General features: G+C 33.8%; 6 protein-coding genes across 9 annotated transcripts; 1 reads left to right on the forward strand and 5 right to left on the reverse strand.

Moving 5' to 3' along the window:
* Window positions 1-5,343: 5,343 nt before the first annotated feature.
* LOC111999108 (photosystem I reaction center subunit N, chloroplastic) lies at window positions 5,344-6,734 on the reverse strand. 2 transcript variants are annotated; one of them, XM_065773176.1, is made up of 3 exons: window positions 6,201-6,734; window positions 5,828-5,953; window positions 5,344-5,607 (listed from the first exon to the last, which is right to left on the reverse strand). In XM_065773176.1, the coding sequence occupies exons 1-3, from the start codon at window positions 6,504-6,506 to the stop codon at window positions 5,473-5,475; spliced, it is 567 nt and encodes a 188-aa protein (XP_065629248.1). In that variant the 5' UTR covers window positions 6,507-6,734; the 3' UTR covers window positions 5,344-5,472. The 2 variants fall into 2 exon arrangements, with proteins under 2 accessions (XP_065629248.1, XP_023886996.1); XM_024031228.2 differs by having other exon boundaries at window positions 5,344-5,611; window positions 6,201-6,710.
* Window positions 6,735-7,882: 1,148 nt separating this feature from the next.
* On the reverse strand, window positions 7,883-13,940 carry LOC111999100 (uncharacterized). The gene is made up of 6 exons (XM_024031213.2): window positions 13,768-13,940; window positions 11,046-11,376; window positions 10,078-10,735; window positions 9,794-9,993; window positions 9,441-9,685; window positions 7,883-9,315 (listed from the first exon to the last, which is right to left on the reverse strand). The coding sequence occupies exons 2-6, from the start codon at window positions 11,312-11,314 to the stop codon at window positions 8,510-8,512; spliced, it is 2,178 nt and encodes a 725-aa protein (XP_023886981.1). The 5' UTR covers window positions 11,315-11,376; window positions 13,768-13,940; the 3' UTR covers window positions 7,883-8,509.
* An 8,076-nt stretch (window positions 13,941-22,016) lies between these two features.
* LOC136067393 (glycosyltransferase BC10-like) lies at window positions 22,017-22,987 on the reverse strand. Its single transcript, XM_065773178.1, has one exon. It carries the CDS (start codon window positions 22,938-22,940, stop codon window positions 22,320-22,322), a length of 621 nt encoding a protein of 206 aa, XP_065629250.1. The 5' UTR covers window positions 22,941-22,987; the 3' UTR covers window positions 22,017-22,319.
* A 1,955-nt stretch (window positions 22,988-24,942) lies between these two features.
* Window positions 24,943-30,142, reverse strand: LOC111999104 (glycosyltransferase BC10). 2 transcript variants are annotated; one of them, XM_024031219.2, is made up of 3 exons: window positions 29,638-30,142; window positions 28,586-29,478; window positions 24,943-25,884 (listed from the first exon to the last, which is right to left on the reverse strand). In XM_024031219.2, the coding sequence occupies exons 2-3, from the start codon at window positions 29,105-29,107 to the stop codon at window positions 25,246-25,248; spliced, it is 1,161 nt and encodes a 386-aa protein (XP_023886987.1). In that variant the 5' UTR covers window positions 29,108-29,478; window positions 29,638-30,142; the 3' UTR covers window positions 24,943-25,245. The 2 variants fall into 2 exon arrangements, with proteins under 2 accessions (XP_023886987.1, XP_023886988.1); XM_024031220.2 differs by having other exon boundaries at window positions 28,586-29,490.
* Window positions 30,143-31,545: 1,403 nt separating this feature from the next.
* LOC111999107 (uncharacterized) lies at window positions 31,546-36,203 on the reverse strand. 2 transcript variants are annotated; one of them, XM_024031227.2, is made up of 4 exons: window positions 36,024-36,203; window positions 34,825-34,932; window positions 33,433-33,600; window positions 31,546-31,846 (listed from the first exon to the last, which is right to left on the reverse strand). In XM_024031227.2, the coding sequence occupies exons 1-4, from the start codon at window positions 36,123-36,125 to the stop codon at window positions 31,802-31,804; spliced, it is 423 nt and encodes a 140-aa protein (XP_023886995.1). In that variant the 5' UTR covers window positions 36,126-36,203; the 3' UTR covers window positions 31,546-31,801. The 2 variants fall into 2 exon arrangements, with proteins under 2 accessions (XP_023886995.1, XP_023886994.1); XM_024031226.2 differs by having other exon boundaries at window positions 31,546-31,886; window positions 36,024-36,199.
* Window positions 36,204-40,631: 4,428 nt separating this feature from the next.
* On the forward strand, window positions 40,632-42,769 carry LOC111999102 (protein neprosin-like). Its single transcript, XM_065773196.1, has 5 exons — window positions 40,632-40,757; window positions 41,175-41,336; window positions 41,625-41,678; window positions 41,804-41,950; window positions 42,389-42,769. The coding sequence occupies exons 1-5, from the start codon at window positions 40,632-40,634 to the stop codon at window positions 42,767-42,769; spliced, it is 870 nt and encodes a 289-aa protein (XP_065629268.1).
* Window positions 42,770-51,312: the final 8,543 nt, after the last annotated feature.

Below are 51,312 nucleotides of genomic sequence, written 5' to 3' on the forward strand. Positions count from 1 at the left end.
TTTACACGCTAACAATTGCTGCAAGCAAGTTTGTTAGTTTCAAATCCCAACTTTAAAAAAAAATTGGCAATCCATTAAAATTTTGAAGGTTTAAATTGGTACACAATTTAAAATTTTACAGTTCGATAAACTAAGGATACCATAAAATTTAAATTGAAGCCATCACTATAAGATGAGATTTCAATTTACCAATTACTTCATGTATTAAAAAAAAACGTATATTTGATATTTACTTCATTACAGGTTTCAAAGGTAAATTTCAAAAAATAATACATTTGATATTAGAACCACAAATCCAGACACAATTTCCTCCATCCAAAACGTTTATTAGTTTTCAAAATAATTAATTATTCACTGATTAAACATAACTATAATTAAGCTAAAAATAGAATAAACCGTTTGCACTTTTAACCGCAAGAGTGAAAAAATAGGAACCGCATAATTAACAGAACGAGAAAAACACAAACACAAAGAAAATCTCAGATCTAAAATAAGAAAGAAGAAGAATAATCAATTATTTACTACAAATGATAACATAGAGTAATAATCGTCTCAAACCATAGCCAAAATAAAATCCATCACCACGCATTATGTATTTTCTACCGTCTGTGCACCACTACCAAACTCTCTCACCTACATAAATATCATATCACTAAAACATACCAAACTGAACATATAAGCAGAAAAAGCCATACGACGACTCAACATCGCGACCAATGAAGCGAATGACACGTCACGATCGCGATCGCGAGCACGAGCACGACCGAACGAACGAACACCTCAGATCCTGAGAGACGATCCGAAGACGAGAGCAGCAACGGCGGCGAAGAGAGCGGAGGCGACGGATGGAGCGATGGCGGCGGCAGGGGAGGTTGGGCTGGGCGCTGGAGCCTCGACTTGAGCGTGGGCAGCTCCGATGAGAGAGAGAGCTGTGAAGAGGAGAGCCATGAGAGCCATCAACGAAGCCTTATAGAGAGCCATTGATGAATGAGCGAACGAGAGAAAATCACTGTTTAGGGTTTTGAGTTTTTGAGAGAGATAGAGAGAGAGCGAGATAGCGTTTGGGTTTGTTTATGTGTGTGGAGATGAGAAAAAGGAATTGTTGTAGCGAGTGTTTATATAGGGAGAGAGGTCATGGGTAGCTGAGCGGTTTACAGGCTGGCGATTATTCTGAGTTGTGACAGCTGGTTTCCGTTGTGGGCCCCCACTACTCTGATTTCTAACGACTCTCTACCACTACTTTTCTTGTGCGCGTGATCGTGAACCTAATAAATGTCGTCGTTTCGTGTACAATACAAATACGTGGTTTCGGTTTTAACTTCATTCATATTTTACTACCCTACTAGTGCTGTTCTCCTACTTTTTTTTTCTTTTTCTTTTTTTTCTTTTCTTTTTTTTGGAATAGTAAGTCAATAATTTTTTTAGAAAATTTCAATCTATAACATCTGTAATTAGTGTAAGTAAAGATTAAACTCTAAATCTATTATTGAATCATTAAAAACTTTACTTGAATTAACTATAATCTACAATAATTTAATAATTTCAATAATGAAGATGAGAATTTGAATTAGGTTAGTCTCCATTTGAAAAATGTACAAATTAAAACTATAATAAGACTCTTTTTTTATTATTTTCTGTTTAAACTTTTGGCCCATTTAGTAGCACTTGTAATAAATGACTATAAATCAATCAAGATGTTTTGAAGAACCTTCTAAAAAAATGTTTAGAAGAAAAAAAATTCTGTTTTATATGGGTAAGGTTTGGGTTTAGTGTCAAGTTGCATTGGACTCGTTGAAATAATAATACGTGTCGCCATCTCAATGGGTTCAGTGCACTGAATGCACTGAACCTAAGCCTCACCTTGTTTATATTTGTATATTTAACATAATTTAAGTTTAAATTTAGTTTAAAATAAGCTATTGAATGAATTAAGATCAAACATAGTAATGTGTTCATAGCTCATAAGTTTAGATGTTTATATCTTCCTAAAAAAAAGATTTTTATATTCATGTATGTGTATAGATATATTTATATATAGACTTTATATTGAATTGTATAAATTTGTAAATAAACTCTTAAATATATATATAATTTTAACTACAGTTAAGACATTAATATAAATGAACTTAGGCCCAAAAAGTCCAAAATAATGAATTTGTAAAAAAATGGGTTAGAAAACTGGGTTTTAATTAATCGAACAATAGATTTAGTAGGTTGATGGTGAAAGAATGAAGATAGACAAATGTAAAATGAATAATAAACGTCCTCTGCAATATCCAAGGAGACTGGTTCTTATATAATGATCTTAAATATGGTTACAAGTTTGGTTTTAAATTGCTATAGTATTTCTTCTCTAATTTTTTGATCCCTCAGTCTTGTTGCCTCTACTTTCTTTTATACTCCTTTTTCTTTTCACCCCCATCTTCTACGTGCATGCTAGATGGTTAGTATTGATACTTGTCCCATCAACACCTCCCCTAAATCTTTATGTAGTAACTGTAAGGATAAAACCCACTGTTTAGGTATCATTTTTACATTAATGTGACTAAAGAGTTAGCTACAGTGCATTTAATGCTGATGTAGCAGCTTTCTCCTTAGATATTTTAGAACTCTTCCCTATCCTGAGTTTCCATAGTGCTTATCCATATCAACTGAATATTTTTGTGATGTTCCTTCGAATGACAAACCATCTCTACGAACATCAGTCTCGATCAGCCGAGATGGCTCTTATTCTCGACACAATCCCCTAGGTCGTCATAATTTAAACTAACTTCTCTATTTGCCAACATGGGCCCTTTTGACAACATTCACCCCCTTCTCGAAAGCCTTTAGTCCTCAGATTAGGCCTTAGGTCCATTATATACCCGAATAACGGGCTCTCGGCCCAAAGTCCCAACACTTGTAATTTTACTAATATGTGAATAAACTCCAAACTGGTTCAATATGATAATAAACCAAATTTGGAAAAGTTTCTCATTTTGATGATGAGTTCAAACTTTCCTTTTTATTATTATTTTTTTAGAAGAATAATATTTTATTTTTTATTTAAAAATATGAAATAAAATTAAATAAACATTCTTAATTTTTAAAAACTGTATCCGATAAATAAATATTCCTCCGTCTCAAATTATTAATAACGTGTTTGATTTGATTGATTGTTTTGCGCTATTGATTCACAGTTCACGCGTTAGATAGACGCGTACGCAGAGATGGTATGGCACTTTTCCGGGAAAAAAGACTGATTTAACAAAAAAAACGGCCACAGGGCGCAATCATAGCGATTCCGTAAACGCATAAATATTAGAGTCTCTCACATTCACAGGGACCGACCTGTGTAAATGGACACGTTGATTGTGCAAAACAACAGCTTGTTCAAATTGAGGCAAAAAGATCTATCATTCACAGCGCACAGGTGTAAGGTTCGGATTTTGTCGTGGGTATTGATTCCTGAGATTCTTTTCATACTATGGTTTCGAGAACCTTCTCTTGGTTTCTATGCCCTGCTCGTGACTTGTATAATGTGTCACAAGTATATTTTTTTTGCTAATTAATTATGTGACAAGTACGCAACAATGGTCCATGTTAGTACTATAAAGTAATCTTAAATAAACCCATAATGGCCTTGTTGTGTGCGTGGGAGAGAATATTTCTATTTTCTAGTGCACTTATTTTTGTTCCAATGTAAACTTTTAGACAACAAATTTTTTTTGCCTAACTCTTCCAATGATCTGTATGAGCTAATTGGATGTCATTCTAGTTAATAATCACACGTGATAACACATTTTTTACTATGGTTTATTTTTTTTAATCCTTTTAAGTTTAGCACTTTTATTTTTGGTTATTACATCTGTCTCCTAAATTATACATTTTTTTACTTACAACTCATTAAAATAATATAAACCAATCAATTCTCTTTCTCCCTTATCTATTTTTTTACGCGCTTAAACTATCTTACTCCCATAAATTATACCATTTTTTACACTTAAATTATGATAATACACATTTACTTTTCTAAATATTACCCATTAGATATGGTACAAGGTGTTTCACAAGTAATAGTTTAGAAGGATGTTACATGCATAAAAGTTGAGGAAGGTTAAGTGTGCATTCTCATAGTTTAAGATGGTAAATATAAAATAGAGTATAGTTTATGAGAGAAAAGTGCATTCTCATATATGTGTAGTTCTCCTATCTATACCAGTAATCCTTTAGGGTGGTCTAAGAAATTATTTTGATTTATTGTCAAGTTTTAATTTCGTTTTTTCTAATTAATAAAAGAGTAGGAGGTGATTAGTCTGTAAAAACATTACCGAAACTTTACCAGGTCTGTTTTGGTGGGTTTGATCTAATTTTTTTACTTTCAAATTAAATGAGGTATGTGAGTGGTATTATTGACAAACCAGTGTACCATAACCATGGTCTAGGCTGGTGTTGATTTGGGGTTTTGAAATTTAAAAACTTTTTGCAGGTGAAAGAAAAGGAAATGACAACTTAAGTCTGCAAAAATATTAGATACGTATCTAGTAGTAGCATCTTTTTTTTTTTTGCTGAGATAAATTTTATTGTACTCAATTTATTGCCTTCATGAGTCATGACCACCTATCATGTGCCTTTAAGCGGATAGTTAAATATTTAAAAAGTGTTCATTCACTTCGTTGTCGCAAACATTGCTTTAAAGCTCACTCAATCAGTGCGTTGGTGAGTCATTCACTTTACATTGTATACTCATTTTTGCATACAGAAATCACTGAGATTAAAGAAATACAAATCTAATTGAATTTTAGTAAATATGAACCCTTTCAAAAGGTTATAGTGCCTGCAACAAAAGATGAATTCAAATTACGGTGGTGTTCAGAATTGACTTTAAAGTAAAGCTCATTTCTTTAAGCGTGGTTGGCCTGTCGGCTTTCAGACCAGCACATTTATTGCCTGAATGAACGGTGAGGTGGGGGATTAGCCATGATGATGATGACAACTCTAACAAGGTATGACCGTGATAGTTGTTCTATCTGCTAAGATACCAATGCTTGACAGAGCATAAAATGGTAAGGAGACTACAAAGTTTCATATTCAAAATGTACGGTTGAAATGAGTTTTTCTACCATGTTTCTGTAAAATTAGGGAAGTTTTGGGAAAGAACTCTGCAGAGATATTCTTTGTTCTAGAGTCACTCATTGTTTAGCAGAAATCTTTCCTTGGCAGTCAAGTTATGATTAGTGATTAGTGTAGCTTTAATGTGTAATTGGTTTAAAATGTTACCTGTGAACTAACACTACCCTTAAAATCTCTTCAAAAACTGGATCAAAACTAGTTCTTGGGGTGGTAAAGAAGCAATTAAACATGAGATTATGAACATAAAACCGACTTTAGATTTCTCTGTCCATTCGATTAAACAAATATTGGGTATTTGAAAAGAGAGACATCTGAATTCAGAAAGATTGCAAAACATGGGATGAAGAGTTCAACAGAAATTTAGGTACATGTTTGGGGATGGTATTGAAGAAAGAAAGGACTACCCTCTTCACCATTTCCAGAAAACATTGGAGCCACACTTGTATTTGTCCTTTCCTTCACATTCCAACTCCAAATCTTCAGAGAGAAATGGCACTTTCTGCATCAACCCAAAACCAATTAATTAGAATCAGTTAAAGAAAAACCATTGTAGAATCAAACCAAGAAATAAGTGATTCTGCATGACGCAGAGATCACTAGTTCAAATTTCTCTTTTCTCCACTTCCCTTAGGATCAGCACTCACTTATTAAAGAGAATATATATATATATATATATGTTAGAAATAAATCATTCCATGTCATTTATGAGTCAAACCTTTTGCTTGGCAAGATCTTGGCAGCCAGTGAAGTTCTCAGGGAATTTACATGAGCCAAATTGAACTGTATAAGCTCGTGCAAAGTTAGCACCACTTGTGGCCAGCCTCTTCTTGTCATTTAGCTCCTATTACAACATTCAAGCATACTGTAAGTCTCATATTACAACATTCAAGCTTAGTTTAAGTCTAATATTAGAAAACAATGATAACAAACAAGTAAGAATGCATAAAAGTATGACAAATCACAGATCAACAATTAATATGCACTTCCTTAGTTACAAATAAGCAATTCTATATATAAGTAGCAAAAGCATGATGCTTTTTACGTATATGAGTACGTCCAATATAACTATAGCTAGAAACATGACAAACCTTGTTAGCTTTGCTCTTCTCAAGGTAATCTTCAATGACCCCAGCATTGGCAGAGGAATTGGAGACAGCAGCTGTGAAAAGGGTGGCTGTTAAGCAAAGCAGTGCAGCCCTTCTTCCTTCACTCCCTCTTGCTTCTTTTGATTCAGAAACTTTAGCCTGTTGGGCCCTGATCACAGGCAACTTGTGACCATGTACAACTGGGTATGCAACAGAAGGTGTGGAAGCAAGTTTTGCAGTGAGCTCAGATGATCCAGCACCCGAGATGGCATAGTTGCATGCCAAAACACTAGAGTTCATGGCTGCCATTACAGTAGGAAACCAATATTCACTTTCTAATTAGGTAGTGAACAAAGGGGAAGGGATGGTGGTTAATGGGTTTTTTTCGGGGGGAAGGGGGAGGGGGGTTTTGGATAATTTGATATGAAGTGATAATGAATGTAATAACAGGTTGTGGTGGGAGTGTGGATAAGGTAAGATTGCCTTACTCCTATTGGCAAACTCTGCTCTTCGTGCCGTTTTGGGGTCTTGAATTTCTATGGTGAGCTATAATCTTGGCCCCACTTGGAAATAGAGTTAAGAGTGACAGACCCAATTTACATCAAGGAATGGATAGAATAAATAGACAAAATACACTTTTTTTTTTTTGCTAGGAGGAGTAAAGCTCACCCTATGTGTTTTAGTGGGTGGGTAGCCACTAGACCAAGACCTATAGCAACATTTATGTGTTTTAAGATGGAAATAATACATTTAGTCTTTAATGTTACATCTCAAACTTAATCTACTGGTTCTATATAAAATAATAATAATAATAATGATAATTAATCTACTGGATTTTTAATGGGTTTGTTACATGATCTTATTGTCTAATCTCTTGACAGACTATGGTTAATGGCACAAGTTTTAGGACCGGGTTTAATCACAAGAAGAGAAAAGGGCTTCCAAGACGTGACGGTGAAGAGCACAAATTTCAGATTGATGTCTGTCACTTTAAAGGCTACATAAAGAAGTGTGTAGGAAATAGAAGATGTCTTGCATTATGACAGAACAGTATGTAATGGTTTTAGCAATGTATCCTTCCATTCTACTGCTAATAAGATTTATAATTAAATCATAAGCTATCGATTTGGATTCAAAAGAAAATCTCTTAATCTAAATATATTAAATGATCTAAGTTTGAGATTTCGAAAGACATAATTACTAATTAGAGACTTATGGTGCATTTGAATACCACTCATGAACAGTGCAAGAGACATTGGTCAAAAAAAAAGAAGAAAAAGAAATGCAAAACGTGAACGCTGGACATAGGATCCAAACGTTCACTTAGTTTCTTTTTTATTATTTTTTTAAATACAATAAAACTTCAACTTCTGTATTAATTATTCATTATCATCAAGCAGCCAAGACCCTAGATCTCTTATTAGACGACAAAATTAGAGGCTCAATTTCAATAACATTTTAGTGCAAAATTTCCTTTTTCTAAAGTTAATAAGAACCTTTTTTTTTATTAGATAATCAAAAAGACAAAATAGATGCGGACTTTACAGACTCCGTTAATTTAAATTAGTCAAGAAGAATATGCTTCAAAGTCTAGCTTAGGTAGAATTTCTTCATCTTCCAACTAAAGGCCAACATGTTTACCTCAGCAAACTAAACCCTAAGTACAAACTGCATGCAAAACAATCTATGTAATCAAACAATCGTATTAATGAATTAATCAGTATACATACTTCTGTCAGTTCTGTGATGTAAATCTACATAAAATAAGATCATAAAGTCGTCTATGTTATTATGGATTTTCAACATACTTCCTCCCAACGTATTTGCACATAAAGGCACCAAGGAAAACAACAAAAACTGTAAATACAAAGAATAAAGCTTAGGAATGTAACTGAAGATAAGAGATGGTCAAAAGCTCAAAAATTCCTCCCAAGTCCAAAGCAATCTTTGTACAGATGCCTTCTTTAGAACGGGGTCCTTAAATTTGCTCAACCATGAATGTGCAACTCATGTAAAATTAAATTAAACCTCTGATTTCCTCCAATGTCATCTCTCATGATACCAACCAGCCCATTTTCTTTGAAGATGGCCAAGTGTATATGACCCTTGGTGGATGCATTCAAGAGTTTAACACCACCGGCAATGGAGAATAATCAATACGTGAAACAATTTAGAATGAAGAAATTTGTGAAGTTAAAACTAGTTTGCTTTGATCTGAACTATCCCAGAAGGAAATCTGTATCTATAGAAATTTGTGAAGTTAAATCTAGTTTGCTTCAGTCTGAACTATCCCAGAAGAAAATCAGCATCTATCAACTCATGCTATACCTTAGTCGTGATAATCTTTTCCGCTTCCGGTTCTTCTTACGTACAGCAGCAGTCTGCATACCCTTGGAACTAGATGGAAGAGCCAGAGTGGGTGACCGCTTGCCAACATTTGTTCTGCCTTTCTTTGAAACCCATTTCAATGGCAGATTGTTTACCACAGTGCCAATGTCACTAGAACCAGTAATTTCAACTAGTTTCTGAAGTTGATCAAGCATCTGGTGAGTCCAGGCCACCGACAGATCTAGTGAAACTGAATCATCCATTGGTTTTCTCCATAAATTCATCAATATCTCTTTAAATGACTGAAAAGACATAGAAGGTTGATAACTTTGATGATTTGCGCATAACATATTGACCTTAATTACATGCTTGCAAAGGTTTCCTTGAATTGACCATGCACAATCACAGAATGCAAATTCTGATCCAGGATTCCACACAAGACGAGTTAGACTGCTGTCTTTCTGGCTTAAAACCTTGGCAAAGAGTTGCTCCTGATCATCCAAGGTGACGGCAGAATCAGGAATCTGCAATGCCCGGTGCCATGATGTAGAAGCAATATATTCCTCCTTCACATTTTGAAAAGAATCACTTTCATCTGCATAGCGATCAAGCCAATAGCTTGAATGCAGCTCAGTAGTTAGCTTGTGCACCAGCCAGTCGACTCTTTGAAGTGCACCGAGGTGTGAATCATCGAACAGTTTGGCTTTTAGCTTCACATGATAGGCTTCTATGGCACCAGAAGCCTCTTGGCTAGCTAGAGGAAGAGTTCTGATAGTTGAAAGCCACATTTCTGTCAAACAAAAAACAAGCAAAACTTAGATGCAAACATTCCAAGGAAATTTCACACATTTGTCTCTTGTCCAAGTTGTGTGTGTGCAGGTATGTGTCCCACAGAGAGAGAGAGAGAGATCATACCAATCTTAGGCACCCAAGAGGCCTTGAAGTATTCCATGAAAGCAGTTTGATCAACAAAATCCTGGGCTAATTCTTCTAAGGCAGCAAGAGTATCAACTCCACCCCAAATGCTGTACACTATCTTCCCCAGCCGTTTAAAAATTTCCCGCTGAACTTCAATGTTACTGCATTTCCTAACAATATTCCTTAGCCATGATCTACGAACACGCCAGAGGGAAAAAAGAACAGGGCAGCCAAATATATCCCTGAAAACCAGTCAATAATATTCATAAACTACTCTATTTTAAGGTTGCATATTATTCCTCTTTTTCTTTTTTTTTTCAAAACATAAAGTTAGAGCAAGTGATTCCTGCCTTATGGGATCAATTTCAGCCGCTGCATCATCAATCAAAAACCCGCTGACCTTCCATCCAGGCTCCACACTACGGGCTCGACCGAATAAAGCTTTCATCCATTTGGACACATCAAGCTTTGCAAAGCTGCGTGTGATAACCCATGCAACAGGCAGCGCATGTTGCCTTGAATCAAACACAAGAAGTGTGCTCAAGGGGTACTGTAATACAACAAATAATAACATAAATATCCTCTCTAATAATTTTTCTATAGCTAGAAAGAATGTGCATAATGAAGTACTTGCCTTAAGTCGCTTTATGCCAAACGTTGAATCGGCTGCAATTAGACTGCGATGGCCAAAACGGATCATTTGTTGCAATTGCCACTCTGTTTGAATCCCCAAAATGAAAGAATCTGCTTCTGAAGTATCCTGGTAAAAGAATATTGACTTTCTATTGCGTTCAACCCACATCTGGATGCTAGCATGGTCATCCAGATCCAACTCATGGGTAGATCGTCTTATAATCATCCCAAGTTTGTGGACATACTGGGAAGCAAGGCTATTAACTTTTGCATTTGAACCACAGTATCGTTGAATCCCTTCTATATGTTTCTCTAACACATTCTCCTCCGGAATGCCCAGATAAATCATAGACATTGTCTGCTGTTGAATCTCATTACAGATATATGGAATTTTCTTGGCACCAGGGCCTATGGCATCTCTATCAAGTGGCCCATGGCAGACAAAACCAGAATCATTTACATGGCGCCTGTCATTATCATTATATACAAGAAGCGCAAGTGATGGACGAGCATACAGGCGTTTCACCACAAAATGACATTTGCAGCCTCGCATGGATTGAGGTCTAGCAGCACGATTGCGGGTGTTAAGTCGATATCTTCGACTAGGTAATATACCCCCACCTTCCCCATAATTTTCAGGACCAAATGAACACCAATACCTTCAAGATCAAAAAATGAAAATAATATTAGAAACTTGAAAACCTTCAATTGAATAAGGTATCTATCATCTTTTATCCATCTAGACCCTTGCTGCCAACATGTCTTATTATATAAGCCCAACCAGATGGTTAAATAGGTGGGTTACTTTGTATGTGGTGCTCATAAAAAGGTCTCAAACTTCATTATACATTGATCTCAAATCTCAATGGTAATCAGGGGGAAAATAACTCATTTTCTAGAAAACATTTATGTCAAAACAAACGGAGTGCAAATAGTAAATCTTTATTACCAAGCACACTAGAAACTTACAGCCTATATTCCAAATAATCATCATTCTTGTACTCCTTCAAGCTGCCAAATGATCGTTTCCGTACCCTCTCAATATGAAACCGTGTTGGGCATTCTATGTTAGAGCATTCACCAATTATAAATGCATCCACACGCTCGTAAGGAATGAGGGCAACGTCATCTTCACGATCAGAAGTGCGAAATTTGGTCCAAGTCAAATCAGCCCAACAGAACTCCTCCTCTGCTGGATCTTGCACTGGGATATCAAGTATGGATTCTACTACAGCCATATGCTCTAAATTTCAAGCCACTGATATGCTATTGTACCAGCTTAAAATTAGTACAGCATCATCTGTGAAATAAAGTGCACAGAATAAGATAAGTTCAACAATGGCAATGAGTAAAAGTAAACCAGTCAAAGCAGGCAAGTTTGCATAGAAAAGACTTTGATGAGACCATTACTACTTGTTGTTCTATGCACGCTTTATAACAAAAATATTTATTTTAGCAACGATTAAAGAAAATTATTTTGAAAAGTTGAAGAAGGGTTATCAATTGATTGAGTTAGTGGAAGTCAACCTAGAAAAATTCATTTTCATATGGACTTCAAAAAGGAATGATCAGGTACTTTTCTTTTAAAATGGCAATGTTACAACAGTGCAGCTCAAAAACTCCAATTTGAGTGTAGCAAGATTCTGTCTCAACAATATTAAATTTGTTGAAAACAATTAACTGGAGTTGCAAATGAGCAGAAAAACTAGTTCATGTGACTTTCCTAATTATGACAATGAGGCTTTCAACCCAAACCAATTCATGGTCAAAATACCCCTAAAATGCCCAAGATGATCCAAATACCTCCCAAACCTCTAAAATGACCAAATAACTCTAGACCTCTAAATTGACCAAAATACCCTTGAAATGCCTAGAATGACCAGATTACCCTAAGAACCTTCAAAATGACCAAAACACCCTGAAATGCGTAGAATGAATTCCCAAAATGACCCTAGAACCCCCAACATGTCCATTATTTTTTATGTATGTGTGAGGCTGTGAGCACATATTGAAGATACCTGCATGCGTGTGTGTGCGTGTATTGAAGATATCTACACAAGGCAAGGCACAACTACAAGCACTTTTGCAAAAAAGAAAAGAGAGGATGATCTCTAAGGATAGCGTTTTCCAACTACATCTGACTTCAAACATCTATTCTAGTCATATATACTATTGGGTGTTTATTAATGATTATCATTGAATTTCCTTTCACTTATACTAAACTACTATTTTTTTAAATGACTTGCTGCAAATTTATATGGATTTCAATTGTAGAAATTTAACCGAGCTGGCAAGATGCTTGTTTCAGGCAATTAAAAACAAAACAAGTCCCAAAACAAATTAACCTTAACTAGATGCAGGACAGAAAAAACAAAATTATTATACAACTTAAATTGTTACTACCGTTTACCATAAACAGCAACTCTACAATAAAAATGCAAAGAGACTCTACTTTACATACTTAATTTTTCTTTTAAAGGTTTCAAAATTACTTTTCTCCCTGAACACAAAGAAAAAGATTCTCAGCTTCAGACCCTCCATTGCTGACATGCCAACAAGCGGAAAAAAAAAAAAGGTTCAATCAGTTCCAACTATTGAAAGAGAGAGAGAGAGAGAGAGAGTCCATGGTTATGCAAAATTGGAAGATATTCAAGCTCTTTGTGCTCAAGGAATGTAGATTAGTAATTAAAATGATTAGGCCTGACAAAACCAACCAATAACGTAAAAAAATAAAAGTGAAGAACATAAGATCCATGCTATTGGACCATATAATGCTAATTTTGTAAATTAAAATGGTATAGGCCTTCCCCCGGAATAAGTCATACACTACATTACGCTCGCATGGGATTACAGAAAAGCCCAACCATTTCGAAATAAAAAGTTAGGATCAAGTTTCTGCATAATGCTATCAGAATAGTCACAGCCAATACATAATGATCTAATAACACGCAAAATTAATCAGATTAGTAAGGAAAAAAACATGAAGCAATTATTCATGAGACCATAACCTAAACAGAAAAAAATAAGTATGGAAGGCCTGCTGGAAATCAATTATCCAATAAAACATAGAAATGTAAAATGAATTCATGTCCATTTGGCTTGAGCTTATGAGCTCAGCTTTTAGCTTTTATATACAGTTTTTTAAAAGCTCACTTTTTTAGAGTACAAACGAGTATACTTTAGCATACTTACAGCAAAAAGCTAGATAAGTTGTTCTCAAATAAACATGAATCGAACTTATCAAAAAAAAAGAAAAAGAAAAAGAAAAAAGGAATGACAAATAGCATGAAGTAAAAAAAAAAAAAAAAAAAGATAAATGGTAATACATCTCTCTCTGCATATTACCATTTGAAAAGCTTAGAAGCATGTGAGCAACATTCTTCTTCACCTAATCATTTTCTTAGAGGTTAGCCCGTGTGTTTTTCGCCAGGGCCGGCCCTTCCCTTAGGCGAGTTAGGCAATTGCCAAAATTTTAGAAAAGAACCGGGTAGTAAATGAATTAGTTTCAAATGAATTACAAAAATAATCTGGCACATCCTTTTAACCAAAAAAAAAAATGGTAAATTCTATTAAACATTGGTTCAAAACAAAATCATTGACCAAAAAACAACCAGATAAACTACAAATCCGGTCTAAGAGATTAACCACAAATCAAAACAAATAAATCCACTCAAAACCCTAAAAATTTTACCTTTCTCTCCAGTCTCTGCTCTCCGCCTCTCTCTAGTCTCCAGCTGGACCGCCTCAGCCTCTCTCTGATTCTCTGCTCTCCGCCTCTCTCAAGTCTCAACTGCTCACCTCACCTCAGGAATCAGGTATAAAATTATAAATATTTGGACACAGGGCACTCCATTTTATTTGTTAAGAACTTAAGATAGCTTTGTTTATTTGGGCCCTCCCCGGCTGGTTTTGTAACTTGTTTATCACTTATCAGGTTATCATTATGGCTGCCTGGACCGTCCCTGGACTGGGCGTTAAGTTTGGGCCTTCAAGTTTTTTTTTTTTATTGGGTGGGTCTTATTAATAAGTCTTGTGTCAGTGTTATGGTTGTGCTTAATTTTTTTTTTTTTTTTACAGGTTGAGATTGTTAAAAATTTGTTATTGTTCGGTGAAACTACAATAATATTTTTTATATAAATTAGGTTTATTTCTCATTTGCTCTATATTTGAAAGTTATTTTTTATTTTAGTCTTTAGAAATATATTGTTTAATTATAAATGTCTACTAGAAAATATGTATCTGGATATGAAAAATTTTTAAAAAGAAAAAAAGAAGAAAAATTAATTTAGTCTAAAAAAAGATTAATGGATAAATTTGTTATTAGTAATAAACAAAACATAACACAAAATTTAGATGAAAATATCACAAATGAGCAAGAAATTCACCAAAATAATTTAGAAGAAAATGATATTCACTTTTGCAATACAACAAATCTTGATAATGAATTTCAAAATAATTTAGAAGAAAATAAAAATAATGATGAAAAATATAATATAAAAATATTAAATAAACATTAATTTAATTAATATATAAGTATAAAAAATGCCCCATTTTTAGTTCTCACCTTAGGCCCTAAAATGTCTAGCGCTGCCCCTATTTCCCTCTCATCCTCTCTCTGTCTTAACCCACGTCACACCGTGCTCCATGGCTGACCACCAAGCTCTCCTTCTAAACCTCTATGGCCGGAGCTTTTCAAGCTCATCACCTCCAACCACACACCACTGCCGAAACTCAGCCAAAATCAAATCGCAACAAAAACCCAAAAGCCCACCAAATCACAAATCAAATCACACCCACCGAAATCAAAGCACAAAACCCACAAAACAACCAAAATCACAAAATGAAAACACTGAAAGTGAACCCACCGTTAAAAAAACATATATTGGTTTTGTTATTATATTTTAGAAGAAGAATCATCTTGTTGAACTAATTTTAGATCCAAATTAATCAAACACATACCACAAGCAAGAATGATAGATTGAAAGCAAAGCAAAAAAAATGGTATTTCCCAAAAAAGTGTTTTCAAAAATAGAAAAGGTAAGAAAAATATAAAAACTATTTGCTTCATAATCTCAAATAAATAAATAAATAACCAAAAATCACACACCATAATCCGGTGAAGCCTCGTGAGCCACAATTTCACCTAAGAGGATCACCTGAGTTGAAAGAAAGAGATTTTCATAGTCTTTGGTTCGGCAGCACAATCTTCGATTTCCTTTCTTGACGTGGCTTTCTCTCGCTCCTCTCCTATCAGCCTAGGCAACGTATAAAGAGAAATAAAAAAGAAAAATAAAGCATCGCATAAAAAAGAAGAAAAGAAAAATGGTGAGAGAAGAAAGATGAACTGAGATCAGGTGCACTGTTGTAGGTATTTTTTTTTACATTTTTTACTCTCTTTTTTTTAACTTTTTAACTCTCCTTTAATATATTTTATTTAATAGTTGAGATTGAAAGTTGTTTTTTCAACTTTTAATCTCAGCCATTAATTACAATTGTATCAGGGTACACATACACATACACATACATAAACACATACACATACACATAAACATACGTAAATATAAGTACGCATAAACACATACACATACACATACATAAGCACACATACACACACATACATAAACATATACATACACATGCACATATCCACACATATACATACATATACAAATACACATAAACATATATATACATACACATAAATATACATATACATAAACATAAACACATATATACATAAATACATATAAACTCACATAAACGTAAACATATACACATAAACTTAAATATAAACATAAACACACATAAAGGCTCGATTTAGCACACAAAAGTAACTAACAAAATTGTTTGAGGATTGGTGTTAGTTTACAAATTTTTTCAGTCTATATGAGGGTTTAATTTTTCTCAGTCTATATGTATGTTTATGTTTATGTGTGTGTGTTTATGTGTATGTGTATTTATGTTTGTTTGTTTTTGTTTATATTTGTTTATGCGTATTTATGTGTATGTGTGTCTTTGTTTTGTTTGTGTTTGTGTTCATGTATGTTTATGTGTATGTGTGTTTATGTTTATATTTATATTTATATTTATAAATATAAACATATAAACATACACGCATACATAAATATGCATAAACATAAACACACATGCACATACACATAAATATAAACATAAACATACACATACACATACACACTCATACACATACACATACATAACCATACACACATACATAAACATAAATGAACATAAACATAAATACACATGCACATACATATAAACATAAACATACACATACACACACATACACATACACACACATAAACATACACATACACATACATAAACACACATATACATACACATACATTTTTAGTTCTCGCCTTAGGCCCCAAAATGTCTAGGGCCGCTCTTGTTTTTCACAACATTAATCTCAATCCTATCTTATGCTTTTGAAAATTACTTCTCCATTTCCTTTTGACACAATCTCACGACCATTGATGTAGAAATAGTCAGAATATCAAGGGAATTGCTTTATATATTCAAATTCATAATCTATACCCAATTCAACGACTTCATAATCTAAATGAATAGTTTATTTTGTTTGTCTTAACTGAAATTTAGAGTTTTCATTATTATTATTATTATTATCAAAAGCTTGTTACAAAAACACCATCATAGATTCATAATAAATTAAATCAGAATACTAACAAAGTAGAAAATATTCCAAATAGCAAAACCCAATACTTGAAAGACTTACCCATGAAAGCTCCATAATAGAATGAGAGAATCAAAAGCTTATCTATTTGGTGGCTGGGAAAATTAATCGAGCGAGAGCGAGAGAGAGATAGAGAGAGGGTTTTAAGAGTAGGGTTCAGATTTTTTGTTTTTATAGTATTTATTTTTCTCTTTTAATTGGAAATTTGGATCTCCATTTCAAGGCCAAGATTTAGTTTATATAAAATCTATGTTGTAGAATTTGCCACCTCATTAAAAAATCACACCTTGCTTTGCTCTATGTTAAGTGTTAATGGACAAAAGTCACAGAATTAACACAAACATAGTGGTTAAAGTATACAGAGCCAGGGATTTAAAAACTGGTACAGTGAAATAATGGAAAAGGAACTAATTACCAGTGCTCGAATTGATAACGTAATAAATAATTTAATTAATAATTTTTTAATATACTAAAACTAATGAATTAATAGTAATAAATATGTTTACTTAAAAAAAACATACAAGTACATAACATCATTTTAAAGAATTTAACATAATAACATTACAAAATAATCATCCTTAACATAATAAACTTTCAACAAAACCAAACAAAGAAGTTCATTACATCCAAATAGCATATAAGTTTCAAACAAAGAACTAAATAAATAAGTTCACTACATCCAAATAGCAGATAAGTTTCAAGCAGAGAACTAAATAAGTTCATTTTATCAACAAATAAATCCATCAACACAACATACACAAAATCACAAATAAATAATTCACAAACAGTACCATTGTATACAAATGTTGAGGTCTAAAATATTATAAGTATTGAAACCTAAAACTAATGGGCCTTCAAAGACAGGAAAGGCCCAAACCGTGAGTCAAAGCTCATTTAAAAATAGAAAGAGGGAAGTCCAAGCTCATGAATGAGTAAGCCTTAGGCCTTAGGGAAATAAGAAAAGGTAGAGGAAGTTTGGCCCAACCTTTGTGAGAAGAATTCCTAAAGAGCCCAGAAATAGATTGGACCAAGATACCTAAGAACTGCCAAAACCAAGGATGGGGATCATTGGGAAGTGTAGGAAATAATCAACTGGGAGTTGGATAGCTCAGGAAAGCATGCTCGTGGACACAAGGAACAAAGATATACATGTCCCATCGGCTGCATATGACTTAGAAAAAAATTGGTGACTTAGGAATCAGCACTTGGTACAAAGAAGCCTGGTACCTTGGGAAAAGTAGGAAGATGAACCATGAAAGAAAGTGGTTGGGATCTTTTAGCTTAATAAGGGGGAATCCGCCTGTTTAGAGAAAATGACAAATGGTGAGATAGCCAAAAGGAGTTTTGAAAAGATCTCTCTAGAAGTTTTGGAAAAATTGATCAAAAGTCAGCCCCCAGAACCCCCCCAAAAGAGGAAGGTCAGCTGGAGACTTTTTGGAGGGAAATCTCTAAAGAAGAATGTAGTGAGAAAATGAGGAAAAGACCAACTACCAATGTTGCTGACACAATATTAGTTTTGGTACCCAAGGCAGCAAATGGAGGGAATTAATGGCACACCAAAAACCCTAGGAAGGTACTATAAAAGGGGGATCAAGCCATCAGAAAAGATCACTCATCAACAATTAATTAGGGCAAAAAGAAGCATTAGAGAGAGTCACTAAACCTCATAAAATAGAGAAAAGAGAGAGACATTGTGAGGGGTCCTATGATAAATACTTGAGGATACATTTGGATTCAAGGGGATTTAAATTTCACAAGTCTTGGAAGCCTACAAAGAGCTATCTAAGTTTGTGACTTTTAAACTTATTTGAACCTCGTGGCATATCCCAATGAGAAATAGGGTCCAATGTACTAAAAAACTCAATATAATAAAATATCATTTTATTTTCTGAGGATCCTTGACGTCTTAACTTGCTTTTTCTTTATTCTTTACTGTTCCTCAGCCATTTAATTTACAATATATATATATATATATACACACACACACACCTGCATGTATGGATGTGCATGTGTTGTTGGATTCATGTTTTATGCACAACTTGGTTCGTAATCAGTTCAATATAGTTGCGGTGAACCAAGCCCAGTCCACCAAACAACAAGTATAGAACTCTTTAGGGGCCAAGGATCCTTATTTCCACTTGTGCCTGGGTACTGTCCAAGATAAGAACCCACAACAAATAAATCTACCAACTATGAACAGACATAGGCACGTATGTAAACTAAAATGCTTTGTAAACTATAATGCTCTATAATTCATTAATTACTAATAATTGAAAGAATAATTGAAGATAGAAGTTACTAGTGAAGTAGTGGATTAAACTGATTGAAAATTCGAAGGGAAAGAACAAGAACGAAGAATCTTCAGCAAACAATGAGATAGAGAGACTAAGAGAGTCAAAGAGATTCAAATAAAATAAAATAAAGTAGAAAGAAAGAGAGTTTAGTTTAGTGTTTACCTGAAGAAGCTGAGAGAAAAGAGAGGGAAGTGAGAGGCAAAGCCATGGCCACTGACCACCGAAGTTTGAAAGCAGAGGGCCAGAGGCAATGCGGCATAGAGAAGACGAGAAGCAGGGGCAATGAATCACTAAGTAAGAGGCAGCCAAATCCGAAGTAGAAGAAATGAAAATTTTTTGTGAAGAATGAGATGAGAATGAGATGGGAGAGGCATGTGAGGGTGAGGGTTTAGCCAAAATGACGTAGTTTTAGGTTAGAACGATGAAGCTTTATTTTTCAACATAACTGGCCAATAACCGGTTCAACCATACAGGTTTATGGTTTTCACGATTAAATCGGCCAGTTCCTGATTAATCTCGGTTTTTTTTTTCTTCTATTTTCCTGTTTTTAGTCATAACCGGATCGGATTAGTGGCTGATTCTTGGTTGAATCGGTTGGACCAGCTGGTCTGATCTAGTTTTTAAAACCATACTTCAATAACAATTTGGTTAGAATACATAATACTTAGAGAATGTCAACTATAATTTCAAATAAGAGAATCTCAACTATAATTTCAAATACGTTAAGGTTGAAAGCTCTTTTACATAATGTAAAGTTCAACTGGGTTCCTAGAGATCTGAATGTTCTTGCAACATGGTCTCTTAATAATTACCTAGCTAGTTTTTTGTTTTAGGCTATACTCCTGATTTTGTTGATGTAATTCTTCTTGAGCATAACCTTAATCTTGATATGTAGCTTTTGTATAAAAATGAATACAAAATACTTGACTAAAATTCCCCATATATGATATATGAGTGGTCTCCTATCAATACGGAGGCATTTGGTTTGCCGTAATGTTATATTACACCTTAACATTACATAAATGTAATCTAAATACAAGAATACAACATTACATTATTTAGGAAGATGATGAAATTAAGGTGATGTGATATATTTTGTAATTTTAGATTATGATAATGTTAAAAAAAATAAAATAAACTAAAAAATTTAATATCTCATCATCGTAACGTGCATTGCATGTAGTCTAAGGTGTTAGCTAAGATATTCATGTTGATTTATTGTCAAGTTTTAATTTCTATTTTTCTAATTAATAAAAGACTAGGAGGTGATTAGTCCGTAAAAACACCACCGAAACTTTCACAGGTCTGCTTTGATGGCTTTGATCTAATTTTTTGACTTTCAAATTAAACGAGGTGTGGGAGTGGTATTATTGACAAAATAGTGTACCATAACCATGGTCTAGGCTGGTTTTTTTTTTTTTAGAAGGTCTAGGCTGGTGTTGTTTTGGGGTTTTGAAACTTAAACCTTTTTGCGGGTGAAAAGAGAAGGAGATGACAACTTTAAAGTATGCAATAATATTAGATATATATAAGGTTGTCAAAATTGAGATCCTATGTAGGATCGTGGGAGATAGGTAGGATCGTAGATTGTAGGATCAGATCGTGGATCGTAAGATCCTACCTATTTTCATATTTTAAGCAAAAAACCTATTGATAGTGACTTTGTATGTTATATAATCACTTAAAATATGAATCCATCCATTAAAAAAAAAAAATGAATCATAAAATGTAATTTGCACACACTACATTGTTCTTATGTCATTCTAACGAAACAAAATATATTTATATTTTGACATAATGTATCTAAAAAGTTTAGTACATGTTTAATTAGCAACTAAGTACCAAAATATTATCTACACATATAAAAAAAAAGATAAATAAAAAATATAAACCCATTGGGCTTGTTGGTTTAGGTGGATTATCTTACCCAGATGAATCCCACTTAAAAAAAAATCAAAAATAAAAAATTAAACCAAATAGTAGGATTGGTAAAATCTCATACGATCCTACCATTTTTGCGATCCTGCTATGATTTTAAACTTTTTTGTGAGATGAGATTATAAAATTATGCGATTTTACAATTCGAATCGCGATTTTGACAACCATAGATATATATCTACAAGTACCTTTTTTAGGCTGAGATAAATTTTATTGTACTCAATTTATCGTCTTTATGACCACCATCATGTGCCTTTAGAGGATTGTTAAAAACTTAAAACTTCATTGTCGTAAACATTGCTTTAAAGCTCTCAATCAGTGCGGTGGCGAGTCATTCACTTCATTGTATACAGAAATAACTGATATTAAAGAAATACAAAACTATATGAATTTTAGTAAATATGAACCCTTTCAGAAGGTCATAGTGCCTGCAACAAAAGATGAATTCAATCTGCAGCGGTGTTCAAAACTGACTTCAAGTAAAGCTCATTTCTTTAAGCATGGTTGGCTAGTCAGCTTACAGACCAGCACATTTATTGCCTGAACGAACGGTGAGGTGAGGGATTAGCCATGATGATGACTCTAACAAGGTATGACCATGATAGTTGTTCTATCTGCTAAGAAACCAATGCTTGACCTGGCATAAATGATAAGGAGACTACAAATGCTTCGTTAAATAATTTAAGTCATAACCTAACTTCAATTCCAATTAAAGTTCGCCTATACCAAGACCCTAATCACTAGCTATTAAATAAAAAAAGTGTGGTGTTTTATAGATGAATAGCTTAACTTTTTTTCCCCCTTAAAAAGATGTTCATTACTAAGAACTAAAATAAGTATGCTTGAAAAAGAACTCAAGAGCATTGTGCCAGAGGCAAGAGGAATTTGAGATTAGACACCTCACTTCAAAAGTCCACTATACCAGCACATGTAATTATTCTGTTGAAAGGACTTGGAATTGCGGAGCACAAATATAATGCTAATGCACAGTTGTACACAATAGAAGCAGGCTTTGCTAGATCAAAACTCATAGAAATCATATTGCAATACAAAAATGTGAGTATCATGCTAAATGCTAGTTCTCTGTACATCTAAACTTGTTATTGATAGTAGCATTGTCTAAGAACTCAATGTATAAGGAAAAAAAAAAAACCGAATATCACAATTGAGGTTAAATTTATACCATTAAAAACATGTATGATGCACAGAATTTAGTCTTGCACTCTCCCTTTGAACCTTTTCTGCTGTGGCAATTTTCACTTCAAGATGTGAAATTGATTGCGGATTTTATAATCAGAAGCCCAAAACCTTTGGTGATAATTGCAATAGAGGTTCCAATGCACTTGGAGCAAATTTTCTTGCAAAGAGAAAACAAATTGAAGAGGCACGATTATTGTAAGTGCAGTTTTTACCTTCAACAATTCTTTTAAAGAACTCTACCGTGACATCTGATCTTCCAAAAGTGGCTGGGTGGGGTCCACCCCTCGACCAATCCACCCAAGTGATGCTTCTGTTTGCTAATAGGTTCCCTGCTTCAATGGTTAGCATGGTGGGGAAATAATGCTCATCCACATAACATGCTGGTCTACAGAATTTTTCAAATTTCGGGTAAAATGTAGTATCTCCGACAATGTTGATGGCAAGCTTCCTGTTAACTTCAAACCATTGGGATCCTTTACGCCACTGGGAAATATCGACCTCAGGTGCCATGTTATCATTATAGCGTCCTCTCCCATATGGCCCAGGATCATCAAATGCACCCATGAAGCTATATCCGGATTTCAGTATATAGTGGTATATGACACTGAAATTATAGAGAGGAATGCATGATTCAGAAAGGAGGATGAACCATTCATTGGAGATATCAAGCAATGCGTTAGCAAGGAGTCTTCTCTCAGCATCACACATACTCATCCTTCCCCACTCAGAGACCTGCAGAGCCAAAAAAGAAAATGTCTGTCAACCCTTAATTGAAATGCTGGATATGCATAAAATTACAATTCAAATGGATATAATTAACAAAAAGCAAGATGAGAGTTCATAAGTTTGGCCTGAATATTCAATGGCAATATCAACAATATAAAGTGGTTAAACATGGGGTAAAATTGAATCCTAATACAACTATATCAATAGGACAACATAATGGAATTCTTACTGTTTAGATGAGCTAAAAAAAAATTGAATCCTAACATCTATCTATCTATATTCAAGTGGTAGTTCAAATCTCCATACCAAAACCCGTCACAAATAAACTGCCATTCACATGCTACACTGCCCTTGCAATCAGTTACCTCTAGCTAAGCACTATCTAGCTGCTTTTCATGATGGGAACACGGATCAAGTTTTCCCTCTAAGCAGCTTACAAGGATGAAAGAAGAACCTGGCCTAGAACTGAACTCATCAGGTGTGCAGCTCAACTCAACTCAACTCAATCATCCAACTATGGTATGATTCCTCTTATAACCTTCTCCGCCTACTCCAGTTTGAGCAAAACAGAGCATTGTTTGTATAACCTACATAGAAAACTCATCAAGAAGTGTGCTATGTACCAGACAGAACTTGTTTTTCATCAAAACCAAAATGTTGATCACTTGTACTTGTTTTTGCTTTCTGACAAGGAACCATTTAAAAAAACCTATTGATAGTGACTTTGTATGTTATATAATCACTTAAAATATGAATCCATCCATTAAAAAAAAAAAATGAATCATAAAATGTAATTTGCACACACTACATTGTTCTTATGTCATTCTAACGAAACAAAATATATTTATATTTTGACATAATGTATCTAAAAAGTTTAGTACATGTTTAATTAGCAACTAAGTACCAAAATATTATCTACACATATAAAAAAAAAGATAAATAAAAAATATAAACCCATTGGGCTTGTTGGTTTAGGTGGATTATCTTACCCAGATGAATCCCACTTAAAAAAAAATCAAAAATAAAAAATTAAACCAAATAGTAGGATTGGTAAAATCTCATACGATCCTACCATTTTTGCGATCCTGCTATGATTTTAAACTTTTTTGTGAGATGAGATTATAAAATTATGCGATTTTACAATTCGGATCGCGATTTTGACAACCATAGATATATATCTACAAGTACCTTTTTTAGGCTGAGATAAATTTTATTGTACTCAATTTATCGTCTTTATGACCACCATCATGTGCCTTTAGAGGATTGTTAAAAACTTAAAACTTCATTGTCGTAAACATTGCTTTAAAGCTCTCAATCAGTGCGGTGGCGAGTCATTCACTTCATTGTATACAGAAATAACTGATATTAAAGAAATACAAAACTATATGAATTTTAGTAAATATGAACCCTTTCAAAAGGTCATAGTGCCTGCAACAAAAGATGAATTCAATATGCAGCGGTGTTCAAAACTGACTTCAAGTAAAGCTCATTTCTTTAAGCATGGTTGGCTAGTCAGCTTACAGACCAGCACATTTATTGCCTGAACGAACGGTGAGGTGAGGGATTAGCCATGATGATGACTCTAACAAGGTATGACCATGATAGTTGTTCTATCTGCTAAGAAACCAATGCTTGACCTGGCATAAATGATAAGGAGACTACAAATGCTTCGTTAAATAATTTAAGTCATAACCTAACTTCAATTCCAATTAAAGTTCGCCTATACCAAGACCCTAATCACTAGCTATTAAATAAAAAAAGTGTGGTGTTTTATAGATGAATAGCTTAACTTTTTTTCCCCCTTAAAAAGATGTTCATTACTAAGAACTAAAATAAGTATGCTTGAAAAAGAACTCAAGAGCATTGTGCCAGAGGCAAGAGGAATTTGAGATTAGACACCTCACTTCAAAAGTCCACTATACCAGCACATGTAATTATTCTGTTGAAAGGACTTGGAATTGCGGAGCACAAATATAATGCTAATGCACAGTTGTACACAATAGAAGCAGGCTTTGCTAGATCAAAACTCATAGAAATCATATTGCAATACAAAAATGTGAGTATCATGCTAAATGCTAGTTCTCTGTACATCTAAACTTGTTATTGATAGTAGCATTGTCTAAGAACTCAATGTATAAGGAAAAAAAAAAAACCGAATATCACAATTGAGGTTAAATTTATACCATTAAAAACATGTATGATGCACAGAATTTAGTCTTGCACTCTCCCTTTGAACCTTTTCTGCTGTGGCAATTTTCACTTCAAGATGTGAAATTGATTGCGGATTTTATAATCAGAAGCCCAAAACCTTTGGTGATAATTGCAATAGAGGTTCCAATGCACTTGGAGCAAATTTTCTTGCAAAGAGAAAACAAATTGAAGAGGCACGATTATTGTAAGTGCAGTTTTTACCTTCAACAATTCTTTTAAAGAACTCTACCGTGACATCTGATCTTCCAAAAGTGGCTGGGTGGGGTCCACCCCTCGACCAATCCACCCAAGTGATGCTTCTGTTTGCTAATAGGTTCCCTGCTTCAATGGTTAGCATGGTGGGGAAATAATGCTCATCCACATAACATGCTGGTCTACAGAATTTTTCAAATTTCGGGTAAAATGTAGTATCTCCGACAATGTTGATGGCAAGCTTCCTGTTAACTTCAAACCATTGGGATCCTTTACGCCACTGGGAAATATCGACCTCAGGTGCCATGTTATCATTATAGCGTCCTCTCCCATATGGCCCAGGATCATCAAATGCACCCATGAAGCTATATCCGGATTTCAGTATATAGTGGTATATGACACTGAAATTATAGAGAGGAATGCATGATTCAGAAAGGAGGATGAACCATTCATTGGAGATATCAAGCAATGCGTTAGCAAGGAGTCTTCTCTCAGCATCACACATACTCATCCTTCCCCACTCAGAGACCTGCAGAGCCAAAAAAGAAAATGTCTGTCAACCCTTAATTGAAATGCTGGATATGCATAAAATTACAATTCAAACGGATATAATTAACAAAAAGCAAGATGAGAGTTCATAAGTTTGGCCTGAATATTCAATGGCAATATCAACAATATAAAGTGGTTAAACATGGGGTAAAATTGAATCCTAATACAACTATATCAATAGGACAACATAATGGAATTCTTACTGTTTAGATGAGCTAAAAAAAAATTGAATCCTAACATCTATCTATCTATATTCAAGTGGTAGTTCAAATCTCCATACCAAAACCCGTCACAAATAAACTGCCATTCACATGCTACACTGCCCTTGCAATCAGTTACCTCTAGCTAAGCACTATCTAGCTGCTTTTTCATGATGGGAACACGGATCAAGTTTTCCCTCTAAGCAGCTTACAAGGATGAAAGAAGAACCTGGCCTAGAACTGAACTCATCAGGTGTGCAGCTCAACTCAACTCAACTCAATCATCCAACTATGGTATGATTCCTCTTATAACCTTCTCCGCCTACTCCAGTTTGAGCAAAACAGAGCATTGTTTGTATAACCTACATAGAAAACTCATCAAGAAGTGTGCTATGTACCAGACAGAACTTGTTTTTCATCAAAACCAAAATGTTGATCACTTGTACTTGTTTTTGCTTTCTGACAAGGAACCATTTACAAAACTGAACTTAGGTACATGACCAGCTACTTGAGCAAAAATATGTACCCATAAAGCCCTAAATAGGTGTGCCATTGACTTGAACTTGGAAAGCAAATGTGACTCATGTAATTCAAATATCATTATGTCAAACAAACTTTGACTGCCTATAGAGTAACTATGTGTAAAGCTATACTCTCAACTTTTTTCATAATAGAGTCTCATCTCATTAATGAAGCAAACCAGGGTTTCAGCTAAAAAACATAATCATGATTATTTAGACAGGATAGGTAGATACATCAAGCCCTCTTGTTTCTGAATTGCGAAAAGACACTTATAACTGAGAAAAACCTTAATTCAGTAAAAGCTCCAGCAGTAACAATAGAGGGATGTTTTACTCAATGAGTAATATTAATTTGAGAGACGTTCACTGTCCTATCCTTATCTCCACTCCACTACCTACATGTAAAATCAGCACCCCTGATGGTATATAAGCAGACTATTGGAACTCTATAAAACCTAAATGACAATGAGATCCCACAGTAAGAATCTCTGTTGGCATCCTTAAGACCACAGAGAGGCATAGGAGCTTAATGCTTGTCGTACAACATGTTAAACAAGATTGATCCACTTGGGGGACAATGCAGAACTATGTTTAAAATATAAGTTTATATGTAACTTTAGTTCTTCAACACAATTGATTACAATATATTCCACTTGTTAAAACTGATAGAGTCAAGCTTTAACAGAAACAGGAAAAAAAAAATCAGTACAATTACACTTGAGTTGCAATAATTGCCCCAGATTCTTCTTCTAGAGACCGGGCAGAATTATTTTAGGTGAGATTTTATGTTTAGCTAGACAAGCATCTGGTCTGGCCTTTGTAAAGCATTTAAAGGTGTAGCTTATTTTTAAATCCTAATCAAATTAAAGAATAAACATGCTGGACAAAACACTTCATAGTGTCCAATTTAAAGAAGTTTATTGAAAACAGAAATAGAAAAGTTTACGGAATTTTCCAGTGGCAATTGTAGCTCATCGTAATAACATGAGGCAAACCTAACACTTCCTATCATTGCCCGTCTTATTCTGTACATAATCAGGTATTGGATCTTTTAATCAAATGCCTAAACCATCAAAACCTTCAGCTTTTGAATGAACCCTAACATACATCTCCAATATTCATCTATTGCCCCAGTTTTTGACTTTACCCCACCTTCAAGCCTATTCTTAAGAAACAATAGAAACACCTGCAAATTCAAAAAATAAACTGATTGTGGTTTAATGCCATAACCCAAGCTTACATCTGTCTTAGAGAGATCTCAGCCTTATCCCTTGGCCAATACCCAATTCATCATGTAACCCAACTCTCATCACTTTAATAAAATGATGTCCATAACAATTGCAAAGGTGAAGTAGTTTCCACAGGCCTTGACCTCGTTTTTAAATACTAGAGACCTACTATTAGTGGGCATGGAGAACAATAACACAGTGCCAGCCTCCTAAATTAGAAGAAAAACTTAAAATTTCATATTAGAGGTATTTTCAAAGTTGTTTAGTGTGGAATTTAGCAGTCCTTCAGTTACAATTTTTTTTTAATCTTAGTTTTATCAAGTTTTGTCAAATTCATTCTCATTTTAACTCAAGTTGGGTCCTGTTAGTATGCAATTTCTTGTGTGTGTCTCTCATGGTGTACCCATGACTTCTATTTTCGCAAAATCCTAATGCCAATGGCAATAAGTTTTCAATGAATGATATTCAACCGGCATCAGTCCAAAAGAAAAAACAAAAGGCTATACGGAGGCACAACTTTCTAGCCTCTACCTCCATCCTTGAGTGTAAACCATATAAAAACAAATCTAATCTGCTTAAGCAACCTAAATTCATATAAAACAATATCAGGTGGTAAAGTAAACATGATAATAAAATTGAATAAGAAAATGTATGATTTTTATATCCAATGGAGAATTTCCAGTAGAATATGCAAACTTTCTAAAAGGAATTCAGCACAAACATCACCATACCTGGCTAGGAATCTGTCTCTGATGAAAAAATGATGAAGGTGGAAAATTGGCATGGAATGTAGGCAATGAATGAACATATATCGAAAAAAGCCCTTCGTGTCCCTTCAAAAACCTCTCCCACAGAGGTGCCAGTGGCAATGGTCCCTTAGTCAAAAACATAAATGCAACCTTGGGAACTCTCCGAAAAGGATACTTCTTTATCCGAGGCACAATAGACGCCCTCCACAACAGTTCCTTGTCACTCATAGTATGGATTAAATTCGATGGAGGCCTAATCCATTGCTGAAAACTATTAGGTTCCTCATAGCATGGCTGGAATGAAGACTTAACCGTTGTCACTACACTTTGAATACCAAAACGCCGAATTGTATATATACTAATGATCGAGAAGGCAATGCACAGAGCCAAAAACAGCATGAGTATCTGAAACAGCCTTAGCGGCAAGGCTTTAGGGTGGTTTGTTGTCCGGTTTGTAACCACAGGGTCCTTGTCTTCCTCTAATGGCACGACTCTGGATTGCATATTGAAACTAAAAGTACACTAAAATTCAAGTTCTGGGTATTCGTTTTCTTCACAAAACCCAATCGAAAACTGCCTTTTCCTTCACGTTTCCTCTAATGGCACAATTCTGGATTGCACACTGATGCTAAAAGTACACTACAGTTCAAGTTCAGGGTATTCTGTTTTTTCTCAAACCCCAATCGACAAAAAGCCTTTTGGGGATTGAAAACCCTTCCAAGACTCAAAATTTTGGACAATTATTAACCTTTCCTCCACAACTTAAAATGCATAACACAAAACTGTCTAAATTTTACTACGTGGGTATTTGCCTATTTGACTGATTGACTGACTGACTTTCTTCAATCTTCAACGGAAAAAACCGTCTGGTAGATCTAGAACAAAAACTACAGTACTCAAAATCAACTTTGAACAAATATTTTGACAAAAATAAAAATAAGCAAAGAGCACATGGGTATTCAAGAACTACCAAACACACTTCTCCTAAAAATATATATAAGATCTGATCCAACAAACGAATAGAGTAAACGTACCAAGAAAGAAGAAGTTATTGTCGTCCAATGAAGTGCAGATCACGAAAACAGGAATATGAAGGTTTTGACTTTGATTTTTCAAACCGAGTACTTTGTATGGTTTGCAGAAAATTGTGCTGTGTTAATGTGAGTGTTGGGTCACAGAGGCCTTTGGTCAATATTCAGCAGCATGTGAGGAAGGTTACGCATAAGAAAATAGGAAAGTCTGGTAGAAGGGGCTATATTTGGCTTTTAGATAGTATATAAAAAGAGAGAGAGAGAGAGAGAGAGAGAGAGCAGTGTGTAATAGGTTAATGTTTTTTTTTAGGAGACGAACTCTCAGAACATGAATTTCTCGTGGAATCTGATGGGTTTAGAAAGTATATAAGGTAATGTTTTTATTATTTATTATGTTTTTGAAGGAGAGAGAGAGAGAGAGAGAGAGAGAGGGAAGGAATTGCTGGATTTTGTGTCGGGCGTGATTTTCTTTCCATGTTTGTTGCTTGCTTGTAATGTTAAGTCGGTATCTTTGAAGATGGGTAAGGGGGCATGGATTATGATCATGACCTTTCGTTTCTAATTGTTATAATTTATTTATTTATTTTTATTAAAATAATTATTAAAGTTTAAGATTGTTACACACCAAATATTATAGTTTCAATATTTTTAAATTTAAATTTAAATTATTCAATCAAATGTTGAACTAATCCCCAAATCAAACCTGAAAAATATAGTGTTTAAATTAATATGATTTAAAAGTGTAGGGTTTAATTTAAAACTAAAAATAATAATAAAGTTCACTTTGAAAGTTGAAACTGTGCTAAGCTTCAGAAAAAGCATCTCTAAAATATAGGGTTTATATGTAATTTATCATTTTTAAAAAAAATAAATGCCTTTGTTTTTGTTTTAATTTTGTTTGTGAGAGTTTTTTTTTTTTTTTTTAGTTACACCATTTAGAAGTGATTTTGAAACTTTAACGACTACGACTAACAAATTGCAATTCTATTTCTAACTCTTTCAAGCAGGCTTTGCCTTTGCTATACGTAACCAATATACTTACCAATCCCGCAAAACACTGGTCCTATTCCTGTTTACATTCATGCATCATGCATTGCAAAGTTGGAATTAATTGGTATTAGCTAGGTGGTAGATTTTTAATTTCTCGATTGAGAGAGGGAAGATTTTTTTTTTTTTTTTGCTAAGTTTTTTTTTTTTGGCTAAGTGATTGAGAGAGGGAAGAAGAAAGAAGAAAGGACAAGGAAGTGCATAAATGATAAATCATTAATTGAATTAATAGCATTAATAGCACCTACACATTAATGCCTACTTCTTTAGCTTCCTTTAGCATGGAAATCAAATGAATAACAGACTAACAGTCTACAAACCAAAGCTTTTGGAATTTTCTAACAAAAACTATGTCGCTTATTCAACATTTTTGTTGGTTAATTGAATTTGAAAGTCTCGGGAGGGAATTTACTTCGTGTCCCATCATTTGTCTTAATTTTATATCATGCTTTTAAAAAATAAGCACCCATTTTGGTCAAACTTCATTGTTTAATACATTAGAGTAACAAACATGGCACGTTATGAAGGCAATTATTACTCTTATTCGGACCTCAAAATCATAGCATATCAATCTAATACCTAATCCTTAAAGCTCTTTTTATAGCTCTCTCTTTTCTTTTTTTTTTCTTTTTTTTTTTTCAACTAAAAACAGTTTCTTGACAAAGATAGCGTTTTTAGTTGAGAATGTGGCCAGGGCCATTCTCAAATCTCAACCATTTAGGCCTTTATATGTTTTGTAAAGAAATCCATTACTCTAGTTAACCCCTGGTCCCCTACCATCACCAATCTAAATCACGTGGATGCCCCCTACTGAACGTAAACCATGTGCACAATTTAAACAATACAACATTGGAACACATTCACTGCCTCCAAAACCATGACCATATAGGGTGATTAATTCACAATCAGTTAATAGCCCTAACGGGTAAATTTATGAACAAATCCAAGTTCAAGTCACATCAAGCCAGTGGTGGATATAGATTCATTGCTACTTCGTGTTTAGCATCCAAATGCTTCCACATCATCCAGACAAGAACAGTTATATGTACCATGACAAAATGTGAACATTAGAGTACTGCTCTCTACTTCACAACATCAAAAGTTGAACGGAGATTGGAAATCATAACTGGGCACTCTCCCTTCTCATCATATTCTGAAAACTCCCCTGCCGACAAGTCAATGTCATCAAATTTAGTTCCTTCAATCTACAAAATGAATAGGGGCAGTAAGTTGACATAAACAAAGAAAAAAATGGATCAGGTAGTTTTAAATTTTAAAAGTCTATAAAGAATAATCAAGATTTCTTTGTGGCGTGCAAAATTGCCAAGAGTCTTGTGGCTTAGTGGCACTGTTCAATCTACTCTGTGGGAGAACCTGGGCTCAAATCTCCCCTCCCCCACTTATGCAAGCAAAAAAACAGAGGCAAGATACTGATAAAGCCATCCAATGAGGTAAGTGCAGTTTGATCACAGCGGAAATCATTTAGTAATTGAAATAAGATATACTCATACAGCCATCGAACGTCAGTGCAGAATCAAAAGATGCAAAGACATAACACAGGATGGAATATACAACAACAGTATATTGAAAACTGGGCGACACTAGATTGCCAAGCAGTACTATTTCTGGTAAATGCCGACGTCTAGGAGCGGCTTGGTTGCATGTCTAGTTCTAGTTTAATTGATTGAAAACTTGAACTAGACATTTCCAACTGGCCTTTGAAGATCACCCACTTTAACATTGTGCGATGTTGGAAACCCTTTTCCTTTTGGGATTTCAAAGTTTCATTAAAGTGTTGCTCAGTAGACCGTTCTAATGAGTAACATTCTCCTGATTTCAAAGTTATTCAATCTCTTATTTTTTGCTTTAGTTCTATTTTTCCTTCTTTCTTTTCCCACTGTGTTTCGGGTTGGGGGGGGAGGGGGAGTTGGATTGGGGCATAACAGGCCACCTGTGATTTTGCATAATGGCCAAAAGAACCAGCATCAGACTGGCAAATTCTCAAGGGGTAAAATTCATTAGCAAGATCATCAAATATTCAAATGCATAATGACATTATCTGAGAACAAGCCCAAAAATGGTTTAAGGGAATTCATCAAAATAAATTTTATTGCATACAACAAAGTGTATTTATAAATGCATGGAGTGACTTTTTAGTGTAATTTTTGGCTTCTTATCCATTTGTGACTTTTTCAGTAAACAATTCCACAAATCTGGAATGTGTAATATGAGAACATCATGAAAGTTCTAAGACATTAAAACTCAAAACCTTAATCAAAACAAGCTACATTTAAGAAGTCAACTTATACATATGCAAACTATTTCAAAAGTGGAAGATATTTGGGACGCAGTTTATGAAAATTTGAGAGAAAAACAGGTTTCCATCCCGAAACAATATAGCCTTTAAGAAACTCCAATAATAAAATGCGCAACATAACAGCCAAAGGGAAACAAGGCAAGTAAGTCTAATGAGAATTTTGTTAGAAAGCCAGAATCAATGCAAGGGAATATTCACCCCCTACAAGGTCTACTTTAATGTTCAACAACAAAGCATTTACCAGCCTTATCTAAACAAAATATTCTTAATTCTTTTTTTCTTTTTGATAAGTAAGAATGATTTTATTATATAGAGACTACTTCATGTACGAGGAACACAAAGTAGCCTAAAGAATTATTTGCAAAATGGCAAGGACTCTATAAATGATGCAATAGAATGGCTAAGTAAGAGAAAAAAGGGCAACTGAAACTTACAGATTCAGCCTTCCATCCACTGCTAAATACATATTCCAGAGGCTCATAACCCCTGCAGTCAAACTGCATCAAGGGGGCATACTTCCCAGCTTGACTTGCTTCGTCAGTCAGTGGTTTACCTTGACCAGGGATCATTGTTATAGTTCCATCCCTCCCACAAAACTTGCACTGTCGGGAGAGAAAAAGTCACTAAAATATTCCAGCACCAGAAGACAACTGCTTGATAATCAAACAGAAATGGAAGAAAAAGCTAATAACAATTTGAAGCAATGCATTAAAAGCAAACAATATAGCCACTAAGCTATGCAATAAAAATCTTATCTTATGACATGACACAAGTGCAAGTTAATTGTACCAAGTTGATTCAATATATACCAGCTCTTAGACCAAGTTGATCATACCAAGTAAGGCTAGTAAAAATAAAGAAGACAGGAGAAAAAAGGTAAAATATAGAGGCTGCTAAGAAGGGGAAAAAACTACAGCCTTTAAAAGCTCAATGAGCCACATGCAGCTTATCTTTCTATCTAATCGGCAAAGGGTCTGAGCCCCATGAAGCACCTGTTGTCATCCTTCAATGTATAGAAAGTTATTAATATTTATAACGCCATCTAGGAATTACAAATTATAGGCAAATGGGTTATTATTCCATAACCTGATATGTGAGGTCTGTGAAAAAGTTATCTTTCAGACTTAGAGATAAGAGTACATTGTACAAGAGTGATTTCAAAATTTAAGCAGGAAAGGGAGAAAAATGTGAGGAGAGAGATTATGTGATACAAGAGGAGAACATATCAAAGAGCCACAGGCACCATGACATGTGAACAGACTCAACAGAGGCTGGTGATGGAAACAAGACTATGATTCTCCCCCACATTTATGCATGGAAATCAAATTGATTTGATTCCTCCTCCAATGTGTGGTCATTATATCAACAAAGACAAAATAACAGCCCAACGCTCACAAACCCACATAATTAAACAAAAAGATTGATGTTTTATAAGATTGAAAGATGAAATAGTGACAGATCATCAGAGCTTTCACAGAATTAATCCTATAGGCCTAGACTAAATGAGCCCAAAAATATGAACTCTAAAGGGGTATAAGAACCAAAGAAAAAAGAAAATCAAGGCTTAGAAAATTAATATTATCATCATATAAGACACAAAGAATACGAAAAAATCCAGTGAACTGAGTACATTATTTCTTTCAAATTAAAAATTGTTAAAAAAGAAAAAACATTATAGAGCTAGAATTTTTTTCATTTTTCTTCCCTTTCTTATAATTGGCAAGCAATTGGCGAGCATCTGGGCTAAATATTGCAATAAAACCTTTTACAATATAATCCAAAAATTATTTAGAAGAACATATTGTGGATTGAGGATGAGAGATAACCTTCTGCATGAGATTAGTTGTTGCCTTGCCAGCTGGGAGAGCAACAGTTTCACTCAAGGTCACACAAGTTTCTTTCTGGCTCACCTCTCCACACCTCCCACATTTCACCTACAAAAGTTTAAAAATATAAACAGAAAAAAAAAAAGCTTCATAATAATCTTTAGGAAGATAGTGATAATTAAGGAGTGCAAGAATTACGCATGAAACAGAAAACAACAGGTCTAGATCCAACTAATTTAAGCCAAACAGCATCACAAACATTACATAAACAGAACAATAAGCACATATAAACCCACATTCATATTTTTCTCCCCATGCATACATGCATAAGTTTGAACCAAGAAATCAAAGAAACCCAGCAAAGAAAAAAAGGGGATAATGTTGATTAGTGATTAACCACCTATGGTAAGCCCGTTTGGACCTCACATACCTGTGGTTTAAAAAGTAGCACTTTACCCACCCGAGGTTAACTCTATTAGCTTCTATAAGCCACCTCAGTGCTTGCCATTAAACAAAATGAGGGATAAATGCAGATCATATATTGACATAACAAACACTAGCTGACTATTGATAATAAGATAACTAGAAGACACACATTACAAGCTGATTCACCATTACGAATGTGTTGCATAAGTTTGCAACTGATGAACACTAATACACTATGTATGGATGTGAGTAGCAGTTAATTACAACAACAACCAATCTCTAGTCCCAAAACTTTGGAGTCAGCTATGGAGCCTCGACAAACTGATCAAGGTCGGCCATATGTATGAGTATCATTTTACAATGATCTCATATTAACATAATAGTTTTATATTTATGGAATGATAAAAATATAAAAACCCATATTAATGAAATAATGTAAATGACTACGGAATTCATAAAAATAACAACAATAGCTATACAAGGTTATGAATATTAAGGAAAAAGAAAACAGGAGCATAATGTGATTGGCTGGATATACACTTTGAACCCAACAACAAGGCAATTGTGAGTTACAAGCTAAACTAAAATCTATGATTGTGAATTGTGAATTGTGAAAAGCTAAAGTCCCTCCGAGTACATAATTGTAACTATAATTTGTGCATTTGAAGTGAAAGAATTAACACAATGAAGAAATTGGACGATTAAAAGTAAAACTACAAAAAATAGTCATGACTAAAATCCCTAAGAAATGGAACAAAGAAATTGAAGAAGACCTTAAAGAGGTAAGAGAAGTTTGGGTCGTCACAGCCACCTTGGGGCTGAAGGTTTGTGAGATTCTCAAGCTCCGCAGTGATCTTCAGAAGGTAGTTCACCATTTTTGGATTGGGCGTCAATTCTCTGCTCTGGATTTTGTTACTTTATACTGATTACTGAATGGTTCTGTACTTCTGTTATGAAAGTGGATGGAGATTTGGGCTTTTATTTTCACGGGCAGCACATGAATAGAGCACTTTGGATTGGGCTTTTACTTTCATTCTTGGGGTTTGTAAATAGCCTTTATTTGTTGTTTGATAAAGAGAAACTCGTAGAGACACGCCTAAATACACCCAAATCTACAACATGCCTAAGTGTCGTTTTATGATTGGGTGCATCTAAATTTAGTTTATGTAAGTGTTGTAATTCAATCACAAGTTGACACCCAAATTCCAAGGCCTATTTAGTAGAAGAGTTTGAATAATATTATTTGTATTTTTTTAATATACATGTGAGTAAAAAAATATGTAAAAATACATATAATCTATATATAAGTATAAAACCAAAACCTTTAAAGCTCTCATATTTTACACATCAATATTATTAAAAAATTAATAATAAATATCTTTTTTTTCCCCATCAAATACAAATTACAAATCCCGATACTTTTTGAAAAAAAAAAAAAAATCTCTCTTCTCATCTCTCTTCTCCCTCCTTCGAAGAAGCTACCGTCTCTCTCTTTTCTTAGCCTTTCAACCAAGGGAGTGAATATGGGACCGTCTTGGCTAGTACGGCCGATATATTTCGTACCGGCACTTTGATTGGCACTAATTTAAACATAAAAACGCAGTCCCTTACCAAGCAGAAAGAACTTCAGCCATTGCTGCTGAGAGAGACCTTCGTCCGGGGACCAATACTTGATGCAATGGCTACCAGTTAAATGAGGAAACAAAGAGAGATCCGCAACTTGTATGAGGAAATACTGAAACAGAGTGAAATATATGTTTTTACGTGAAATCAGATCTTAATTTACCCTTTGTGGACGTGGAGTAGTGTGTCAAATAGTGTGGAGAGGTAACGTGTGTCAGTGGCTAAAGCCAACTGTGGAGCAAAGAAGATAACATGTGAAGAAAAAAGAGGGAAGGAAGTAAAAAGGAAAAACAAAAGATATTAACACGTAGAAGAGTAGATAAATCATAAACAAAGTATTTTTTTTTATGGGTTTAGTTTACTTTTAGTATTTTTTTAACAGGAAATATTCTTTTATTTTAAATACACAATAGCAAGTGGTAGTGAGTTTTAATCTCCACATTTCATTTAATTAGTGGGTGATATGACAATTTCTCATTAAAATAAAAAGAGATTTCAGTTAAAAAGTACTGCAAATAAGCCAAACTTTTTTTTATAAGTCTAAATTAATATATAGATATACATTTAGCTTGTGGCTTGGTTTAAAAAGCCATTTTTTTAATACTATTTAGTTTATTTTTGCTATTATTTAGTTTATTTTTGTTATTATTCATGAGTCTCATTGTACTTTTTTGTACTATTCATGGGTTTTACTGTACTATTTCAACTACCTTTTAGCTTTATCTATAGTACTTTCAGGAAAAAAAATTTCAATTTCAGCTAAATAAACCATTCCTAAACAAACACTTAGTGTACGTTTGGATTGTCGTTTTTCAGCAAATCCGTGCACCTGTGTTTCTTTTGTGGGTCCATGGGTACTGTTCACAGACCCACAAAAGTCGGCAAAACACAATTTTCTCTCTCTCTTTGGGTCCCACAGCACTATTCACACATTTAAAAATTATTTTGCTATAGTGTTTTTATCAATAAGTTTTTAATTTTCAACAAATAAGCGGTATCTAAACACACTATTAGATTTTTAAAGTTTTTTTTTTTTTTTTAACAGGTATTAACTTCTACGGTGGATAAAGAAAAAGATAAAAATTAAATAAATATTAAAGATAAAGATAGGAGAGAGAAAAAATAGAAAGAATAAATCAAATCAAATAGGAAAAAAAATAGAAGATTGTGTGTGTGATTGAATAATCTTCTAACTCATATTTAATAGTTTTTTCGTGCATCACACGGGTTAACGACTTGTGTTGTTTAAAAACTGAAAATATGTGTTTAAGATGCTCTACCAAACGGGCCCCAAATATTATGGAGGGTGTCAATAGACTCAATAACATTGTGTTATTATTCAAATCTTGATTTACAAAGATTTTTCTTCTTCAATGACATTCTCTATTTTTAACATCTTGTTATTATTTGAATCTTGATTTACAAAGAGTTTTCTTCTTCAAGGACATTCTTTATTTTTAATTTTAGGAGAATCTGAATTTGGATCCCTTCTCATTGAAAATAATAATAATAAGAATAATAGGCCTTAAGATTTTCCTTATACTACCCAAAAAATAGAAAAAGAAAAAAAGTGTTGGTCACCAAAATGTAATAAAGGTTTAATTTTACTATCTAAAAAAATGGGTTTTTAAATGTAAATAGGTACAATTTAGCTTTTAAAATTTCTAATTGTATCAATTTGATGCTTCTATCTACATGCAAGTTGAAGAAATTGTGGACATAACATACGAAGTGTTGACAATTTGGGAACAAAAAGAAAAATTATAAAATTTTGATTCTAAGTCATGTTTAGGGTTGTCCATCGTAACCCGTACCCGACTAACCCGAGGCAAACCGTTCGATCCATACCCGAAACTGACCGACCCGACACTTATGACGGCCGACAGCGAGTCTCAACCTCTAGAAATCGAGACTGGCGGGTCGGTTGATGGGTCTGCTCTTCAAAATCCGATTCCAACCGATCCAACTACCTATATATTGGAAACACTCATTGATTTTCTTAGGTATGAGGATTTCTGATCATTTCTCGACAGATTCGTTGAGATCCGACAAGATCTCTTCAAGATTTGGTGAGTACCTTTAGAAATCTTGCTCGATCCGGCCATGTTTCGACCATATCTAGTAGATTTTGGCCAGTTTCAGCCTGATTTTGGCCAATTCCAGCCTGATTTTGGCATTTTTCGGTCTTCCCTAAGTCCGACCGACCATTGACCAATCTGTACCTGATATTCGAGTCGCCCGAACCAATCTTATGGTCAGTAGCGGGTCTGGATGTTGGAGACTTGACATGGTCGGGTTGGTTCTAGGTTGGGCACAAACCTGACTCGGAGCCTAGTCATGTTGAATCGTTGTTTTTAATACGATATTTTTCCTTGATCAAAAGAGAGTTTATTTTTGTGGATTTCAGTTAGCTCAACTAGTAAAATCTCTTATTATTGAACATGAGATATGGTTGTTAGTTTTTACATCATTTAATACATGCTAAACGTGCTTCAGGTTCTTTTGTAATGCCTAGACACGCGTCGAACCCTGCTTGTTTCATGTGTAAGCCTTTAAAAATAATGATTTGATACAAACACCTACAATATCTAAGGCCATTGAGGATTCATTCATATCTTCTTCTAAAATTAATGTTGTATTTTGAAATTGGAAGATGTAAATGAAAATTTGATGGTTGGAAGGTGAATCATGCAAACTTTGTGCATGGATACTGGATATATATAATCTTTTTCCCATTAGCATAATATCACAGTGTGCTTCTAAAGTTCAAATCATATTTTACGTCAAAAGTTTATTGCAGAGATAGATAAAAATGAGGACAAGTTTTTCTCATGGTTTGGGATTCAAAGGCATGGTCTTTTTTTTGGGAGTGGCTCTCATTTGTTCTCGAGTGGTGGAGGGTAAAACATTTTCTAAGCAGAAGGTTTTGGAAGTTGAAAGGAAAATAAACCACCTGAGAAGGCATGCATTAAAAAGTATAAAGGTATACACTTTTTCTTGTTAAATCTTCCTTCCTTTGGTGAAGTCTCTCTTGAGTTCATAGACAGACTAGTTGAGAAGTGCTTCCAGAAGCATACTATGACCTTAATAGTGTTTAAAAAAAAAACAGAGGGCCACTTTGGAATATTTTCGCTTTATTTATTGTTTCAAAATATGCATCATGCAAGTAAGAAAGAGGAAACATGAAAACAAAAAGAACTAAACTCACAACCATTTAAGTGGAAGGAAAGTAAAGCTATTATTTTAATTTGTAATATTCCTAGCATTAATCTTATGTGGAGTCATAGAAAATATATTTAATTTCAATTTGATCCATTTCATAGTTTAGATTAAATTTGACAATATAAAGGGATACTAATTGTCATGTCATTTAATTTTAAATAACATGATAGCCTGGACACTATTAAATTACTAAAAATAAAATCTTGGGCATGAAATGAAAGTAATAGAGAGAAGAAGTTGAAATTGAGATGATATTGTTCTTAATTAAACTAGTGCATGTAGAGTGCAGATGGAGATATTATTGATTGCATTGACATTTACAAGCAGCCAGCTTTTGATCATCCTGCTTTAATGAATCACACAATCCAGGTCTACCAATATTTTCTTTCTATATTTATATAAATCTCTTATTCTTTTCTGTCTTTGAATTAGATGATATTGTCACATTAAGATTATACACTATTGTTTACACTCAAAATCTTTAATTCTTCTTTCTCAAAAAAAAAAAATCTTTAATTCTTTACTACTTATATCAGATGACACCCAGCTATGATCCAACTGAGACTAAAACAAGAACAAAATCGGATGAAAAACACTCTTCCATGACTGTGACTTCACAACTATGGCAGAAAGGTGGAAGTTGTCCTAAGGGCACAATCCCAGTTCGAAGGATTCGAAAAAATGACCTACTTAAAGCTTATTCAGTTGAACACTATGGAAGGAAGAAACCGAGCTTTTCACATCAAGTTGCTCAGTCAAGCTACAGTCAGAATTCAAACTTTCAACAAATGAATCACTCAGTGAGCCTCAATTAAAAATTGTTTATGGGAAATACTTTTTTCATACATACACCTTGTTGCACACATCTTTATGCACACTTAAAAATTGCATTGAAATCCTGACCTGAAGTCAGGATTTTGAGCTTGGAAAGCATGACTTCATGTCACAATTTCATTGCAATTTTCCCGTGTGTAAAAGTGCGCAACAAGTTGTGTAATAAACATTGACCTATTTTTATTCTACTTTTTTTTTTTTTTTAGCTCCTTTGCTTTTCTCACTTAGCATATTATGTGAATCAGAAGGCAGTATTGATTACAGAAGGTTATAGCTACTCAGGAGCTAAAGGAGATATCAAAGTTTGGAATCCTAACGTTGAGGCTAACGATGAGTACAGTACTTCTCAAATTTGTCTTTCCAATGGCCCTTACTATAATTTTGAAAGCGTTGAATCTGGATGGGCGGTAATTAGCATAAACACTTTAAATTTCTAGAGTATCTTTCATTGCTATGACTAACTACACTAATGCTACATATATAGTTGTATTATACAAATTACCATGTGACACGTGAATCTTTATATATCTGGAAAATGCTAAAGCAATTATCATTTGAGAGCTGACCATAACCTAACAACAAATAAATGTGATTGGTGTCATATCAACAATATAATATACATACAAACATTTGAATTTTATGCAATAAATTTATGGTATCCACAATTTTAATCTATAAGTATTTTACTTTTTTAGGTAAATCCGAGTGTATATGGGGACAGACAGACTCGTTTATTTGTATATTGGACGGTAAACGTACAGCAACCATAAGTTAAAATAACATGAAGCTTTGTAAATTTGGAATGATATATTTCTGAAGGAATTATCATTCAATTTATACATACTTTTTTTTTTTTTTTTTCTGTGTGCAATAGGCTGATGCTTCAAAGACAACAGGTTGCTTCGATCTCACTTGTCCTGGTTTTGTTCAAACCAGTGATATAATTGCTCTTGGTGCAGCAATATATCCAATTTCATTGCCTGGTGGACTCCCATATCAAATAACCATTTACATTTTTAAGGTTAGCAAATGAATGTAATTCATTTTCATAATTTGGTAAATTACAACTTGATCCCAAAAGTTTGATAGGAAATAGTGAATTTAATCTTAACCAATCTTCTAACAATTCTTTCATGCATGGCTCAAACTCTCTCTTAATATGGGGGCCTAATACGTAAGATTTTTAACCATGTTTTGTTATAATGATAAATTGCTATTCGATTTCAAAAGATTAAACTAATAGGATAACATGAATTTAACCCTTGACCGATATTCTATTAGAATTAACATACGCAATTGAAATGCATTCCATCATTTGAGTGGAGAAATAATTCAAATTTATGACCACATACTCTTATATCATGATAATTAATTATTAAATGTGCCAAAAGCTTAAACGGTTAGAAATTGTTGAATTTATTTATTTAACAAATATTCTAATGATGGCTTTTGATTTTAGGATCCCAGCACAGGCAACTGGTGGGTGCAATATGGAGAGAAAATCAACATTGGTTATTGGCCACCTGATTTATTCAAATCTTTAAGCTTTCACGCAGAAACTGTGGATTGGGGAGGTGAAGTATACAGCTCCAAACTGGGACATGCTCCACACACTGCAACAGCTATGGGAAATGGAAACTTTCCTCTTCCTTATCTGTGCAATTCAGGCTGTATAACACGAATGCGAATTCATGACAATTCTCCAACCTTGAAGTTCCCAGATTGGGTAGAAACTTATACGGATGAGTACAACTGCTATGATGTTATGTATGTTGGAGATTACATTGAAGATCCTGAATTTTTTTATGGAGGGCCTGGTAAAAATTATATTTGTCCTTAAGGACTTGTAATGGCTAGTAGAAGGGAATGATTAATGTAAGGACAAAATTTGGATCGGACCCAATATAGGATTGGGTTTTAGCCCAATGAGCCCAAACAATGAATTTATAAAGCGTGGGTGAATGAACTAGTTCTAATGAGTAAGAAAGACAGTAACCGTTATTGATTTAAGAGAATCAAACACAAGTAGGATAAGAAAATTGGTCCTCGATGCAGTATGAGGAGCTCTGTTATAATGTCTAGTTGATGATCAAGGTTACAAGAGTTAAAGAAGGATTGTTCCTGTGATTTCTTTTTCTTTTTCTTTTTTTTCTCTCTCCCTTTTTTTAGGCTACCTTTCCATGCTATATACTCTAACCTTTGGCATCATCCCCACCATACACGTGTAGGTTAGATTCTAGGCACTCCTTCTTGTCCCATCTAACACCTCCCAGAACCTTCAACTAGCAGCTGTAAGGCTGTTTCACCACTGTTCAGGTATCACCTCCACATTAATGCGGCCAGAAAGTTAGCTGAGACGCATTTAATGCGGAGGTAGCAGCTTTTGTAGATATTTGTTGCCTTCTTCTACTCCCCTCTTATCCAATATCTGACTTCTAACCCTGATGCAACATGGAAGGATGCTCAGGACGATAGGACATTCCTACTGATCTCAGATAAATATTTCCGATATGACTTTTCTCCTCGGACATCTTTTGGACTATCATGTACAATTCTTATTTCTTCCTCTTTTACCATTCCCATAATAACATTATTTGACAATCCTCGGACAAGTAAATATTCCCGGGCTAGGCCATAGGCCCAATATATAAAATTTTAACAGTACCTTCTGGCTATCTGGCCCCCACAGTTAACATAACAAATTTCTCATGCTGATTAATCATATGTAATATATCGAAGTTGAAGTACAATCAAAATTAAAATAAAATCCAAATCAACTTCTCATTAAAGTCTAATTTTGCACTAAATGTCCATTTTATTTTTCTTAATTTTGATACTGAGTAACTCATTTATAATACTCAGTGCAAAAGTCAAGATAATGTACACATTCACTTAATTAGTAAATGTTTCCATATGAATGCATTACAACCTAGCGATTATGATTGTGTTATATCAATATCCAAGAATACCATTTGTAATTTCATAAACATGTATCTAATTGGAAAAAGTGCAACTCTTTCCTTCTCCTACGACATTGTAATTTCTTGGGCAGGACTTGTTCTCTCAAACTTCACACTTGTTGATGTAGACCACAAACACATTATGTGATTTACATCCATAATTTCACACATGATTGCACAATTTTTATTTATTGATATCCATATTTAAAACATGAAATGGGTGATAAGTACAAACAATATACAATAAGAAGTGTGTGAAAATCAATGCCCCTTTTTTAATGGATTCAAATCCTCTAGATTTCATAGGGTACTCTACAAATAGATTTTCTTAAATTTTAACCACTCTTTAATGATTTAATGGTCTAGATTCTGACATGTCAACATTCCACTAATAATATTCTTAAAATATTAAAATAATGTTGCAAATAAGACAATTAAGATTATTAAATCATTAAAGAGCAGTTAGGATTTAAGGAAATCTATTTGATAGAGTACCCTAGGAAATCTAAAGGATCTAAATCCTTTTTTAATTCCTAGACTAGTGTTTTTAGAATGCAGCCTAAATTTGTGCCAAGAGCCTTGTATTTCAATTAATACCTCCTAGTATTTTTCAAGAAAACATTCAAGATTCAAATCTCCTCCCCTCAATTGTTGTAAGTTGTAACTATCAATTTTTTTTTTTTAAATTGCAACCTCAGTTTCCAAAACCTAAAGCGAAAATATAACTCTCCTAATTTGGAATTTCCTTAAAAGCATAGTGACAAAAAAAAAAAAAAATGCTAAAGCCTGAAAGAACTACAATCAATTTTAGTATTACAAATGAGTTACAAACTATCATGATAATAAATGTGATTGGTATCACTTCAATGATATAATAAATTAATGTTCAATTTATATATTTATGATTGGTGGCACATTAATTTATGTAATAGAACATATAGGATCCTAGATTTTTAAAATCATAAAACTATCATCAATTGATTACCAAATTAGATTGAGGAGTATTTACTATTTGGATATTGTTAATGAAATCCTAGATTCATAATATCATAAAACTATCATTAATTGATTGCCAAATTAAATTGAGTATTTATTATTTGTCTTTTGTTAATGAAAACCTTAAAAGCAGTGATAAATGTGCATTTAATGCATTATTAAAGGCCAAAATATACTCTTAGTCCCTCCATCCCATTTTGCTTGGTATGTTTAGAAAAGGGAAAAAAAAAAGTTAACAAATGCCGTAAGTTATTGGTTAGAAACTATTTTAAGAAATATTTAATGGGAAAATGATAAAACAATTAATTTTTTTGCCGACTTTTTATATTTCCTATAAAAGTTGTGTCAATACTTTCCTAAAATTGTCTATTAACAATTGCTCTAAAAGCACCATTAATAAAATCCTTTAAAAAATTCAGTATTTTAAGAGAATGTCATTTAATGCATTGTCAATCTTTAATAAGTAACTTAATTTGGCAATGGTGGAAGTTCAAGTCTTCAGAAGAGAGCTTCACATACATATATAATTAGATTAGACTACAACATTTCATTAAGAATTACTCTAAGTCTTGCTACTCTCCATATGTGTAGTGTTTTTGTTTGAGAGAGACAGAGAAAGAGAGAGTATGGAGAAAAAAATTACTCTAAGGCTTTTGTTTATGATAGCTTTGCTTGTTTTAAGCAGTGTAGATGTAGAAGGTAAAGCTAGAAAAATTACACCAGAAGTCAATAGAAAATTGAAGCTTCTCAATAAGCCAGCAGTCAAGAGTATTAAGGTAATTTTTTTTCTTACTAAACTTTCCACTATCCTCCTATGCAAAAGAAGCAAAGACACAAAAAGTTAATTGGTGTCTTGGCTTGATGATTAAGAGAAATCATCACAAAATATATGTCATGCATGGGTTGAAATTGTGTTGTAATTATCAACCAAAAAAAAAAAAGGAGCATAGACACTTTGAATTTTCTCCGTGTCTTTGTTCGACACGTCAAGGGAAACTCCTACATGCATGTTCATGTTGTGTGTAGGAGGAAAATTATATCTAAATTTTGATTTTATTTCTAAATATTTGGATAATTATTATTTATTTTAAACTTAAAATAACCATAAAATATGCCTATTAATGACTAAAATCTATCTTTTTACAGAAACAATCACACATAGACACAATGAAAAGGGAATGAGGTTCTAATATAAAGACAAAATAACAAGAATCACTCAAAAGTTATGGTAATAGAACTATCTAACGATGTATATTAATTAATTGTGATATCCCCATTGTCTCATACTATTATTTTTCAAGAATTTTTGTGTCTCGTGTTGTGGTGTGTCAATGCCTATGTTTCTACTCTACATACCTATTATAAACATTTAGGGCATGTTTGCTATGTGGTAATTAGATCTCATGATAGAATGGTAATTCTTGTATAATAGCTATTCAATTATTTAGTTGCATCTTCATTACAATGAATAGTTATGACTTAGGATTAGCTATTACATAAATTGAGGAATAGTTATCACTCTCTAAAGAGAGTTATTCCTTAGTAGTGTAACAATTTTTTAATCAATATATTTTAAAGAATACAACATTTCCATATGCATCATCTTTTAAAAGATTTCCACATGTACAACTAATTTTACAACCAAACGTATGAACTATGAATAGGAATTCTACAACATATTTTATTTCTGATAATAATGATTACTGTTCTTTATAATAATAATAATAATAATAATAAGATTAATATTTCTATTGTAATCTTCCTTTAGTGTACCAAACATGCCCTAAATTATATGTCTAATCTCGCTCTCTCACATAGGTTTTGGCCAAAAGAAAATTACTTAATTTCTAATCTATGCCAAGATTTGGTCGAATCCAATTCTTTGCCTCCATTTCACAAATTTTCTTCAAAACCATGCCATTTGAACACTAAGACGTATAAAATTGAAATCCTCCACAGGAAAAATCTCATTCAGAGATTTTCCCATGTGGCTTTGTCACATTGAAATATCTTATCCATACTATTTTTTTTTTTCATAGATTAGAGATTGTAACCCAGAGCAATTCATACCTCATGGTAAAATGTGGATTGTGGCATAGATTATAAATGTCAATAGGCCAATACATCTAGGGTGGAAAACGTCAATAGGCCAAAATGCCTATAAAATTTATCTTGGTCTGACAGTATAGTTTGTATAATTATACTACAAAATTAGCCATGAAACGCTATAAGAGCATTAGCATTGGAAAATGCTAATGCTACTCTATTTTACCATTCCAAAACCTTACTTTATCATTATACCATCCAATTTTACAATACCTCCTACATCCCAAAATTCTATTTCACTCTTTTACTCATTAAAATATTATTTTTTAACCTTTCTTTATTATTTATTTTCAACCGTTTTTTCTTTCAACAGTCACACACACACAGCCACACACAGAGCAAACCCACACACAGAGCAAATCCATTCAAACCCACACACACAGCATCCTATCACCACACACACACCGATCAAAAAAATCATCACCAGAGCAAACCCATTCAAACCCATTCAAAAAAAATCATCCCCAAAGCCACCAGAGCAAACCCATTAAAAAAAAAATTCATCACCGGAGCAAACCCATTCAAATCCATTCAAAAAAAATCATCACCGGAGCCACCGGAGCAAACCCATTCAAAAAAAAAAAAATAATCACCGAAGCAAACCCATTAAAAAAAAATCATCACCGGAGCCACCATCGGAGCTCGCCATCAACCGATCCCAGCCCACCGATCCAAACCCAACTCGTCGATCCACGCTGATCCAACCTCCAACCTCCAACCTCAAAAATCCAAAACCCAGCACCAATGCAATGAGAGAGAGGCCGTGCAATGAGAGATGATAGAGAGGCCGTGTGAGATGGGTGAGAAATTTCGGAGATCCGAGTGAGAAATTTGCAATGAAGCTTCAGAGATGAGAGAGCAGATGGAGAAACAGAGAAGGAAGAGAGAGAAGAGAACAGAAAAAAATGAGAGGGATGAGAGAGAAATTTCGGGGGAAAATGAGTAAAATATTTTTTTTTTTTGCAATACTGTGAACAGTACAATTCTATGTTTAGAATTGTACTGTAGCAGTATTGCAAAAAAATTTGCAATACTGCTGTTTACAATTCTCTGATGCAAGGGTTTTTGAGGCTCAAAATGCTAAATTTTCCTTAGATTTGGCATTAGCATTCACCAATGCTAATGCTCTAAAGGTCAAATATAGCACTGAAGTAACAAAATGCAAATTAAAAGTCGTCTTGTTGATTAAAGTTTTATGTATGAGGCATCAATGCTAGTTTTCATTATCGAGAAATTTTTGTTATTATTAAGATTATATTTCCTTGATCTAATAGTGTATATAATTTTACATCATTTAAAACTTTTAAATGGCATAGCATAAGATACACAATTAAATTTGTAATATTTAATCCAAATCATAATTGGATCCATTTTTAATTAAAATGATTCTAATGCTATTAACCAAGTATGCTAAGCATTGCCTTAGAAATTTTTCGTTTACTTTTTTGTTGCCTTATTGGTAAATGATGTGCTTCAATTTTGAATAAAGCTTTCTATTTTTTAATTTAAAAAAGGGGGTTGCTAAGTATTTGTGGTTCTTACTTCTTATAGAGTGAAGATGGAGATATTATCAATTGCGTTGACATCTACAAGCAACCTGCTTTTGATCATCCTGCATTAAAGAACCATAAAATTGAGGTACATTTTCTTTCATAACCTTATTCTCTCTTCATGTTAGATTATTTATTCAAAATATACTTATATGTGTGTGTGATGCAACAAAATGAACTTATTAGTGAAGTTATAAGAGAAACTCTAGGGCATCTAAAATTATAAATTCCTTCAATGCACTTCTTGAATTGGACTCAATTATACATATTATTTACTTTACTTTCTTTGATTTTCCTCAATACTTAACTAAGCTCACATGCATACTTACCATTCTAATGATTCACAACTCAAAATCAGTTGTTTCAGCAAATTGTAATAAAATGTGTGGTCGTAAAAGAACTCATAATACAATGTTTCATGTAATTTGCAGATGAGACCGAGTATTAGTTTTCCACCTGACACTACTACAGCTGCTAAAAACGAGTCATCTCAACGAGTTCTGTCGCAAATTTGGCACAAAAGTGGAAGTTGTCCAAAGGGAACCATTCCCATTCGCAGAATTACGAGGAAAGAATTATTGAGGGCTGCCTCCATCGAGCACCTTGGAAGGGAAGGCCCACGGTCTTCTTTTGTTGCAAACACAACAAATAACCAAAGTAGTCATTTTGTATACCGTAGCAATGGCACAGAAGTCAACGTCTTTCCTTTACACGACCACTCGGTAATTATAAGAGCCTATATATATATATATATATTTTTTTTTTTTTTTTCTTTCCTTTTTTTTCAATAACTTACACACTTAACTTTTATTGTGTATAACTATTTCATCTACAAAATGTTAAAAAAAAAAAAAAAAAACCTTAAAGTTATAAACAAAATATCTACGATAATAAATAATATCTAATCAAAATGTTTTTTTTTTTTTTAAGTGCAATCCAATTGTGTTGAGCTCATGTCCATTAGGCATTAGCACAAAGCTAATGCACAGAACTATATATGATGTCTGTGGCAAAAAAAGGAAAGAAAAAAAAAAAAATATATATATATATATATATAGGCTCTTATAATTACCGAGTGGTCGTGTAAAGGAAAGACGTTGACTTCTGTGCCATTGCTACGGTATACAAAATGACTACTTTGGTTATTTGTTGTGTTTGCAACAAAAGAAGACCGTGGGCCTTCCCTTCCAAGGTGCTCGATGGAGGCAGCCCTCAATAATTCTTTCCTCGTAATTCTGCGAATGGGAATGGTTCCCTTTGGACAACTTCCACTTTTGTGCCAAATTTGCGACAGAACTCGTTGAGATGACTCGTTTTTAGCAGCTGTAGTAGTGTCAGGTGGAAAACTAATACTCGGTCTCATCTGCAAATTACATGAAACATTGTATTATGAGTTCTTTTACGACCACACATTTTATTACAATTTGCTGAAACAACTGATTTTGAGTTGTGAATCATTAGAATGGTAAGTATGCATGTGAGCTTAGTTAAGTATTGAGGAAAATCAAAGAAAGTAAAGTAAATAATATGTATAATTGAGTCCAATTCAAGAAGTGCATTGAAGGAATTTATAATTTTAGATGCCCTAGAGTTTCTCTTATAACTTCACTAATAAGTTCATTTTGTTGCATCACACACACATATAAGTATATTTTGAATAAATAATCTAACATGAAGAGAGAATAAGGTTATGAAAGAAAATGTACCTCAATTTTATGGTTCTTTAATGCAGGATGATCAAAAGCAGGTTGCTTGTAGATGTCAACGCAATTGATAATATCTCCATCTTCACTCTATAAGAAGTAAGAACCACAAATACTTAGCAACCCCCTTTTTTAAATTAAAAAATAGAAAGCTTTATTCAAAATTGAAGCACATCATTTACCAATAAGGCAACAAAAAAGTAAACGAAAAATTTCTAAGGCAATGCTTAGCATACTTGGTTAATAGCATTAGAATCATTTTAATTAAAAATGGATCCAATTATGATTTGGATTAAATATTACAAATTTAATTGTGTATCTTATGCTATGCCATTTAAAAGTTTTAAATGATGTAAAATTATATACACTATTAGATCAAGGAAATATAATCTTAATAATAACAAAAATTTCTCGATAATGAAAACTAGCATTGATGCCTCATACATAAAACTTTAATCAACAAGACGACTTTTAATTTGCATTTTGTTACTTCAGTGCTATATTTGACCTTTAGAGCATTAGCATTGGTGAATGCTAATGCCAAATCTAAGGAAAATTTAGCATTTTGAGCCTCAAAAACCCTTGCATCAGAGAATTGTAAACAGCAGTATTGCAAATTTTTTTGCAATACTGCTACAGTACAATTCTAAACATAGAATTGTACTGTTCACAGTATTGCAAAAAAAAAAAATATTTTACTCATTTTCCCCCGAAATTTCTCTCTCATCCCTCTCATTTTTTTCTGTTCTCTTCTCTCTCTTCCTTCTCTGTTTCTCCATCTGCTCTCTCATCTCTGAAGCTTCATTGCAAATTTCTCACTCGGATCTCCGAAATTTCTCACCCATCTCACACGGCCTCTCTATCATCTCTCATTGCACGGCCTCTCTCTCATTGCATTGGTGCTGGGTTTTGGATTTTTGAGGTTGGAGGTTGGAGGTTGGATCAGCGTGGATCGACGAGTTGGGTTTGGATCGGTGGGCTGGGATCGGTTGATGGCGAGCTCCGATGGTGGCTCCGGTGATGATTTTTTTTGAATGGGTTTGCTTCGGTGATTATTTTTTTTTTTTG

This window comes from Quercus suber, unplaced genomic scaffold, assembly GCF_002906115.3.
Source record: "Quercus suber isolate HL8 unplaced genomic scaffold, Cork oak 2.0 scaffold_70, whole genome shotgun sequence".
Taxonomy (NCBI): Eukaryota; Viridiplantae; Streptophyta; class Magnoliopsida; order Fagales; family Fagaceae; genus Quercus; species Quercus suber.

Bases quoted from the DNA above. Each gene is read 5' to 3' on its own strand.
- LOC111999108 (XM_065773176.1), bottom strand. From the start codon at position 6,506: ATGGCAGCCATGAACTCTAGTGTTTTGGCATGCAACTATGCCATCTCG. The intron at 5,954-6,200 runs GTTTGTCATGTT...ATGTTGTAATAG, and splicing joins AGAAGAGCAAAGCTAACAAG to GAGCTAAATGACAAGAAGAG. The intron at 5,608-5,827 runs GTTTGACTCATA...TGATGCAGAAAG, and splicing joins AAGATCTTGCCAAGCAAAAG to TGCCATTTCTCTCTGAAGAT.
- LOC111999100 (XM_024031213.2), bottom strand. From the start codon at position 11,314: ATGGCTGTAGTAGAATCCATACTTGATATCCCAGTGCAAGATCCAGCA. The intron at 9,994-10,077 runs GCAAGTACTTCA...GTTGTATTACAG, and splicing joins TTGGCATAAAGCGACTTAAG to TACCCCTTGAGCACACTTCT. The intron at 9,316-9,440 runs GTATGATCTCTC...TTTGTTTGACAG, and splicing joins CTCTTGGGTGCCTAAGATTG to AAATGTGGCTTTCAACTATC.
- LOC136067393 (XM_065773178.1), bottom strand. From the start codon at position 22,940: ATGAGTATGTGTGATGCTGAGAGAAGACTCCTTGCTAACGCATTGCTT.
- LOC111999104 (XM_024031219.2), bottom strand. From the start codon at position 29,107: ATGCAATCCAGAGTCGTGCCATTAGAGGAAGACAAGGACCCTGTGGTT. The intron at 25,885-28,585 runs GTATGGTGATGT...TTGGCTCTGCAG, and splicing joins AGAGACAGATTCCTAGCCAG to GTCTCTGAGTGGGGAAGGAT.
- LOC111999107 (XM_024031226.2), bottom strand. From the start codon at position 36,125: ATGGTGAACTACCTTCTGAAGATCACTGCGGAGCTTGAGAATCTCACA. The intron at 33,601-34,824 runs GTTATCTCTCAT...CTCTCCCGACAG, and splicing joins CAACTAATCTCATGCAGAAG to TGCAAGTTTTGTGGGAGGGA. The intron at 31,887-33,432 runs GTAAGTTTCAGT...TTCATTTTGTAG, and splicing joins GTGGATGGAAGGCTGAATCT to ATTGAAGGAACTAAATTTGA.
- LOC111999102 (XM_065773196.1), top strand. From the start codon at position 40,632: ATGACACCCAGCTATGATCCAACTGAGACTAAAACAAGAACAAAATCG. The intron at 40,758-41,174 runs GTTCGAAGGATT...TATGTGAATCAG, and splicing joins GTCCTAAGGGCACAATCCCA to AAGGCAGTATTGATTACAGA. The intron at 41,337-41,624 runs GTAATTAGCATA...TTACTTTTTTAG, and splicing joins GCGTTGAATCTGGATGGGCG to GTAAATCCGAGTGTATATGG.